Source organism: Monodelphis domestica, chromosome 4 (assembly GCF_027887165.1).
Source record: "Monodelphis domestica isolate mMonDom1 chromosome 4, mMonDom1.pri, whole genome shotgun sequence".
Lineage (NCBI taxonomy): Eukaryota > Metazoa > Chordata > Mammalia > Didelphimorphia > Didelphidae > Monodelphis > Monodelphis domestica.
In genome coordinates, this window is record NC_077230.1 from 232,500,510 (window position 1) to 232,572,598 (window position 72,089).

At 39.5% G+C, this 72,089-nt stretch overlaps 1 protein-coding gene across 1 annotated transcript; it reads left to right on the plus strand.

The window, feature by feature from the left end:
- Positions 1 to 13,882: 13,882 nt before the first annotated feature.
- SMIM35 (small integral membrane protein 35) lies at positions 13,883 to 51,337 on the plus strand. The gene is made up of 4 exons (XM_056826117.1): positions 13,883 to 13,994; positions 48,797 to 48,913; positions 49,872 to 49,905; positions 51,226 to 51,337. Exons 1-4 carry the CDS (start codon positions 13,883 to 13,885, stop codon positions 51,329 to 51,331), a joined length of 369 nt encoding a protein of 122 aa, XP_056682095.1. The 3' UTR covers positions 51,332 to 51,337.
- Positions 51,338 to 72,089: the final 20,752 nt, after the last annotated feature.

Below are 72,089 nucleotides of genomic sequence, written 5' to 3' on the forward strand. Positions count from 1 at the left end.
CTCACCTCTGACACTTATTTGATATTAGGTAAGTCATTTAACTCCCTGGGCCTCCATTTCCTAATCTATAAAATGAGGAGGTTGGACTAAATATCCCTCCCTTCCCTCTCCAAGCAGCCCTAGAAACCTTCCAAAATGATCTTTTTCTATCATACTTAACTGGTCAAATTTCCTTACCACCAAATATGATTTGGAGTTGAGGTGGAGCATTTGGGGTTTTGGGGAGAAACTACTAAGCATGCCCTCAAGGGAGCCAGCAAAGATCAACACATGTCACAGAAATGTCCTGCCTCTGGGATTTACATCTCCCCCCCCCCCCACCCCACTACTTTGCAAAAAGTGCCTAAGAAACAGATGAAAAGGAAATGGGTGGGTTTGCATTACAGAATGTGAGAGATGAAAGTAACCACAGAGCTGATCTAGTCCAAGCTCTCCTTTTTACGGGAGAGGGAGGATAAGACTTACTCAAGGCAGACCCTGTTTAGGAGAAGACCTGGGTTTGAATTGTTACTTAGTACTCCTGTGACTTTGAGAAAATTATCTGATCTCTTTGTATCTCAGTTTCTTCAGCTGTAAAATGATACTAGATTACATAATCTCTAAGGCTCTTCTGTCTAATTCTTAAATCCATTGATAACATTTTGGAGTTTTCAAAATTTTGTTTTTCCAAATCTTGACTTTATTCTGCCCACAAATCCACATGTGAAGGGTTGGGAGAAAGCACCTGGGAGTCAGGTTGGCTCTAGAAGAACCACCCCACTTTACTCAATATCTCAGTTTATTTCTCAGTAAGATGGGAATGGAAGGATTATGATCATGTGCGGAAAAAAACTAATTGGAGAGGATATTGAGAAACTTGACAGAATTTTATCCATTGAGGTTTTTAATCAGTCTTTTTCTCTTTCTTAACTTTTGACCTCATAGTAGAGAACACCAACATACATATTGATAATCCCTCAAATATTCTAACCTCTCATTTCTTCTATTTACTCATTTCCTGTAACCTTTTTCTCCACCTTATGATCAGCCCACATACAAAGATGGTCATATACTTTATCTTGCCATCACCCACAAAAAGAACATTAGAAAAATATAATTCGTTTATTTGTTCAAAATCTATTGTCATTCCACTTCTCCTTCTGCTGTGCATACCAAACCCTGTTCTTCATCCACACTATGACCTTTATTGGATCCCACAGTCACAGGCCATCACCCCTGCACTAGCTATTCCCTTTCCCATCCTGACCCTTTGGAGAATTGGTTCAACTCTACAATGTTCTCTTGTGTCCCTATCCTCTTAATTGCTAAACCAAGCTTCAGCTTTGGATCATTCCTACTATCTACCGCCTTCACTTTTGTACACCTGCTACTAAAAGAAGCTGGAGAAAAGTCATGATACAGTGTTAATTGGACCCATTACAAATTTATGTTACTTATACTCAGCTGAGTCCTCACTTTTGAAAGACAATACTACCATGCCTCTCCTATTAAATCATGGTGCAGAGTTCTGTTCCGGGGGTCAAGAAGACACATCTTCCTGAGTTCAGATATGGCCTTGGACACTTACTAGCTGTGTGACCCTGGGCAAGTCACTTAGTCATGTTTGCCCCAGTTTCTCATTTGGAAAATGAGTTAGAGAAGGAAATGAGAAACCACTCTAGTATCTTTGCCAAGGAAACCCCAAATGGGGTCACATAGAGTTGAACATAACTGAAACAAAAAATTAATTCATAATCTTCCAAACTTTCTCATCTCTTCATAGCCTTTCTGTGGTTCCCCTTTCCCTCACTTTCTCAGTAGAGAATCTTGCCTCATATTTTACCCAAAAAATTAAACTCATGCACTGAAAATACCCTCTTTCCCCCCTCCTCCTCAAGTCATGTCTCCTAGAAACCATTTACTATTATCTCTGCCTTTATCTATTATCTACTTTTTCTCATGAAGAGGGAACTTTTGTTCTTGCCAAGACACTGTGACAACAACAACTACTACTGCTACTGTTATTGCTACTGTTACCACCACATAATATTTATATGGCTCCTAATATGTTCCAGGCACTTTTGATAAGTGTTTTGCAAACATCTCGTTTGATTCTTACAACAATCCTGGGATGCATGTGCTGTTATAATCCACATTTTATAGTTTAGGAAGCTGAGCAGACAGAGGTTAAGTAACTTGTTCAGGGTCATACATGGCTAATAAAGGTTCTGAGAATGGATTTGAACTTAGGTTTTTCTGACTCCAAAGTCTGTATTCTATCCATTGGACTACATAGCTGCCTAACAAACTCTTCTATATGCTCAAGTAATCCCATTCTATCCCTTCTTCTCCAATAAGTTGCCCCCTCTCTATCACCACCACTCTCATTTGCAAATGTGCTCATGCCTCCCCCATCCTCAAAATACTCCCATCTCCCTTATCACCCCATATCTTTTCTCCCTTTTGTGACTAAATTCCTTGAGAAGACCTTCCACAGTAGGTACCTCAACTTGTTTCCTCTCATTCTCTTCCTAACACCCTATAGTTTGTCTTCTGATATCTCATATCAACCTGGCACAAACCCCATCAACTTACACTTGATCTATGGTAATAGTCTGCTGGTTGGTCTCATTGCCACAAGTTTCTCCCTACTTCAGTTCATCCTCTGTTCAGGCACTAAAGTGATTTTCCTAAAGCACAGGTCTAATCATGTCACCCCTCTCTACTCATTTAACTGCAGTGGGTCTCTATTGCCCTCCCAAATCAAATATAAAATTCTCTATTTGGCATTCAAAGTCTTTTCAAATCTTTTTTCTCCCCTTTCCCCAACCTTTCCAGTGTTCTTATGCCTTACAACCTCTTTCCTTTTCTTTTTTAGTTTCCTCTCTTTCTTTCCCCTTTCCTTTACATTTTCCTCCTATCTTTTCTCCTCCTTTCCCATCTTTCTGGTCTCCTTTTGTAATATTATAATATCCTAAGTATTCTACTTTAGGCATGACCTATTATAGCTTTGATTTGGAAACGTTGTAGCCTTTCTTATATAGCTCTAGGAGAAGTTTTTTACTGTCCTGGTAACAGGTAGCAGGTCCTGGTAGCAGATGGGGATGCAAGAGAAATGCCATCCACATAATGCATGATTTTGCTTTCTTTGAATTGAATGTTCTTTAAATCTTGTTGCAAGATTTGGCAAAATGCTGTTGGACTATTGCAGAATCCCATTGGTAATTTTCCCCATGTCATCTGAGTCCCATTCCAAGAGAAAGCAAAGATTGTTTGGCTTTTCTTTGCAATTGGAATGCTCAAATAAGCACTACACAGATCAATGACAATATAATACCTAGAATTACTTGGATTTCTGAAAGTATTTTAGATGGGCTTAGAATGACTGCATGGGACTTTTTTACAAAGTTATTTACTGCTCTTAAATCTTGGACCAGTCTCCATTGAACTTTTCCTTCAGAGTTACATTTTGATTCCTTTATGGGTATTGGTGTATTATATTCTGAAATTGTTGGGATTAAAATTTTCTGATCTAACAAGCTTTGGATAATTGGGTTGATTCCATCTATAGCTTCTTTGTTTAGTTTGTATTGTGGTATCTTTGGTGGTGTCCCTTCTTTAACTTCTACTTTTACTGGTGTTGCTGACTTTAGAACATCTGTAGAATGTTTAGTGTGTCAGTTGGTATTTCAAATATTGTACCTTCATTCTGACCTTGTACATCATCCACTTGCCCCATTAACAGCAGTGGATAATGTTTTAAAGCGTCTTTGGGTAGATGTAGAAAGATTTTTTCTAAATTTATCACATTGAATGGTTGCTCTAATTTTTCACAAAAATTCTCTCCCAAGAAGGTTGATTGGGCATTCTGGGATTAACAAGAATGTATGTTCTATTGTTGGGGTCCTAGAGTTACCATCTTTGATTTTAGTTTTGGTACTCTGTTTTTTCCCTGTTGCCCCCATTATTTGTATGTAACTTGTGATTTGGCTGTCTTTAGGAGAGGTTTTAAAAACAGATTTAGTTGCCTCTGTATTGATAAGAGCTGGGTAGATTTTATTACCCACTTTTATCATGACACTGGCTGTGTTCTCATTTTGTTGGTACACTTGGACCATAGGTGCTTGTATTTCTATTTTGCCCATATCCCAGTTTTGTTCTTTATCTACAGACTTCTCTTGTTGCTTTAAACATTCATTTTGCAATCTATAATCAGTTTGCAATGGAATTGCATTAGCATGGAGACTTATGTTTGTGTTTGCTTTTCCCTGTGCAATTGCTATTGGTTGGGATTCTTTGACATAAGTATTTAAGGTTGACTTTTCTATTATGCCTTTGGAATGTTCTTTCATAATATCATCCCTGCTTTCAGTGTCATTGTCTCCAGGAGATCTGCTGATTTGAATGTTCTCTTTTATTGCATTTTCCTCCCCTTTGGACCATTCTCTTGTTTGCTCATGAGCTTCAATTAATTCATTTGCAGTTTTAGAATCTTTAGAACCCTCTACTAATTGGGTCTCATACGGTTCTGTTTTTGGTTTTGCTATTTTTTCTATACTTTCTGTTTCTAAAGTATATTCTTTCCTTTCTGCTTGAACTGAGACATGTTGCAATTCACTCTTGCTTGGATCTAATCTTTCATGTTCTTTGCTTTTTAAGTTATAATGTCCTAATATGTTTAAGGTTTGTGTATTACAGACTGTTGCCAGATCTGTTCCTTCCTCTTTCTCTGTATCTTGTTCCACTATTCCAAAAATTTTCTCTCTAATCTCTGTTACATCATTATCTAATTGGATTTATTCTTCTATCTGCTCTTTAGTTTTATTTTGTGCTTTTGGACCCCCAAGTTCTATTTGCATGCAGTCTCCTTCCTTTTCATTTTCCCCATTTAATATCCCATTTTTCCTTTTTGATGTTACCCCATGCACCTGGCTTCATAACTGACATTGTTTGGCAGCACCTGAGACTACTTGTGAATAATGAGGCTTTGCTCCCTATTGGATGTATCTCTCCATGGTTTCTAAATTTGTTGATTACAAAGAATTCTTGCAATTACAATGGCAACATTTTATATTTGTTTGTGTATTATTGCTGCTATGCTTTATGTTGCTTTTCCAGGACCTCTTTTTATTGTTAGCTTGGAATAATTAAATAGCAGTCTTGAACCATGTGACCCATTTTCCACATAGGAAACATTTGGTACATTTCTCATTTGATTATCTTGTGTGTAATTTCTTGTGGATTTGTATGACTGCAGAGTGGCTAGATTTTTTATTTCCTCAATTTCTTTTTTGTAATTGTGTTATTTGCCTCCTTGAGCTTGGTTTTAAGCTCTTTTATTATTTCATCCTTTTCATTTAGGATTTCTTTATGACCTGTGAATATGTAATTTGCAGTTTTTCTTAAATCTTCCAGTCTGTGTTTCCCAGTGTGGGCATTGAAGTTTAAAATATGATCTAATAGGTGTGCTTCTGCCTTTCACAAATTGTCTCCTTATATGTTGGAGATTTTGTTCATCTAAATTTTCAAAACCAAGCACATCCTCTGCTACTTCAATCACCCTATCAAGGAATTTTGATGGATATTCCCCACTCTCCTGTATCAATTTCTCAAATTGTCCTAAAGTATCTGGTCTTTTTGAAAAACTTTTCATTGCCCCTAATAGAGCTTCTATGGCTTTTTTTAGATAATGCAGATTTACATTATTAGATAACTCTAAGTCTGTTCCTTTCTCTGGCCATGATGTTAAATTTGGATTGTTTCTAGTTTCATTAATAAATTGTTGCTTTTCTCTTTTTGAAAATATTCTGAGAGAAGAATTTCAGTGTCTTAGAAATTTGGATAATAAAGCCTAATTGCTCTTTTAAATTCTTTCAAACAGTGTACAGGCTCTGAAAACAAGGAAGGCATTCATTTTTTCAGACTTTCAAGGTCTGTTGCTGTAAACGGCTTATGTGTTTTAATATGAATTATGCTGCTGTCTAGTTGTAGGCTTGTTTGATCTCTTAGTGGCAATGTATTCCCTCTTCAGCCACATCTGTTTTTTTCTTGCTCAGCTACATTGTTATTTTTAGGTGTGTCTTGTCGTGTGTTAATATCTTTGCAACTTTGTTTCTCCTCAGTCAGTTGCTTAATCATTTGCTTTAGTTGTGTGATATCCTCCCTCATGGCTAAAATCATCACTGCCACTTCATTGTCTTTTCTTTTTTCCCCATAAATTAGATGCATACCTTTTTTCAGGCCATAGTATAATTGGATTAAGGAGAATAATGCTCCAGTTTATGCGGGAATGAATGAAATCAAGTTATTTATACTAATCTTCAGCCATTGAAAACTTTCAGAGATGTTAAGCAAAAAATAAATATAATCTGGAATCTTGACAAAAAATAAGTTGTAAAACATTTAAAAGAAAGGTCCAATCAAGGCTATATAACCCATGGCAAGTAATAAATTCTTTGCCATCTTGTATCTTGAAAAGCCTTTCGCAAAGAAAAAAAATATTTTTTAAGTCTGGCTCTTTAAGAGTTGCCTCCTCCCTTCAGAAGGAGTGGTCTCTTATTGACTGTGGTTTTGCTAGGCAGATTAGCTGCACTCAAAACTGCTTTCCAAATGGCTACTTTTCCATAGTCACACAGGATTTTGAAATGTAGGTAGGCCCAATTTTTCTGAAACTTCCCTGACATTTCTAACTGCCTTCTTCTTCCCAAATTCTTGGCAAAATAGGTTGGAAAGCCTAGCTGGCTCTGCCAAAACTGTAATATTTAAAAGGATTATAGGGGATTGAAGAACAGGGGATAAGGAAGGTTTTGTAACAGGGAATGAAGGGGTTGAAGGGAGAGAGGGAATATGGATGCTGGTGAGGTAAAAGGAGAGAGATGCCTCCTGCCAAGAGGCTATCTTTGAAAAATGGGGTTCTTGAGAAATGGGCTATGATAGAGCCCATTATGAGGGGATGTCTTCTCTATCGATTGATGTTGAAGATACCCTAGAGCTGGTAAGCATGGACTCCATGGAGGGACAAGTCTTTCCCCCAGACCAAGGTTGCCTGGCAGGGGTCCAATAAGGACCATTTATGGTTGAATGGCTGCCCCTGAAATGATAATCCTCTTATCTGACTGTGGTTATTTAAATAAAGATGAATTTAATCACAAGTTTGGATTGGGGAGGTATCAGGGAAGAGAGAATCAGGAATTCCCTAGATTGGGCTTGAGTTTCTCTCAGTTTTTGAGCTGAGGTCAGGCCTTGCAGGCTGGTAGAGGGTTTCTTTTATTCCTGTCTATGCTAGCTTTCTTAAGTTCGAAGTCTTAGCAGTAGATAGCAAGAGGAAGAAAAGGTTCTGACCAGTTGGGAAAATCAGGAATAGAGAGACTTCTATCCTGAGACAGGGAGAGAGGCTCCTTCCAATCTGAGAGCCAGAAAAAAGAGACACAAGCCCAACTGTCACTCTCCAAGTTCTCCTACCCCCACCAACTGTCCTTCTTGTCAATATCTTCTCTCTAACATTCCAACTGCTGCTTGTTTTACTTGAGTGGCAGAAAGTCCAAAACTTGCTTCACTTTTCCTTTCCACAATATCACCTCCCAAAATGGATTATATATCTTGTTTTATGACATTTCTTGAGTAATATTTATATGACCCAACTCAGGATTCACTCAGAGCTGATCATGATGTTGCCAAAGGCCTCTTCATCACTAACAGCTTCTAGTGAGAGCCCACTACTCCATGATGAGTTTCATTAGAATCAGGATCATGTTAAAGCCTTTCCCCATGTCCACATTTTGGTTAGGAATCACCATAGGCAAAGACATTTAGGCCTACAGTAGTTCTAGCTGTATTATTTCAGCTGCTATTTAGGACAACTGCCAAAAAACTTGACTAAGTTAAGGAAATCACTAATGGACAGAGGATAAAATATACAGTCAGACATAAATGCAACAGCTGATTGGGGAAGGCAGCCCCCCATAGTAGATAGTTTGCCTTGGGAAGAGCTCACTGAGGGAGGAAGTCAAGAAAACGTTAGTGCAAAGCCCTTGATTTTGACACAGATTGCCTTTGTCACCCTGAGCAAGTCACTTAACTCTTAAGTGTTCTTAAGTCTTCCAACTCTAGAAATCTCAAGATAGTTGCTAGTCTGTATTAATAAGAGTTTCCTTCCTGAGAGTTCCTTACACCAATGAAATCACATACAGAGACAACAGCGTTTAAAATGGTTACATTTCAGTGGGGGGAGATACTTTTTAATTTAACTCAGTTTAAGGGCCTCAGCCAAATGTTCCCCTGAACCTTGATGTCCCAGAGAGGAAGGTAGCCTGAACCAGTCCCATCCATCTTATTAGTGAGAACAGTGATTAATTGAGACTTCTCTGCTTATAAAAGGGGTTCCTTTGTGTGTGAGAGAATACATTCATCTCCTCTCCCCCACCCCCTTTGGCCCCCAGCTATAACATGGTTCACTTATTTTGGCTTCACTGAATCACGTTAAAAAAAAAAATCTAATTGTGTTGAGGAGTTACACTATTGGCTGATGGAACGAAAGGCGACCAACCACAGAGCTATGTTCTGTATCCTAAGCACTGATTAGCTCAGTGACTTTAGGCTAATAAGAGTGTGGAAAAGGTTTATAGGAGAGTGGGAGGGGTTTATAAAGCCTTAAAATATGTATAAAAATAAAATAAATATAAAAATGCTCATATTTTGCAGATTTTCACCTATCCTGGGGGTTGTAACTCCCTGTTCTATGGGCACAGTGACAAAAAGGAAAGAGAGAAGCCATTTTTTTTCACAATCAGTGTGAGTGAAATGATGCCAAGATATGGATGATTCCAAACCATGGATAACTGATCCATGTCCAGATAATGATCCAATGATCCAAATAATCAGTATCATTTCCTTTTGTGTGTGTGTGATGTCTCAGTGGTTTTGCTTTGGCTTGTGAGCAAAAAAAGTCAGCCTGGGATACACTATAGACAGAATTGTACCTGAAGACAGGATTTCTGGATTCTAGTCCAGTGAGAAGATCACTCAATCTTAGAGGGCTTTGGTCTCTTCAATATGAAGGGGCTGTATGACTAAAAGCAAAGGTTAAGTGATTTGCCCAGAGTTACACAACCCACATCTATATTGGAGGAAACTGGCAAGATGCTTTTTCATCCTTTAAAGCATTTTATTTTTATTTTAAATGCATCTAAAATAACCTTAGTGTTAAGTGATTTTTTAAGTGAAAAAATGGAGACACTATCTAGGGTTCTTACATATACAAAAGTCAACTAACAAAAGATCAGCAAAAGACAGTAAAATGGAAACCAAAATTTTAAAAGATCATATTTGTTTGCTTCAAGCCAGAAGGGACCTTGGCAAAGTCACTTGTCCAGAGTTGCAGAAAATGTTCTTCAGAATCTAAAAACTCAGGTTGAGGCTCCCTGGAGCCTTTTGCATGCTGAGTTGCTTTGGCTTTGGTTATTTTTGTGAAATCACTGAAAGGTTTTAAGTGCATGTGAGTCATTATTGCTGAATTCAGCTTCTTTCCCCTCTTCTGTCTCCAAATGGCTTTCTCTTCTTAATCCTGTGCATCTGCTCCAACAGAAGGCCAAGAACACCACCCTCTTCCCTGTTGCCCACCCCCACCCCCAAATAATGGCAGTGTTGCCACCTAGTGACTGAAATTTCATTACTTCTATTTTACTCTGATTAGGACTAGTTATGGAATGGAAGGAAGGAAGGAAGGAAGGAAGGAAGGAAGGAAGGAAGGAAGAAAGAAAGAAAGAAAGAAAGAAAGAAAGAAAGAAAGAAAGAAAGAAAGAAAGAAAGAAAGAAAGAAAGAAAGAAAGAAAGAAAGAAAGAAAGAAAGAAAGAAAGAAAGAAAGAAAGAAAGAAAGAAAGAAAGAAAGAAAGAAAGAAAGAAAGAAAGAAAGAAAGAAAGAAAGAAAGAAAGAAAGAAAGAAAGAAAGAAAGAAAGAAAGAAAGAAAGAAAGAAAGAAAGAAAGAAAGAAAGAAAGAAAGAAAGAAAGAAAGAAACATTTCTTAGGCATCTATTATGTGCCAGGAAATATCCTAAGAGCTTAAAAATACTTTCTTATTTGATTTTTCCAGAGGTAAGTACTTATATTAACCCTGTTTTACAGTCTAGGAAACTGAAGCATAAAGAAGTTAAATGATTTATCCAGAGTCACACTGCTAGTAAGTTTCTGAGGTTATATTTGAACTCAGGTCTTCCTCTAGCTATACTTTAGTAAGAACCTTTTCTGATGGCTGAGAATCTTTTCTCCCACTCTTCTCCTTGTCTTTTTAAGTTCTACTAATCCTCCATTGCTCAGCCCAAATGCTTCCTCTTCCTTCCTTCCTTCCTTCCTTCCTTCCTTCCTTCCTTCCTTCCTTCCTTCCTTCCTTCCTTCCTTCCTTCCTTCCTTCCTTCCTTCCTTCCTTCCTTCCTTCCTTCCTTCCTTCCTTCCTTCCTTCCTTCCTTCCTTCCTTCCTTCCTTTCTCTTCCTTCCTTCCTTTTCCTTCCATCCTTCCTTCCTTCCTCTAATACAGGAACTTATTTTCATTTGTATACATACATATACATATACATATACATACAGGTGTATGTATATAATGTGGTTTTTCTTGCCTTCTCAATGGGTGGATCAGGGTCAGGGTGTTGGCTATGACTGATAGCAGCAGAGATGGAACTTGTATTAATGATACTTGAGGAGGCAAGGGGCTACCCAGAGACCTCTTCCAGTAATTCAGGGCAGCTCTTTTTCTTCAGTATCATATCTTTCTTCTATTCCTTCTCTCTCCTACACTCTCCTTTTATCCCCATCACATTTTCCTCTCTTTCCCCCACTGATACAGGATTTCATGGGGGCAGAAAATGGAAGGAAATGATAAGTTCCTACTAGTTCATGATGGTCAAAGAATGACTTTATTGTATAGGTTTCCCAGTTGGTTGTTTCATTAGCATGGCTCAATTTTATGCTTTATTATTTGATTTTGGTCAGTTTGTCAAATTGTTGAGTAGAGTATGAACTGTTTAAGGGGGAAGAGTCTAACCAGGAATAGATTTCTTTTCCATGACACTGATCTTGAGGATAGTATCTGGGAGATTCTCATGATATTTTTATTGAAATTTTATTGCTTGATCCCAGTTGTTTGTTTTTTTCTTTAAACTTAGAAAGATCCTGTGACATCACAAGGTTTCAAATTCCCAGATCTACTCCATTGCACTGCAGTGGAATCAGAGCCAATGCATGGCCATCTCCGACAGTACTTGATGGTGTGCTATTTTGTAAGGATTAAGCAATAGAATCTGAGGATTGAAAATAACCCCAGAGGTCATCTAGTCCAACCTCCTTTAGAAGGTATGAACATCCTCCTCCAGGTCAGATGAATTGAGGGTTTAACCTCTAGTCCAGGATTTCCCATCAGCATTTGGGGCTATCTGAGTGTCTCAGGGCCATTCTATAACCTGTCCGGCCCTAGTTACTGTTTAGGCACATAGCTTTCACACATCTCTAGGGATCAGTTAACAGCCTCAGGCTCATCCCCTGAGAGCTAAGACCCACATACTGGGTTCTGGAACAGAAAGGTAAGGCCATGACAGCCAACAGCTTAATGAGACTACCCAGGTGGGGTCTCTTTTGGGGTCAGTTCCTCAAGCATACCTTATAATTGGACAATCTATCTAAAGAGCTATGTCCATAGGGGTTTGGAGAGGTTAACCAGAGGGTCTCTTGGGTAACTTTGGATATGCCCATGTATTATTTTAAGTCTAGAGTCAATTCTTAATTCTCACTAATGGAGAAGGGCAGTGTAGACTAGTGGAGGATCTAAAATAGGGTTAGAAAATTAAAAAGGGCTCTTAAATGGCATAGGTAAGTGCATATAACCCATCACGATTGGGGGATGTCCTTGCCTGGACTGGGGTAAATTTTGAGGTCTGAATTCTATTTTTTTTTTGCTCAACTCTCCCCACTTCATGGAACCACCCCATCAAATGAGCAGTATTCTCCTGTTTTCTCCTTCCTCCTTATTTCTCATCCTCATCCCCAACCCCATTTATTTATATCCCAGATGAATGAATTCAGGTAATTATTTCTTCCCTCCTTGAAAAACCTGGGTCTTGTTTGCTTCTCTCCAGGCTATGGCCCTTTTTCTACTTCCTTAGATTTGCTCAGCAATCACATCTGCATGTTCTTTCTATACCCTGGAACTTGTTCATTTGGACCGTATTTATTTTGCATTTCAATTTCCTAATAACCACTTTCAGAAATACATCAGAACACTCTCTATTCTTTCTCCTCTGGTATTGCTGCCTGGCCAGCTGGCATTGCTTACCCTTGGGTATTTCCATTTAAAAAAATGTTTTCCTTCAATTCTGGCAAATTATTTTTTTTATTAATTCTCATCCTAAAGTATTTACCTGATTTATAATATTCATAAATAAAAATTTTAGATTTTCAGCTAAATATGTTTTTGTACATATAAAAATTCATATTTAAAATAATTAAAATAAAATAAATAGTTCTTCACAATCTGTAATTGATACTAAATTGTGCTTTTTGAAGTGAATGAGAAACTTGGGTTTAAGATAAAAATAATATACCATGTATTGTGTTCCATTTGACTCACAACTTTTAAAAGGATTAATTTCTGGATCATTATGATAAGTTTAGTGTCTCTGGTAGAGATATAAAGTCCTGTTATTTGACAACTTCATATTCTTTTCACATAGATTGTTGCTTATTTTGCAATGCCCCGAGGTGAGTCTGGTGGAGACCATCAGAGTTGACTTAAGAAATTCCAAGATATAAACAATTTTTTGGATTAATGACTCAGGTCAGCTTTTCCCAGTGATTGTATATTATGAGTTTCTAAAGTATTATGAATGTATTATGAGTGCATAGTAATGCTTGATGAAAGGTCACTTCTGCAATAATGGCCGATAACAATTTTAGCTTTGGGTCAGCATCAATTAAACTTTCCCTATCCTACTATCCTACTATCCCTAGAGACACTGCTAAATCATCAGCTTTTAGATTTACCTACTTTGTGTAGGAAATATTGAGTGTGTCTTTTCTTCTGATACCATTGGCCTGTCCATAGTAAGTAGGATTCAAAACTACTATCTATTAGATAATCAAAATGTACCCAAGATTTTTTTTTTATTTCAGTAAAGAAACAATTGAATTAAAGCCCACTTCAGATTCCTTTTTTTTTTTTAGAAATGAGGAATCTCTTTTGATTTTCTTTCATCTGGGTCATTCATGTGAATTGGGAAAACAGGATGCTTGCTACTGGTATTTTTGGCCTAGAATAATGCTATGCTTACCTTCCCTAATAGATTCAGTGCTATAGATTGGCTCCAAGGCAGAAGAGTGGTAAGGGATAGGCCATGGGGGTTAAGTGACTTGCCCAAGATCACACAGCTAGGAAGTGACTGAAGTCAGATTTGAACCCAGGAGCTCCTATCTCTAGGCCTGGCTCTCAGTCTACTGAACCACCCATCTGTCCCCTATCAGGGAGTTATTTTTCCCCTCATTTAAAACCCTTAACTTCTGTTTTAGAATCAATTCTAAGGCAGAAGAGCAGTAAGGGTTGGGTAACTGGTAAATAACTTGCCCATGGTCGCGCAGCTAGGGAATGTCTGAGGCCAGATTTGAACCTGAGTCCTTTTAATTTCAGACCCGGTTTTCTATCCACTGTGCTACCTAGCTTCTCCTAAGAGGGGGTGTTTTGTGCTCTTCCTTAAAAGAGGGTCAACCTGGCAGGTCTTGGGCTTATGCAACAGAGGGCTAGAACCTTGGGCTGCCCGCCCAGCACCATCAGTATCTTGGTAGGCTGGTCTTGGTTAATGTGCTCCTGGTTTTCATTCAGGACTGTATTCTGGGGAAGCTAGCGCTTCTGGTTGGTGCCTAATATCATGGTGGATGGCCAGAGGCAAGTGACTGTGAAAGGGAAGCTGGACCTGTCACCAGCCTTTGGTGGAGGTCTCTGCCCACAGCTGCATGTACCAGTTCCCCAGCCCTCTTTACGTTCAGCCTTTTTATTTTTGGGAGGCTGCAGCTAGTTGTCTGTGCTCAGCTCTGGAGGCCACAGGCTCTAGGCCCTTGAGGCATTTCAAATGTGCCGGGACTCCCACCTCTAGTTCCGTTTAAACCTCATGTATTTTCTGTCTGTGCGTTTACAAAGGGTTTTATCTCCAGATACAGATGAGCTGATTTTTTTTTTTAAACCCTTACCTTCCATCTTGGAGTCAATACTGTGTATTGGCTCCAAGGCAGAAGAATGGTAAGGGCTAGGCAAAGGGGGTCAAGTGACTTGCCCAGGGTCACCCAGCTAGGAAGTATCTGAGGTCAGATTTGAACCCAGGACCTCCCGTCTCTGGGCCTGGCTCTCAATCCACTGAGCAACCCAGCTTCCCCCAGATGAGCTGATTTTTGTCACCTTCTTAGTGTTTGTTATAAGGGAGTGAATAATACAAGGGAGAAAAGGTCCAAAGAGAATGGGACACCAATTGCTTTAGATTTAATGGGGAGCCTCTTTCACAGCTCTACAAAGAACAGATGCATGTATACCCCCAGGGCTTAGTTAGCACAGTCCCTGTCACCTGGTAAAAGCTTAATGAGTGTTGATTGATTGACTGATGCTTTCCAACAATGCACACATCCCTCCCGGAGAGGTGGCACAGTTATTGGTGATATCTGTTACTTGCTCCACTGGATTCCCCCTCATTAGGATACTAATATCGCTGTAGGGATTAGTTCTAACAGCTATGGCAACAAGGCTTCGTTACTCCTCAAACAGGCCAGTGCTATGTGTTATGTGTCCTAGGGTTGATGCCAACAGATTTACAATTCTTTTCCCATTTGACTTATTCAAATGAGCTTCCATTCCCTCTGACATATACCAGATGGGCACTGTCCTTAAGGCTGTGAGCGGACCACCTCTCCTCTCCAAATGAGAGGTCTTTATGCCCAGCCCAGAATCAGGGCTTTTGCCCATTGACTCTGGATGGGTTTGCCTCTGCCATGTTCTCTGGATGGCAGAGGAAGGGCAGAAGGGTGCTGTAATGATGGCTGGGGTGTAGAGTGATGTGAATAATCCAGGCTCAGATATCTGAAAGTTGATTTGTGCCCACCTTGGGGTAGTTTGTATATGCTATGAAACTGGGATTTGTGGTCTTTGTAAGGAACAGGGGATTTTTTTTTTTGTGGTATAACATTATAGAATCATAGACTCATGGTTGGATCATGCCCTGATATAAGGCTCTCAAATGCTCAAAGACAATTGCCAAGCCCTCTGGCTCATTTCTGTCCCAAACTGAACCAGGCCACTTTCCTGGCTAAGGGCACTAACTTTAGTGAAACCTGACTTTCTAGTTCCCTGGCTTCAAGGGCAAATTGAGTAAATGCCATCTGAGAAGGGGAACAATATGGATGGTATAAATAAGAAGGTACTTAGAAATCAGAAGAGTTTGCTTCTAAATCTGGCTCTGTTGCTAGCTGTGTGATCTTGAGCAAGTGACTTCAATTCTCTGAGCCTATGTTCTTTTTCTTTTTTTAATCTGTCAAAGATTTTTATGAGATGATAGTGATAATAATAGCTAGCATTTATGTAGCACTTTAAATTTTAGAAAGTACTTAACATATGTCTCCTTTTTTGAGCTTCATGACAATTCTGTGGGATAGCTATTAGATTATTCCCATTTTATAAATATGGAAACTGAGGCTGAGGGAGAGGAAGTAATCTAGATTCCCTAACCTAATAATTGGTAACCATATTTTGCTTATTCAAAGAAGACACTCAGAAAAGATGTGATGGGGGAATGCAGCAGAGAAAAAGAAGTCAGAGCAGTTGTACCAGATGTTTCCCTAATATGCTTCTTTCACTTGGACTCTGACTTTGGATTTTGTGATTAGTGGACACACAGATGGGTCAAAAGACTAGATTTGGGACAAATCACTTAATCTTCAGTCTCAGTTTCTTTATCTGTAAAATTTGTGAGCACTTATTGTGCTCCTGGAGTGTTCAGAACTCTACGTTGAGAAGCTAGAACTACATAATTAAGTTCATCCTTGAGGAGTGAAAGCTAACTTTAAGATTCTCTTTAATGTGAACAGTCCTGCTTTAGTGCTTTTCCTATTGAGGGAGGGAGGAGCTAGATGGTTCAGTGGTCTTGGGTTATACAGTTGGGTGAGTATGCTTCATTCTGCTCTATGGATCAACAGATATTTATTAAGCACATAAAGTAGTGAGTGAAATAAATAAGGGAAACAGAAAACAACTTGTATTACACAAGAATTTTTTCCTTATACCAATCTTGTGAGGAAAATAGTATAAGAATTTTTATTTCCATTTTACAGTTGAGGAAATGGAGATTATGTAATTCACCCAGGGTCACAATGGTACTATTTAGACTTGAAAGGGAGCTGTCTGATGTTTAAACCAATGCCATTTTCACTGTAGCTGTCTGTCTCTAGTTTACAATGTGAACAAGAGAATCTTAAAGCTGGAGGGGGCCTGAGAGATTATTCTAGATGAACTCTTTCATTTTCACAGAATCACCAAATTTAGGAGAGATCCCAGTGGCCACATCTAGTAAAGTCTACATCTATCACTTATCATATGAGTATGCGTTTTTTGTACAACAAGGAGGGACAGCCCCAGGACCTCCTACGCTAGCCGATTTCAGTCAATCAGCATGTATTTATTGAGTGGCTACTACTATGTTATTATGTTGGGTGCTGATAATACAATATGGAAAAAAAATCAAACAGTCCTCCTCATGTGGTTTATTTTGTTGTTTGTCCTTCATTTTGAAGAGCACCAATGACATTACGAGTGATGTCTTGATTTGTACGTAAACTGGATTGAAGTGAGGCAGGTTTGCCCAGAGTTGTGAGCCTCACTGTCTCTTCCAGAGTCTCCAAGTCCAGGGGCAAGACAAAAGGCAGGACAGCTGGTGGTGGCCTGGAATCCAGTGGATGGATGAGCTTGGTGTCTTTTATGCCTGACTAGGCTCTAAGCACTCCACAGCACCTGCTTTAGCAGCCTTCATGGCCATTGGAACAAACTCTTCTCATCGGCCCACTCCATTGGGAGCAGTCTTCACATGCTTGGGGTAGACATCTCCTTAAGCCACTGATGGGTTTGAGGCTTGGTGGTTATCCTCAACCTGGTTTATTGGGGTTGGCCATTGCATACGCCATAGTTTCACAAGACTGGTATGAGAGTTGGGTGATGGGTGGACACCAAAACTTGATGAGAAGCCCTGACCTCAGAGGTCCTCTGAACAAACATCCTGTATGTCATAACTTACATTCTCCCCAGGGAAATGACATGGACTCTGTAACCTGTAGCCTTGTATCTGGGATTCTTTTTTTTTTTAAGCCCTTACCTTCCATCTTAGAATCAATACTGTGCATTGATTCCAAAGCAAAAGAGTGGTAAGGGCTAGGCAATGGGGGTTAAGGGACTCGCCCAGGGTCACAAAGCTAGGAAGTGTTTGAGGTCAAATTTGAACCCAGGACCTCCCATCTTTGGGCCTGGCTCTCAATCCACTGAATCACCTAGCTGCCCCTGTATATGGGATTGTTAAGCCCTATGGTAGCCTTGTGAAGCCAATGAACTCTTTCTCAGAATGTTTTTCAAATGACATTATTAAAGTAATGATAATTAATAATTAATATTGTTTGATAATTGACAAGTTAATAATCATAACACTTAAAATTTAAAATAAATTACCTAGATTACAAAGGAATTGTATAGTTATCAAAGTGATAAAAGCAATAAAAAGTTGCTAGAACTCATATTTAGAACCCTATGTTGGAGAGTTAATCTGGTTAAGTGATTTGGCCAGTCATACAGCTTCCATAGCAGAAGCAGGACTTCTATCACTGAAGCTGGCCCTCTATTCATTAGGGCAGCTGCCTCTAAAAAACAGGCACAGTGTTTATGTTACATATTTGCACTGTCTTCTTGCCACTAAATTAACGGAAAGAAATTTCCGTACTCAAACATATTCTAGTTCCCCATAAACAAAATAACCCCCAATTCTCATTTCCTTTCCCTCTCTTGTTTCTTCTTTCAGTTTTGTGGTCTGTATCTCTAGTCTTCAACTTGACAAATATTTACAGAACTCATACTATGCACAGGGCATTGAGTGCAGTGGAAAATTCCAAGACAAGTGAAATGGTTGTTGTGATGTAGTAAGCAGAAAAAAAGCTGACCTGGAGTGTAGAGACTTGAGTCAAATGACTGCTCCAAAGATACATTGATCCCTCTGATACTGTTTCCTCATCTTTAAAATGGGGACTGCTACTTTTCCTGTCTATCCTGTTGAGAAGGAAGCATTGTATCAACCATCAAGTACTAGAGAAATGTGAACTATGCTGACAGAGTTCAGGGAGGCTTGGAGTCATATTTGGGAATGAAGGAAATCAACTTTATTAAGAGCCTACTTATATAAGAGCCTACTGTGTGCCAGGCACTGTTCTAGGCACTGGGGAAATATATACAAGAGTGAGACAAGCCTTTGTCCTCAAGGAGCTTAACCTATAATGAAAGAGCTGTTTAGAAACAGGGATGGTGGCTAAGGAAGGGAGAGTCACAGGAATGGGGAATGGAACCCAGGGTAGCTGACTGTTTCTCACTTTGGATTTATGTGATTGATCACTCTTCCAAGAGCAAGAGGTAGAAAGTGAGGCATATTCCAATTGGCATTGTAGAAATATGGTATCTATGATCTGGGATCACTTAGATGTAGCCAGTTAATTAAGTTGGTACCCTTTGTTTAAAAATTAATTAATTAATTTGTATTTAAAAACCCTTACCTTCATCTCAGAATCAATACTATATATTGGTTCTAAGGCAGAAAAGTGCTAAGGGCTAGGCAATGGGGGTTAAGTGACTTGCCCAAGGTCACACAGCTAGGAAGTGTCTGAGGCCAGATTTGAACCTAAGTCCTCCTGACTCTATCCCTGGCACTTTTCCACTGTGCTATCTAGTTGCCTCTGACAGTTGGATGTTTTCATTATTCAGTCATTTCAGTCATATCAGTCTCTTTGTAAACTCATTTGGGATTTTCTTGGCAAAGTTATTATAGTGGTTTGCCATTTCCTTCTCTAGTTCATTTAGTTTTATTTTATTTATTTTTTAAAACTCTAAAACCCTTACCTTCTGTCTCAGAGTCAATACTGTATATTGGTTCTAAAGCAGAAGAGCTGTAAGGGCTAGGCAAATGAGGGTAAGTGACTTACCCAGAGTCACACAGCTAGGAAGTAAACAAGGCCAGATTTGAACCTAGGATCTCCTGTCTCTAGGCTTGGCTTTCAATCCACTGAACCACCTAGCCATCCCCTTGTACTCACTTTTTTGGCAATCAGGCTCATTCCCAGAAGTCCAGAGCTGAGAGTTAGCTATGGCATGGCCTCTGGTTCATGTCACTGGAGGACTTCAGATGGAGAGGGTGAATGTAGAGATGTCTGTCTGGGTGGACAGATACAGGATCTGTGCTGATTAAATTAGTGCCCATTGCCTTTGAGCTCTCTTTTCCTTTCTCTTTCAATACCTTCTTTCTGCCCTTTCCAAGTGTCTCAAGTTCTCTGCTATCTGCCCTGCCTCCCATTCCCATCCTTGTATCAGTCCTCTTAAAGAAGAGAGTTATTTTTCTTATTGACATAAACTGAGGCCCAAAGAGGTTTCTTTCCACCACTCTACTTTTTGGTTATTGTGTAGCAACTTCCTTCTTTAGCTATTCGGCTGCCACATTTAGCATGAGGAACATTGGGGATCAGGGGCTTGGATGGCAGAGCTTCTGTTATTTAGCTGATGCTGCTTTTTTGAGTTGTCATGGGGCTGGGCTTCAGGAGGACAGAATAAGTTGGTAGCAAGAGCATGTAACAAACAGTCATATCAACAACAAAAATAATTGTGCATTTTAAAAGTGGCTTGCCCTTTTTTCCAAAGAGCTTTCACATCCATAATTTCATTCAATCCCCATAGCAACACTTCGAAGTAGTTAGTGTAACTATAATCCACATTGTATAGATGAAGAAACTGAGATTTGGGGAAATTAAGAGACTTGCCTACAGTTATATAGCTAGTAAGTCATGGATCTAGGGTGGGAACTGGTGACATGGACTCTTTAGACATCCCACTGTAAACCACCTAATTGGTTAAAGACCCCTAAATCTGTCCAATTATTCTAATTCTTACTTAGAAAACTCAGACAGGGGGCAGTTGGGTAACTCAGTGGATTGAGAGGTAGGCCTAGAGATGGGAGGTCCTGGGTTCAAATCTGATCTCAGACACTTCCTAGCTGTGTGACCCTGGGCAAGTCATTGAACCCTCATTGCTTAGCCCTTACTGACCTTCTGCTTTAGAACCAATACACAGTATTGAGTCTAAGGTAGAAGATGAGGGTTTAAAAAAAAGTGCAGATATGTCCCATACATCTAGCATGAACCCAGCATCAGAAACAAGAACCCATTAGAATTATGATCACTTTCCTGAAAGGGTAAATTTCTGGCTCTAGATCAGCCTGGGGATAGGGCTGGCCATAAGGGGAAGATAGGAAGAAGACCTTAAGCTACTCATTCTCTGTTTGTTTTCTGGCTCCTTAATAGCCTGCAGAGGGACAGAGATTTTCTTTCCCCCCTCTTTCTTGGGTTTAGAAGCTCAAGGGGGGAAGTATCTATAGGCTATGATCTTCCAAACCACAGGACAAATGTTCCATTATTCTCTCTTCCCCCTATGGGTCAAGGGTCTCTGGTTGACTTTGTTTTACTTTGATCTCTGCATCCCAAGTCCTGCTATTACAGTTGAGTCATTTAGCCAGGGGTTCACAGGGGCCCAGTTCTGAAGAATAATAGTAACTGCTAGCCATAGAACGCTTTTAAACAAAGCAATTTGCATATATCATCTCCTTAGAGCTTATGGGCAACCCTGTGAGCCAAGTACCATTAGGCACTTGATACCTACAAGTATCCCCATTTTATAGATGAAAATACTGAGGAACAGAGAAGAGAAAGTATTATCTAGGGACATAGACAATAAGGATCAAAAGCAGGCCTTGAATTCAGGTCTTTCTGACTCAAGGCTCAACACACTAGCCAATATGACATATTGCCTACCTAAGTGAGGGACAGGTAGAATTTTAGAGCTAGAAGAGACCTTGCATATCATCTCTGGTATTTCTGAGAGACTAGGTCACTGAGGCCAGATGTGAAGTGACTTGTCCAGGGTTGCAAAGATTGGGAGTAGTAGATCCAGGATTAGAATTTAGGGTTCCTGACTCCTAATCTAGATATTTTCCATGAAGGCCAATTACAAACCATACCCATTTAGAGATGACTAACTTGGTATTTTAGGTGCAGGTAGGTGGCGCAGATGGGCCTGGAATGAGGAAGACACATCTCCTTGAGTTCAAATCCAGCCTCAGACATGTGACCTTGGGAAAGTCACCTAAACCTGTTTGCCTTAATGTCTTTATTCATAAAATGAGCTAGAGAAGGAAATGGCAAAGCACTCCAGTACCTTTGTCAAGAAAATCCCAGTGGGGTCACAGGATCTGACATGTCTGAACAACAACAAAAACTTAGTGTCTTGAGAAGGAAGCTTGCCAGTGTTTGGCTATTTATTGAACAAGCAGCATTGTATATCCAAGAGGTGATGTATAGCAATACAAAGTCTAAATGGGGTCATTTTCAGATGAGGTCAGTACCTTGGTTCCCAATTGGAGGAGAGGATGCTTTTAAATCATCTGTATCCTCGCTTGACCAGGTACAGTGGTTGATGATTTATTGATTCTTTTCCCCTCTCCTTCTTCCCTCCCTGGTGTCTCTGGTAGGGCTAAGTGCTTAGGGCTTTTGAGTGCTGTTTTCAGGGCTGGGCCCTGGACTTCTGGCAGTCACTCAGGAGCCACGACAATGCTAGGAATGCTGACACAGGGCTGAGGGGTGGCAGGATTATACTCAGCTTGGTGTCTCTGCTTTGCCAAATGGATCCTGTTTCTCAGCTAAAAGGCAATCAACAAGCATGTATGATCATTCAGTTCAGTTTTAATACTGGGACACATTCCTGGAAGCCCCGGTGGCCCATTACCTGTCTTCTGCCCAACTCCCATCTCCTGCTTTTGGGGAAGTGAAGAAAAGTGAAATGATTCCCGGGATCACCAAATAGACTCTGATTCTCCCCTATCTGTTTGCTCCAGCTCTTCTGGGTTTCCTGAGTGGTCACCTTGAAGTTGAGGCTATAATTTCTCACTGATCTACCCCAGACTCATAGGATATGAGTGAAAATTCATTCAGGCAATCAACAAACATTTTTCTTCATTTTTCATTTTAAAAATTAATTTATTCATTTAGAATATTTTTCCATGGTTCCATGATTCTTGTTCTTTCCAGACTCTCTTCCCTCCCCCCTCCCATAGCCAATGTGCAATTCCACTGGATTTTACATGTATCATTGTTCAAAATCTATTTCCATATTATTAATACTTGTAATAAAGTGATCGTTTAAAGCTAAAATCCCCAATCATATCCCCATAGAACCATGTGATCAATCATATCAACAAACATTTTTAAAGTGTCTTCTATGTGCTAAGGGTGAGGATAAAAAGAAAACAAACCCCCTGCCCTTAAAGGGCTTGTATCCTATTGGAAGACGTAGCATTTATACTCATGGTTATAGAAGTTTCATCGTAGGGTCCTACACTAGGCTCATTTCTGATGAGACAGATTTGAAAGGGCCCAAAGTTTTTCACAGTAATTCTGCCCTCCAAAGTGTAGTTCTGAAACTTCTAAGTGACTTAAGATGACATCCTCAGTTAGGGAATGAAAACTCTAACAACAGTGGGATGGAGGGCAGGAGGTTCATTGTGATCTCAGCCCCACTCTAGGAAAGGTCACCCTCTCCAGTGTGGCTACCTTGGATCTCAAACAAAGAGACACTTAGAAATGTTAGTCCAGGAACAACCATGGGTGTTTCTGAGAAAGATTTAAAGAGCCACTAAATGCAGTGTTTAACAGAATAAAAGAACAAGTGGAAACCAATGCCCGTCACACCTGCTGAAGAAAGAGAAGGCATTGGATAGTCTTTTTTTTCCCCCTCAGCCCCTAAAGTGAGAGTACAAAACTACATTGTGCTGCAAAACAGTCATTGATCTTTTTTGCTTATTTGTTTAGAAGCCATCTCCCATGGGGGGTTGGGTTTGAAGAAGGAAAATGGAGATGTTGCTACCATCATGCTTCTGCCCCACATGTCTCTCTTTCCCTTTCAAGATCCTCAAAAACTCCCTATATGAGGAACAACCCTACCTTCCTGTCTGGATCTTGTGATAACTTTTTCTCTGAAAAATATTATTCTGAAGGCCTTTAGAGAGAAAGGTCATTACCCAGTTTATGTTGTTGATGATGATAATAACAACTAACATTTAAATAGCCCTTTGACGATTTAAAACAATGCATGCCCTTTGTTCCAGCAATACCAGCACTAAGTTTGTATCCCAAAGATAAATCCCCAAAAAATGGTTGTACAGAAATTTTTATAGCCACACTCTTTATAGTGGCCAAAAATTGGAAAACGAGGGGATGCTCTTCAATTGGGGAATGGCTGAACAAATTGTGGTATATGTTGGTGATGGAATACTATTGTGCTAAAAGGAATAATAAAGTAGAGGAATTCCATGGAGACTGGAACAACCTCCAGGAAGTGATGCAGAGCGAAAGGAGCAGAACCAGGAAAACATTGTACATAGATACTGACACACTGTGGTACAATCAAATGCAATGGACTTCTCTACTAGTAGTAATGCAATGACCCAGGACTATTCTGAGAGACTTATGAGAAAAAAAAATGCTATTCACATCCAGAGAAAGAACTGTGGGAGTAGAAATCCAAAAGAAAACATGATTTATCACTTGTTTATATGGGTATAGGATTTGGGGTTTTGCTTTTTAAAAGATTACTCTGTTACAAAAAAGAATAATATGGAAATAGGTATTGAGTGACAATACATGTAAAATCCAGTGGAATTGCTTGTCACCTCCAGGAATGGGGGAGGGAAGAGGGGAGGGAAAGAACATGAATCATGTAATCTTGGAAAAATACTTTAAAATAAATAAATTTAATTAAAAAAATAAATAGCCATTTAAGGTTTTCAAAGTGCGTAACCTACATGACCTCATTTAATCTTCACAATAATCCTCAGAGGTAGGTGTTATTATTATCCTCATTTTACAGATGAGGAAACTGAGGCAGAAAGCAGTTAAATGACTTACACAAGGTCAGACAGGAAGTAGGTATCATAGGCAGGATATTAACTCAGGTCTTCCCAACTCCATACCCAGAACTCTACTTACTTTGCCACCTAGCAGCCTTATTTATGCAATAAATACTATGCAAGCGGATTTTGAGAGGATCTACTAAGCAGCTGAGGTCATCAGAAAAAAAACTCCATGTAGTTCAGCAGTTCATAACCCTTTTCTTTTCTGGTCATATACCCTTTTGGCAGACTGATGAAGCCTATGGTTCCCTTCTTTTTTTTAGATCAGAATTGACAGAAATGCTATATTACAATTAGAAGTTAGTAAAAATAACAGTGTAACCCCTCCCCTAATTTAATGGGACAGGCAAGGAAAATGAACATTTATTATAGCATTTAATATTTTCTAGTCACTTTGCTTAGGAATTTTATAAATATCATCTTATTTGATCCTCACAACAACCCTACAGGGTATGTGCTGTTATTATCCTTATTTTACAGTTGAGGAAATTGATGCAATTATTAAGTGACTTGTTCAGGGTCACAGAGTTAGTGTCTAACATCATATTTGAACTCAGATCTTCCTGACTCCAGTTCCAATGCTTTTTCAGAATTGCTTTTCTCCCCATAGTCTGTCTGTCTGTCTGTCTGTCTATCTACCTAATCTGTTGATCTACTGATTTATCCATCTATCCATTCTTCCATCCATCCATCCATCCATCCATCCATCCATCCATCCATCCATCCATTCATCCATCCATCCATCCATCCATCCATCCATCCATCCATCCATCCATCCATCCATCCATTTGTCCATTCATCTATGTCCACTTTGCTCTAAGTTCACAGACCTTCTGAAATCAAGTTCATGGACTGCAGATTAAGAACAGCTGATGAAGAAGGTGATGCTTGGACTAGACTTTAAAAGAAAAGGAGAGGTTCTAAGAGGTCAAGGTGAGGAGGAAACATATTTCAGGCTAGGAATTATAGCCCTCAGTTCTCGGAAGAAATTGACTGATTAGAGCCTTCAGGTTTCCTGACTCCAGCAGAGTATATGGGATGCTGATGATTGGGGTAGAGAGGGAAGACATCACTCTCAAAGCATGCTGGGCACATCCCCAAGAAGCCAGGCCATTAAGCAGAGCACCTGGGGCTTCAGGCCAATGTTGTTCTCGCTTTCCCTGGAAAAGTACTCATATTTCAGACTTCCCTTAAGCCTTAAGACTCATGACCAACCATCCTTCCTTCTGGGGATGGGCCAAATTTCTGAGGTTGAATCTGTCCCAAGAAACATCCTCATCATGCTGTAAATGCATAGTAATAGTCTGCATTTATATAGAGCATTACAGTTACACAGCAGTTTCTATACATTATTCCTTTTAATTATTGTTCTTATCTGATAACTAAAATATACACTTAGAATCAATGCACTATTGATTCTAAGATGGAAGGTAAGGGTTTTAAATTAAAAAAATAAAGTTGGGACAATCAACATCATTAAGCTCACTGTTCTATGCTAGGCACTATGCTAGCTTCAGTATATCAGTGGAATTCAGAAAAACAAGGAGTTAGATATACTGTTTGAACCAGGTCTTCTGACCCAGAGGCAATATCCCTTCTACTATCCATGCTGATTCCTTTTTATTGCAGTGTGATAAAGTGGACTGATTACTGAGACGGCTTTTGCCCATAAGGAAGAAGTCAGAAGACCTGTGTTCTAGGGTCACCTTGGTTCCTTGTCCTTTGGGTAACCATGGTCAGGTTACTTCCTTTCTCTGAATCTGAGTTTCTTTACCTGAAAAATGGCATTTGGACCAGCTGTCCTTTTTGATCCCTTCCAGTTCTAAGTTGACAATTCTGTGATTTTTTCCATTCAAGCAAATTCTTCTCCAATGCTTAGATATGTATATGGATCTTCCTTATCATTACAAAAACAAAAACAAAACAAAAAACAATAAACCAACCAACCAAGCCAAAAAATCCTCCTTAGACACCTATGATACTAACTCCCTCCTCTTAAGCAGGGGATAGAGCACTAGGTTTAATGTTAGGAAGACCTGAATTTAGCTTCTACTTCAGACATTGTGACTCACTTCTAACTTCTCTTTGCCTCAGTTCCCTTATCTGTAAAATGGAAATATAACAGCACTTGCCTTGCAGGGTTATGTTGAGGATCCAATGAGATGCTATTTGTAAAGTACTTAGCAACATAGGGAGGTGCTATACAAATGTTTGCTTCTTTCCTTCTTTCACTGCCAAGTCTACAAAGATGGATTGAGCCCATTGCCTCCATTTCCTTTCACAATTCCTTATCTGAGAACAACTCAATTTGATGTTATTTTCTGGTTCTTTGAAGAAGTTTGCATAATAGGGGCTTCCCCCAACAGCCCAAGTCACAGAGCTTCCCATCTCTTGCCTTTTGATTTTGCTCCAAAGCTTCCTCAATTCCTGATGCAGGTTATTTTGAGAGGCTTTGTCTTGCTTAAATTTAGGTATACTGTGACTATGGCCTTCCCTGGATCTACTCATCTAATCATCACATTAGGAAAAGGAAAATGCTTTTAGGCTAAGGTGACCTTACAGGGCAAAAGGGGAGGGAACTGTTCCTAAAGAGTTGACCCATCACACAGGGATGACAATCATGGGAGGGAGTCAGGTGCTAATGTAGAGCAGGAAAGGAGAGATGTCACTACTCCCCATTCTATGGGCAAGCTCCAACATGTAATAAACTGCACACTGAAATCCAAGGTGCTATCCCAAGATTCTCAGGGTTCAAACAGTTTTAAACTAGCATTGCATTAATAATAGTAAACATTTGTGTAGTAGTACCTACTATGTGCCAGACTCTGTATTAAGTTCTGTTTTTTTAAAAAAACAAATATTATTTCATTCAGTCCTAACTATAATTCTGGAAGTTATATTAATATCCCTATTTTATAGTTGAGAAGCTGAGGCAAACAGAGGTTAATTGAGTTGCCCAGGGTCACACAGCTATAAAGTGTTTGAGGGAGACTTCCAGATAAGCATGGCTGTAGAGTAGACGTGGCTCGCTTCCTCTCCTCGGACCCAATGACACAGATGACCTCAAAAGACTCCCCCAAAACAAACAAAAAAACAACCATCCTCACGAGAAAGGAGAGACCCCACACTAAAGCACAGGACTGAAGGTAGGTGGGATTCTGGCATTTCCACAATATAAGGAAACAAAAAGCTGACCCCCTCCCCTCCCCCCACCACACCGATGGGAGCCAGAGTTTAAGTCAGCACTGGCCAGAATCAACAAGTGAGGGAGGGGCACCCTAGGACTGAACAATGGGCAGCCCCAGGTCTGGGGACCTGAATAAGACCACCAAGGATCTACTCCTGAAAGTAGTAACACCCCAAACCCCGGCAGGCAGGCGAGAGGAACTCAGGTCTTGGGCGCCCAGAACTAGCGCGCTATAATCAAGAGTGCACAAAGGAATCTCCTGAAGTGAGCAAGGGGCACCTGCAGGTCTTGGGAGTTAACTAAGACCACCAAAGACTTACACCTGAGAGCAATAACACCTGAAACACTGGCAGACAGGGGAGGGCAGACCTGGGCTCCCAGGGAAGACAGCCCAGCTGCAGAGAACAGAGAATTAGCCCGAGGCTAAAGCCTTGATCATTTGATCCTTACACTGAGAGCAAGCCCTCCTCACTCAGATTTCAGACTGGAAATGGGAGAAAAAAAAACATAGAGATGGCAAACAGTGCACAGGAACAACAGCCTCCCAACACCAAGAAAAGCAAGAAGAAGGGAGTGACTTTGGATATATTTTATGGAGGAAAAAACAGAATACAGAGGAAATAGAAGAGGAAACAAACAAATGCTCCAAAACCTTCCAAAAGAAATGGAAATTGTCCACAAGCTCTTGAAGAATTTAAATTGGAAGTTATTAAAAAGATGGAAGCTTTCTGGCAGGAAAAATGGGAAATCATGAAAAAGGAACTCAGCAATCTGAAGGACGAAAACAAGCAACTACAGAAATAGCTTGAAGCCTCAAAAAGCAGAACAGACCAAACTGAAAAGGAAAAAGCCATCTTTAAAGGTCAGAATCAGGCAACTGGAATACAATGAACTTGCAAAAGAGCAAGAATTAATAAAGCAAAGTCAAAAGACTGAGGAATTAGAAAATAACATAAAATATCTCATTGACAAGGTGACCGACCTGGAAAACAGAGGAAGGAGAGACAATCTGAGAATCATTGGTCTACCAGAAAAGCCAGAAAGTGTTTGAGGCCATCTTTTTTACTCCAGGCCCAGCACTCTATCCACTGCTCACCAGTTGACTCTAGTAGGAAGCCACTATCATACATGGGGAAAAAGCAATAATGTTGAAATCGGATTATTTTCTGAATTGACTTACTAAGGCTCAAGGAATAAGGGGCAGCGAACAAGAAAACAACTTTATCTATGCCCCAGAAAACAAATGGCAGAGGAAAGGGGTAATACCTGACCTCTAGGTCAGTTGAACTTTAGCAAACATACATCAAGGGGGTCAGATCATACTAGTGGAGTTAATTTTCATAGTTGTTTCATAGAGTGCTCTCATGAATTTGATTGTCATCTCTAGACATATGAATTCAAAATCTATATATTCTGGACACTACTCTGATCTCTAATCTTGCATTGTTAGTTGCTTCTTGGATATTTCTGTGTGGGATAAAAATTGATTACAAGTGCCTCACTCAAAAAATGAGCACCAGTGCCCCATTCACTCAAATAAACAAAATCAGAGTCAGAGGGTACAAATAAAAAGAGGCAGTTGTTTATTCCCCTTCATAAAAGAGAGCACTTCAATGATGGGCTAAAAAGTGACAACTGACTGGGCAGCAAGCAGGCAATATATACACAAGTCTCCTCCCCCTTCCCCTTTCAGGCTTCCCCCACTAGGCTTTGACCTACAAATCAAAACACCTGTGCTTCCAACCCAACTCAGGTTAGGCAAGGGAAGCAATGGACCCACTCATTACCCCTTCTGTTTTTCATCAAAACTCCCCTCCCAAGCCTGTCCCAAAGTCCTCACCCAACAAAAATGTAACTAGTTTTTATAGCTAAATACTGATTCTGAGAATGGCACACTCAATTTCGTCCCATGCATTTCAAACTGGATATCCAAAAAACCACTATATAAAATATGAACAAGAATAAAAATTAAGGTATGATGAAAAAAAGTAATTTTAAAATATTAAGAAAACCTTAAATTTATGATTGATTTTTATTTTGTTCAGTCACATTTGATACTTTATGACCCTGTTTGAAGTTTTCTTGTCAGATACTAGAATGTTTTGCTATTTTCTTCCCCAGGTCATTTTACAGATGAGAAAACTGAGACAAATAGAGTTAAATGACTTGCCCAAGGTGGCACAGCTTAGAGGTGTCTGAGGTCAGATTTGAACACAGAAAGATAGTCTTTCTCACTCCAAGCCCAGCACTCATCCACTATCCCATTTTATTGTCACTTAAAATATTATTAGTGGGAATACATTATATATGGTGAGAACAATATGATTATTTAATCTTTTCATGACATTTACAAAATTTATTAATATGTATTTTTGTCACTTTGATTTTATGCCATATTTTTCTTCTGCCTTCTTTCTGTACTTGAGGGCTTCCCTTATAATAAAGAATTTTTTAAAAGAGGAAGAAGAAATAGTTCAGCAAGACTAGCTAACACATGAAAAAAGTATGATGATGTATGCAGTATTCCATACCTATAGTCCTCCATCTCTGCAAAGAAGAGAATGAAGATGTCTTTTCATATCTTTTCTTAGAGATCAAATAAGGCAATTACAATTTCACAGCATACTGTTCTAGTTGTTTTGTTGGTCTTTCTATTTATGTTTTTGTAATTTTTTGTATGTAATATTTTCCTGGTTCTACTTTCTTTACTTTGCATCAGTTCACATAAGTTTTTTCATGCTTCTTCATATTTATAGTTTTTTATAGAACACTAATATTCAATTGCTTTCATATAGCACAATTTATTTCATCATTCTCCAGTTGATGAGTATCTTCTTTATTTCTGATTCTCTACTACTACAACAGATGATACTGTACATATTTTGATATATATGGAAATCTATTCATTCATTTGCCATCGATCTCTTAACTTAATGATAATGAGATCTCTGAGTCCCTTTCTTCAAATAATATCAAATTGCTTTTCAGATTGAGTAAACCCATTCACAATTCCACCAATAATGAATTGGTGAGCCTGCCTTTTCACAACCCCTTCACCTTTGACATTTATCATCTTTTGTCATCTTTGCCAATTTATTCCATGTAAGTTGAAACTTCTAGGTTGTTTTGAGGCATATTTGTATTGTTATTAGTGATTTGGGGCATTCTTTTATTTATTTATGTACTTATTTGCTTGCTTATTTATTTATTTGTTTATTTATTTTAAACCTTTACCAATACTGTGTATTGGCTCCAAGGCAGAAGAGTGATAAGGGCTAGGCAATGGGGGTCAAGTGACTTACCCAGGATCACATAGCTGGGAAGTGTCTGAGGTCAAATTTGAACCCAGGACCTCCTGTTTCTAGGCCTGACTCTCAATCCACTGAGCCACCCAGCTGCCCCCAGGGCATTTTTTTATATTGCTGTTAATAGTTTACAATCCTTTTTGGATCTGTTTATTCCTGTCCTTTAACCACTTATCTATTGGGGAATGGCTTTTAATTTTACATATTTCTGCTAGTTGTCTATATATCTTGAATATCAGACCCTCATTAGAGATATCTGATATAAAGATTTTCCCGAATTGGTTGCTTCTTTTCTTATCCTGGTTGCATTTGTTTTGTTTGTGCAAAAGTTTTTCAATTTCTTGTATTCAGAATTGTTTTTGTCTCTTTTAATCTTTTCTACCTTTACTTAGTTGAGAATTTATCTCATACAGAAAGACATTATCTGCTTCTTTTCTAAATTTTTAATGATATGATCTTTACTATTAAAGTCACATCCATTTTTAACTCATTGAGAATTGTGGTATAAGATATTAATATGTCAAATTTCTGTTGGATTCATTTTTTTTTTTTAGTTTTCCTTTTGATTCTTGTCAAATAGGGTTCTTCCCTAGGTAATTTATATATATTTATAAATATATATTTGCATTTATCAAACATTAGATCAGGTTCAACTATTTAAAAAAACTAAACTTAACCTAATAAAAAGCATTTCCATATACTCTGCGGAATACATGAAGAAGATTGTGTATGAAAACTTGGTTATCTATTTTATGTCACTTCCCCCCCCTACTTTAATATATTTTTCCCAATTGACTGCATAAACAATTTTTAACACTCACTTTCTGACATTTTGCAATTCAAATTCTTTACCTCCTCCCCCCAAGATGGCAAGCAATATGATATAGGTTATGGATATTATAAGAATTTAAATTCAGGTTTTATGCTAAATATGAGAATTCTAAAGGAATATTGTAGTCACCAATTTAAAAATATTACAGCTTAAGTCAAAATGACTTTTAGCAGCTTTATTTACAAAGAGGTGGAAAGAATGAAAGTGGAAAAATGTAGAGAAAGAGACAGAAATTACTGCTAGATACCAATACCCTGAGTTTAATTCTAATGTTTCCAGACCACAAATATGAATTTGAAAGTGAATATCACCAGAATCCAAAGCTCTAAATAGGAAGCCAAAATCCAAAGAACCAGGAAGAGTCCACTGAGAACCTTCAGTGCACACAAGGCTAAGACCACCAAGAATATCACCAGAACTCATGCTGAAGGGAGTGTTCCACTGAAGTGCCAACAAGCAGAGAGGGTCTCCTCACCAAAGAACCAAGGAAGGAATCACTCCATTCATTACCACAGGATCCAAGGAAAGAGTCTCCTCCTCAGATCTGGCTCACCGATACAGAGTCAGAGCCTGAATCCTTGAGCTGGCCTTTTTAAAGCAATTTTCTTAATGTCACTTCCTGTCCCTCCCCCACTTTATGGGAACCAATCACAGTCTTTCAATTTGCCTAACACTGCCCAAGGAGGGGTAGCAGTAGCCTTTGGAGTTGTCACCCACTCTAGCAAGTGACTTGTGAACTTTCATACTTAGTGACTGGTAAGGTACTAAGTAGGGGTACTTCAGTTTTTGGTTGATGAACTTAAAAATTGCTGATCGATAGACAAAGAGAGTTTGATTCAATCTTGACAATGTGCTATCATGCAACACATTGCTGCATTCATCATGGTGTGAGAGAAGACACATCACACATACATGAAGAAAATAAGGCAAAAAAAATGGTCTGTTTCAATCTGTCATTCAGTTTCCTTCAGTACTTTTTATGGCAGTGCATAGCCCTTTTCATCATGAGTCCTTTGAAGTTGTTTTAGATCCTTTCATTGCTGATAGTAGTCAAGTCATTTGCAGCTGATCATCATACAGTGTTGATGTTAATGTATACACTGTTCTGGTTCTGTTCATTTCACGCTGCACCATTCATACAATTCTTTCCAAGGTGTTTTGGAAATAATTTTGTTTGTTATTTCTTCTGGTACAATAGTATTTCATCACAATTATAAGCCATAACTTGTTCACTCATTTCCCAACTGATGGACTTTCTCTTAGTTTCCAAATTCTTTGCCACCACAAAAAGAGTTGCAATAAATATTTTTGTATAAGTAGGTCCTTTCTCCTTTCTTTGATATCTTTGAAATACAGGCTGTGGAGTGATAGGGTATGCACAGTTTTATGGTCAGTTGGGTATGGTTTCAAATTGCTCTCTAGAATGGTTGTATCAGTTTCCAAATCCACCAGCAGTGTATTAGTGTTCTCCTTTTCTCACATTACCCCTGGTAAGATTAAATTTAACTCTCACCTGATTGTGAAAATTTAAAATTGTAACCCAGGCCTATTTTTAGATTTCTTTAAAAGTGTAAACACCCTACTTAAAAGTTGAGTATGAAGATCTGCCAATTTTAGATTTAATCACCAAAGGTGCAAACACTCCATTCAAACTTGAGTGGGAGAGGTCTGTGACCCACATATGTGATAGTGGATGATGAATCAGAATCAACTGACTGCCTTCTGGGCAGTCCTAGAGCAGAGCTTCAATTGTGATTTTGTAGACATAGAATTAGGGGAAGGCACAGGAAGTGATACAAGAGAAAATGTCTTTAAAAGGGAGTGACAGCTTCCTGAAAGGAGTTCAATTCTTCATGCTTTCAAGTTGAGACTGGTGAAGAGGGGCAGAAGGGTCTACTGACTGGACCTGAGACCGTTTTCCTTTTAGACTGATATGTGGTGAGTGAAAAGCTAACTCTTAACTGATGGATATTCAGAAAAGACTAACCTCAGGAGAGGCCTATTCTCCTGAAAGAGATTCCCTGTATCCCCAGGGCCTCGGGTTACAAGGGCTGAGGCCCCTCAGGTTAAGAACTAACTTCCTGCCCAGGGGCTGGAGATAAATTATTAGTGTTTAGGCTAGATATCTTACCTTAGCCTCTCTCTGATTTCTTACTTCACTCTTTCTAAAATTTATAAATAAATTGTTAATAAATCTCTTTTGAATTAATTAAATTCCTGATGACCACACTCTTAAATAATCTAGTCCAACCCTTTTATAAAATTAACCCCATTCTTCCCTTTCACCCCCAACCGATGTGACATAGTACCTCAGAGTCGTTTTACATTTCTCAAATCAATAGTGATTAGAAGCATTTTACATATTCTTTTCTTTTTTAAAAAGTATATAATAAATTCCACATATCACTTTTAAAACTGCCCTGTTTGCCTATGCTTCTTTCTGAACTTCTCTCTTCTGTGTATTCAAAAAAATATTGGGTTGCCCCATTTTTGGGCATTACCATTGTTTACTCTCTCCACCCCTCTCCTCTACTGAAAAACAAGAAAGAAAATAAACACTTTATTTAAACAAATAATCATTATCAAGTAGAAATAGTCCACATAACAACTGTCTAAAAAAATATATATATTTTTTCTCTACCTGATTCCATTACTTCATTCCCACCAAGATATGGGTAACATTGCTTTGTCTTAGTTCTCTTAAATGGGATGGATCAATGGACCAACTACAGTTCATAATTCTCACAAAGTTAAAAAATTTTTTAATCTTAGACAATGTTGTCCCTGAAAAAAAAAGTGTTCTTCTAGCTCCATGTTGGTGAACCTAAGGCATACATGCTAGAGCATTCCAGAGAGGGCTGTTCTCCTCCCCTTCTCCATCCATACCTGAGGACATTTCTCACATCACCTGTCCCTCTGCCCAGCATCCCAGTGGCAGAGCTTTTGCCCTCCCCAGTAGAGGTAAGATGGAGGGGCTCACATGCCACTGAGGGTTGTAGTTTGGGCACTCAGGCTCTAAAAGATTGCCATCACTTCTAGCTCTACTCATTTCACTTTATATCAGTTTAAACTACTTAGGGATTTAAAAAAAATTATCTTTTATTATTTTGGATGGTGCAATAATATTCCATTACATTCATCAGCCACAGTTTGTCCAGTCATTCCCCAAGTGATGGACACTCCCCTAGATTATAATTATTTTCTCTTTTTTTTCTTTTTAATCTTTTCTTTAGGACAAAGAAATTCGTTTTACATGAAACTATTCCCTCCCTAGTATTACTTTACTTCTGCTCTCATTCATACTTTTTCCTTATTGGGTTCGATGTATTTCTTCATCTATTGGTGTTCAGGTCTTCCTTGTCTCTTCTGAATAAAAGTGAGGTTCATTTGATGCCCTAAAACTCTTCACTTCTTCTGTGCTTACACATTCTTCTTCTCACATATCTCAATTATAAGAAATAGCTAATTCTCTTTTCTCTTTTCTACACTAATGTATTTTTAATCTTTCTTCTCCCCCCCCCCCCCCATTAAAACCCTCAGAGTAGAAATGATTTATCTCCAGGTTCTCAGTTTTTATTTTCTTATTTAACTCCCTCAGAATCTTTGAAGACATCAAAGTTCAGAAGAAAAAGTTGTTTCTTTGCCTCATCCCATCATGACACCAGCAAATAGGAATGCTTTTGTTCCTTCTTTGACTATCCGTATGCCATTAATTTATTTCTTAATTTTACTACTATGGCTAGCATTTCTAGACTAAGTCAAATTATACTGTGTGTGTGTTTGTGAAAGGGAGATTTTAAAAAATCAGTTTTACAGTTATGTTTCAGAGATTCAGAGGTCTGGTTTCAAATTCACTTTTAAAACTCTTTCTTTGTGGCATTAGTTTCTTTGCAAAGCTGGTACTTTTCTACTCATTGTCTTACTTTGGAGAGACAGATTTAATAAGTTTTGTTGTTTAGCCATTTCAGTTGGGCCTGATTTTTCATGACACCATTTTGGAGTTTTCTTGGCAAAGATACTGGAGTGATTTGCCATTTCCCTCACCAGCTCATTTGACAGATGAGGAAATTGGAGCAAATCAGGGTAAGTGGTTTGCCCAAGGTCACATAGCCAGCAAGTGTCTGAGGTCAGATTTGAACTCAGGCAGATAGATCTTCTTGATTCTACTATGCCACCTAGCTGCCCCATGAATTGATTAGGGAAGCAAAGGATTGCCTTGCTAAAGTCTGTGCCCAGACATTTTGAGATCTATCTTTGATGATCTTGAGTGCTCTATTTCCTCTGTGTACTCTAGGTTGAGCTACCTGTTCTGTTTTCTTTAGCACCATTAAAAAAAGGCAAAACTCCCTTACCTTCTGTCTGTATTGGTTCCAAGACAAAAGAGCAGTAAAGGCTAAGCAATGGAATTAAGTGACTTGCCCAGGGTCACAAAGCTAGGAAGTGTCTGAGATTAGATTTGAACTCAGAACCTCCAATCTCTAGGCCTGGCTCTCAATCCACCTAGCTGTCCCCTAATACCATATTTTTAAAACCCTTATTTTCTATCTTAGAATCACTACTAAGTACTGGCTCAAAGGCAGAGGAGTAATAAGGACTAGGCAATGGGGGTTAGTGACTTGCCCAAGGTCACAGAGTTAGGAAATACCTGAGGCTAGATTTGAACCCAGGAGCTACCATCTCCAGGCCTGGCTCTCTATCCACTGATCTGCCTAGCTGCCCCCATTTAGTGTCTTTTCTATATTCTCACATAGCACCTGGGGAACTATAATGTGAGAATCTGATTATGGTAGCCCTGTTATCACTAGGGATTTCATTGCTAAAGGAAGCTTCTGAGGGAGGAAATTCCCTCTCTCAGCACTTCTAGAGTTGACACCTTCTCTTCAACTTAAAAGTGCTTTGCTCAGGGTCACTCAGCTTGTGTCACTCAAACTCAGGTCTTCCCAGCTCCAAGACTATCTCTCTTCACTGTACCATGCTACTCTGGCTTTATTTTTGAGATGTTAGTTCCTCTGCTATCAATTTTACCCTTAAATGCCCTTGGGATTATCTCTTTTAACTGGGTCTTTCACCAAATGAAATGCGTTTTTGGCTCTCTTGCCCCTCACTGTTTTAATGGGTGTTGCCTTACTTGGCTGCCTCCTATCTCTCTACTTGGCAGGGAGATCAAATGTTTGCTGGCTGAGGTGGTTGGTTTCTTTTCCTTTTGGTTTGCTTGTGGCAAATGATTGGCATCAGTTAAGCTTCCTTAGGAAGTGATGATAGTTGGCTTAAAAAAACCCTCATTTCCCATTTTGGGGTGGTCAGTGGCTTTTGTTTAAGTAGATTAGGTTGCAGTTATTTTAGCAATAGGATATCTTTTCATTTTTATTCTTTCTTCTAACTTGGAATAGATTTTGATTTTTGATATTAGTAAATGGTCTGACTATATAGAGAGCTAGTTAAAAAATGGGACTCATGGGTAATCAGTCATTCCCTATCTTTAAAGATATCATCAATTTGATTTTTTGGTGCTCATTATTCATTAGACTGTGAGTTCCTTGAAGGCAGGGACTATCTTCTGCTTCTTTTTGTAACCCCAGCTCTTAGCATAGTGCCTGGCACATAGTAGGCACTTAAAAATGTTTGATGGTTGACTATGCCCATTGCCTTCTGATTCTTCTTGAAGAAAACATTCAAAATAACCAGGTATGCTGCTGCTGTGTAGTCTCTAAGTTCTTTCTTACTCCTGAACCCTATATTTTAACATAGTTTTCATCCTTCTCCTCCATATTCACCTTTGCTTGACACCACTGGATTTTAAAATATATTTTGATTTTAAAATAGAATATGCAGTGTAAATGGAGAAAAAAGCAAGAAAACACCAACTGAACCCTGTGGGATTATGTGTAATGACCAACTTTGGCCCTAATGGGGAGAGGGGAAGACAGACTTTCCTCCCTGTTTCTGCAGAGGTAGAGTTCTATGAACACAGAATATTGCATATACTATCAGACTTGGGTGATGTGTTAGTATGGTTTGCTGAAGTGATTTTTCCTTCCTCTTTCTTCATTATTTTTTGGGAATGGCTCCCTGGAGAGGAATATGTTCAGAACTGTAGATTATGTAAAAATAAAAGATACCAATAAAATACTCTGAATATCCATTGATTGAATGTGGCGTATTTTATCAAATTTTTAATCTAGAATTTCACTATGCCCTCCTCATCCTTTGCAGCAATTATTTTATGGTGGTATTTTTATAAATATTCTTCATAAATATTTTCATTTGAGGTGACTAGATGTCTTGTGAAATCTTGCTTCCTTTTGCCTTTGAATGCCTAGCAAAACCAACATGGCCAACTCTATTACCTTGGACAAAGCACTCAACCTCTGGGCCTCAGACTCCTCACCTATAAAATGAATGGCCTCTGAGTCCCTGTAAATCATCTTCCCATTTAGCTACAACTTCCTTTTTGCGTTCTGCTTTCATCTATAGCAAGGCTATAAATATTGACATGATTTCAGTTCATCTGGTAGTTGTATATCTACTTGGCCCCTGGACAAGCATTTTATTAGGTTAATGTTTATAGGTGACATAAAAAATGTATGAGGTCTCACACTCACTGCCTCTTTCTCCACAATACTACTGCAGAAAAGGAAGAGGGTTACCCAGGACCAAGAGCCTCTTCATATTTAAGTTTGTTCTCTGACTCGTCAAGGTGGAAGAACATTATCACCTAGTGGCCAGCCTGTTCATGAGGATGTGCTCTGTACTTAGCCAGGCTGGACGTCAGGACACAGCATTTATCTATTTGCCAGGACTATATTCGAAGGCTTGCCAGGGGTTTGGACTCTAATGGCATAGCACAGCCTTTGAGAATCTCAGGTAACCACCTCACTACTACGAGACACTTAAAGAAGACTTCTGTGCACACAAATGTTGAGGAAATTGCAGACCTCAAAGCACTACAGAAATGAGAGTTGGGATTATTATTTATCTGTATACACATGGTTTCTCATAGTGGAATATAAGTGCTTTGAGAACAGCAATGGCTTCATTTTTGTCTATGTTCCCAGCACACATTGGTGTTTAATAAATGCTTGCTAAAGTCACTTAACTCCCATTTCCCAGCCCTTACTGCTCTTCTGCCTTGGAACCAATATACAGTACTGATTCTAAGATGGAAGGTAAGGTTTAAAAAAAATAAATGCTTGGTGAATTGACTAAACAAAATGAAAATAATAATAATTATACTTGTCAGGACTATCTCAGGGTTGCTGAGGGACATTATGTGTTGCAAAGCATAAAGGTTATAATGTACTTTGTATCCTTAAAAAGTTACACAGCTAACATCTATTTTTATTGTGTCCTCTTTCCCATACAGCTAAGTGACAGAGTGGATAGACCAATAGGCTTGGAATCAGGAAGACTCACCTTCATGAGTTCAAATCTAGCCTCAGACACTTAATAGCAGTTGGACCCTGGACAAATCACTTAGCCCTTTTTGCCACAGTTCCTCATCTGTAAAATGAGCTGGAAAAAGAAATGGCAAACCATTCCAGCCTTTTTGCCAAGAAAACCCTAAATGGGGGTCACATAGAGTCAGACATGACTGCAGTGACACCATCAAAGCAACATATAATATATAATGACATTTATGCACATGTATAAACACATTTGTATATTTAAACATTAGAGTAAATACAAGGAAGATACAGAGGTAGGGAATGTGGGGAGGCTCTAGCAACTGGGTAGGGACCAGGAAAAGGCCTAACATGGGAAGTGGCAGCTTGAGCTGAGATTTGAAGGAAACTAGGGATTCCAAGAGGTAGGTTTGAAGAGACTGAACCAAGCATGCGGGAGAGCCTCCCGCAAAGGTATGGGTGCTGAAGATGGACTGTCATGTGTGAGGGACCAAGTTGGCCAATGTGATTGGACTATAGGATGCATATGTGTGTATTTCTTTTATTCTTTTTTTAATTCTTTAAAAAAAAAATCTTACCTGAGTAATCAGTTCAGTTTTAGCTTCTGCAAAACTCCCAAACAATTCCTGTTTAATTTCTTATGCTTCCCTGTCATATCTCTAAACTGCAGATGACACAAAAACAGTTTAGAATCTCAGAAATGCATATTCAAACCCAAATTTACAATAACCTATTGTAAATACCCCACAAAAGAAAAAAGAAAAAAAGGGAGGGCCAAAAAATTTCATGTGGATTTTTCCAGACTGTAGGGGCCAAACACATGATAAGGGATACTTATAAACTTTTGGCATGGAGTAATAGAAAGGGCCCTGGATTGGGGGTCAGGAGACCCCGGCTCTCGTCTGGTCTCTGATACTCCGCAGCTGTGGGAAGCTCTCCTTGAGCTTCAGCTTCTTCATTGCGAATTATGGGCTACTAGTTGATCTTTTCTAAGCCTAGTGCAAGTGGTTGGATCGGCCACAAGGGGGTATGTGCTTTCCAGAAATGGTCGTGCCTTAGCCTTTCCCTAGCTCTAAAGAAGATGAAGGACTCATTACAGTCAGGCTTGTCCTTCCCAGGCTTTCAGTTTGTAAGAGTGCCTTCTGCACTGGACTTTATAGTCTAAGGATTTCATCATTGCCAAAAAACATGAAGGGGGAGGCAGCTGAGACGGCAGGGTTGGGGCTGATCCCTTATTTGCCCATCAAACAATGTGTAATTCGGTGAATATTTAATCCTGGGTTTGAATTAGCTGTGTGATCTTGGGGAAAATCACTTGACCTTTCTGGTCCCAGTTTTCCTATCAATAAAATGAAGGGTTGGATCGGATGGGTGGTTTCTGTCATTTTCAGCTGATTGAAACAATTCAAGAACCCAGTTTAAGAAATGTGACTCAAAGATAACTTCAGGCTGGATAGCTTTTAACAGCTGATTTAACGATTGACTAATTAGGGATAATGAAGATGGGACCCTCCCCTTTGAAGACAGTGCAATGTTGCACAATAATACTCAGGGTAGGGCTAGAAACCTGGGGCTGAATGGAGACTGAGGCCGATTACAGGTGGCTGCTCTTGTGGTAGGGACTGGTGATGTGCCTAGGGAACGGAATGGAACGGAACGGAACAGAAGGGGAGGGCAGGCAAATACTGGAGGTGGGATTTGAGGAAAGAGGAAGGTAGTGGGGTTTTCTGCCTGCTGAAATGCCTGTGACAGGATGCTACTCTCCAAGGAGATTTCTTTTACCCCCTGACCCTTTCTATATCCTAATAACTAGGAGCGATCTCATCCTTTTTATCGCTCTTTTAATACTTTGTCCAACACACTTCTCCTCTGCACTTATTACTCCTGGCCTTGTATTTTGGCTGTTTGTGTATATGTCTCATTTCCTCTACCAGACTGAAAACTACTTAAGAGCAGCGGCTGTATCATTTTGATCTTTGTATTTCTGCTGTGGGCCTACCACAGGTTTTTGCGAGCACCTCTTACCCCATTACCTTGTACTTACTTTAATATGTATGAGAGGCAGTGGTGAATAGAGAGATGACCAGAAACCAGAAAGCCTTGGGTTCAAGTCCCACTAATGACCTATCTTGTCATTTTGTCATCTGGGTGAGTCATTGAATTTCTTAATGCTCCAGTTGCTGAAAAAAAAAATGCCAAAGTGCATTGGTTGAGGGAATTCTCTCATTCAGGATTTCCCTCTAGGAATAAAATCACAGGTCCCTACCCTCTCCTATTATTTAATATTATTATATGTGAATAATTATTACAATAAAAGATTACAATAATTTTTAAAAATCCTCACTTTCTGTCTTAGAATCAAGGGGATTAAATGACTTGCCCAGAGTGAACACAGCTAGGAAGTGTCTAAGGCCAGATTTGAACCTAGGACCTCCTGTCTTGAGGCCTGACTCTCATTGATTGAGCCACCTTCTGTCCCATCCTAGGATCATTGTAACCTTTCTCTACTGTATTTCCTAAAATATATATGCGATCTTGAAGAAATGTCCATAGATTCCATGGCAGGTTGGAAAGAAAAATTATTCTCCCAAGGAGTGGAGCTGAGGGCATAACAATAGAGGAAATCAGGCCTGAAAGGAGAAGCTAGGAAAAATCTAGACCTGTCCTCACCAGCAGAATAGCACCTACCTTACATGACTTCTAGACACTGATCATTGTTCTAAAGTCTTTCCAAGTTATTTCCTCTATAATACTTGTAGTCGTTGTGTAAACTGTCCTGGTTCAAGTCCCTTAAATCTTCATTAGTGCATACAAGCGCTTCTGGATTTCTCTGCACCCTTCTATTCTGTCATTTTGACATTAATATACCATAATATATTTAGCCATTTCTCAACTGATGAGAATCCATGTTATTTCTTTTTTTTTTAAACCCTTACCTTCCATCTTGGAGTCAATACTGTGTATTGGCTCCAAGGCAGAAGAGCGGTAAGGGCTAGGCAATGGGGGTCTAGGACTGGTTCTCAATCCACTGAGCTACCCAGCTGCCCCCTCCATGTTATTTCTAATGCTTTTTTCTCTTCAGAACGATAAGAGTTGCATATGTGGGAAGGAGATGGCTCCAAGGGAACTTTTCCTTTCCAACGTCAAGTGGGAATTATGAAATTGAGTGTAGAAAAGAGTGTGTTTCTTCTGCTGTGCACTAGAAGACAAAAGTGGAGTAAGAGGGCAAAAGTGAAATGGAGGAAGATTTTGGCTCGATTTAAGAATGGGCTTTCACATAGTTATATAACTGCCCAGGATGGACTGGGCTGACTTTTTAGGAAGTACACACTCTCTTTTCAGAAGAGTCCCGAGTGTGGTAGCACGGGATTTGGAGTTATCAATGAACATATCTGCCATATATCTATCATATAGCTGCTATATTGATACCTATTATATAGATGCCTATACCTATCATTTATCTACTCTATCTAACCCAGAATCAGTAGGCACATTAGAGGCTAGCTAATTCAACACCCTTATTTTTCAGATAAGGAAACTGAGGCTCAATGAGATAAAGGACACAATCGTCCTGATAGAGCTGAGATTTGAACTCAGGTTCTCCATCTCTTAATTCACTGCATCACCTGGGTTTGACTCCTGGGTCTGCTATTAGCTAGCTGTGTACCCTTGGAAAGTAACTTAACCTATGTAGGTCTCAGTTTCTCCCAGAGGGGGGTGGGCTAGAGAGAACTTTGAGATCATTTTTCAGCTCTAGAACATACAACAGGAGGCCATTCCATATAGTATGCTCTTGGTGGAATATGAGATGGATTATCCAATAATCTGAGTTTTTCCAAATTTTTGTTTAAAGAACTCTATCTGGTTGGGGGGGGGGGAGGGTGGTTTCAGCTAGAAAGAATGAGAGAGGACTCTGTTCACATAATGTAAAGCAGAAAACTATGCATGTGTGGTTGTGTGGCAACAATGGGGTGACTACTGTGCTGGGTTATTTGAATAATTTATTTATTTGGGTAATTGCATTTTGTGAATAATTGTATTTGTGATGTACGAGTGTGTGTGATATCCAGTAAAAACTAAGTTGGGGTGGGAGGCTCTGGAACTCACAACTTCCTTCCCTCCAGGGCTCTGAAGAGAGCCAGTCAAGTTGGGGCCCAGCTCCAGCATCAGCTACCTTTTGTTCTCCTTCCTCCCCAGGCCTGACGGGCATGAGCACATATCTCACAGAACTGACTTGGCAGCTGTGGGGTGGGGGTGTTCTAAAATCACTGGCAGACCTGGATTAGACTTGCCTTTAGAGCCACCTCCTTTCCCCTTCATCTAGGCTAATATGAATTAACCTCTCTGAGTCAGTCCCACCCCTTGGAACTCTGAGTAAGAGCCATAGACCAAGGGAGAAGAATATTCCTGGGAGAAAGGGCTGAGGATAAGTGAGGGTCAAGGACCACTGGCCCAGTTGATACCTCTATCCATATGGGTTCTGTCTATTCTCTTGGAAACCTGTAGTATATAAGGTAGGGCAGGCCCTACAAAGGAAAGAATACATGAGTTTTTAAGCTCTTACGTGCCCTGTAAGGATGGCCATCCAAATGGTAGAAGGCGTTCCTTGGCTCCATATTAAAATGACATTTTAACTAAGCTGAATCACTGTGGTTTATTGTTTGGAAAGGTGTGATGTTTTTGTGTTAAACTATTGTTATTGAGTCATTTTTCAGTTGTATCAAACTCTTCAGGATCTCCTTTTGAGATTTTCTTGGCAAATATACTGGAGTGGCCTGTCATGTCATTCTCCAGCTCATTTGACAGATGACGAAATTGAGGCAAACAGGATAAAGTCACATAGCCAGTAAGTGTCAGAGGGCAGATTTGAACTCAAGAAGATGAATACTATGCTTCATATTAATTTAATTCAATAAGCATTGAGAAAACCTTAAGGATAAAAAGACATCATGGTCCTTGTGCTCTAGGAGTTTAAATTCTTATTGAAGGAAATAATACACCCATTGGAAATAACAAAAAAAAATCTGGAGGAAGGCTCTAGTATTTGAGGAGGATCTAGACAGATTTGGAGTAAAGGGTTATTCTCCTTATTGAACAAATAATTAAAGTAAGGTCCAGAGAGGAAAGGGGCCAAGTTCAGAATCAAGGCCTCTCACCCAGGGCTTTTCTTTATAGCCTTAATATTTGCTGTAAGCTTCTTGAAGGAAGGAGACTTTGTCTTTTTTTTTTTTAATTTTATTTAATTGATTAATTAGGAACATTTTTCCCATGGTTACATGATTCATGTTCTTTCCCTCCACTCCTGCCCCCCCCCATATCAATTCCACTGGGTTTGACATGTGTCATTGATCCAAACCCATTTCCATATTAATGATATTTGCACTAAGGTGATCATTTAGAGTCTACATCCCCAGTCATATCCCCATCAATCCATGTGATCAAGCAGTTGTTTTCCTTCTGTGTTTCTACTCCCACAGTTCTTTCTCTGGATGTGGATAGTGTTTCCTTCTCATAAATCCCTCAGAATTGTCCTGGGTCATTGCATTACTGCTAATAGAGAAGTCCATTACATTTGATCATACCACAGCGTATCAGTCTCTGTGTATAATATTCTCCCGCTTCTGCTCCTTTTACTCTGCATCAATTCCTGGAGGTTGTTCCAGTTCTCATGGAATTCCTCCGGTTCACTAAGAAAGGGGACATCTGATAGCTGATTGATTCATTGTTACATCTTCGCATAGTTTCTTTTTTTTTTTTTAAACTTTACCTTCTGTTTCAGAATCAATACTAGGTATCAGTTCAGAAGAGCTGGTAAGGGCTAAGCATTTGGGGTTAAGTGATTTGCCCAGTCAGATGGGAAGTGTCTGAGGCCACATCTGAACCTAGGACCTCCCATCTCCAGGCCACTGAGCCACCTAACTGCCCTTTCCTAGTTTCTTGAATAGTGTCAAGAATTATAAAAATGAGAATGTTAGATCAGAGCCTCCAAGGTCTCTTTCAACTCAAATAATTGGTAACTTCTATCTAAGTCAAAGCCAAAAGTCATACAACTACAAGTGTCTGAGATTAGATTTAAATTCAGGTCTTCCTGACACCTAGCTCTCTATCTAGCAACTCTGGCCCATATTTCTCTCATCCCAATTATTGCCACAACATTCAGGTTGACTAGGTTTTTGTGTTTTGTTTTCTTTTTCACTCAGACATTCAGATTCAGGAGCAGGAAGACACACCTACATTGTCTATACTCTGATTCTAGAGCTATTGTTATTATAACATTATTAATTATTATTATAATACTATAAATTTTTATTATAGTTCTAGATCTAGAGTTTGAAGGAGACATCGGTATCTATTACAATCCTCTCATTTTGCAGATGGGGAAAGTCAGGGTCAGGAAGTTAAATGACTCCTCCAAGGTCAAAATCAGGATTAGACCTCAGGTTTTATGACCTTCTGTCCAGATTTAGTCCAGAACTTAGGCTCCCTTTCCCCACCATTCTGGATTCTACTCCTCCCATCTCTTTTCCCTTCATTCTCCCCTAGGTCTCAGAACTTCCTTGATTTCAAGCCACTGAGCGCAATTAAACTGAGCCTTCATGGCAGAGCTGTTCCAGAGGGGAAAAAAAAACTGGTGTTTTGCTGGTTAGCAGTGAAATTTGAGTTGGGAAATACTTCAGTCAGTCTCCTCAGAAGGACCATGATTCTGTGAATTGTACTTCTTTTGTCACTTGCATGAACTTAGTCTCTGTACTCTGTATTCTTTCAGTTACTTTATTGATCTTGTTAAACTTTGGGGTTTTTTGTTTGTTTTGTTTTGTTTAATCCCTCTTTGATGCTCTTAGGGAGAAAAGGGGTTGCACTCATTTCTTGAGAGGCTAAAAGAACTAGGGAAATTCTGAGTTTCCTACTAGAGCTCAGAGAATGCTCTAACTGAATCCAAGTCTACTCAGGAGTCGGTGGGATGGTGGGGAGGCTTTTGAGAAAATTTTAAAAGTTCTTGGAAAGTGGATCTGGCTTACATGTACAAAAATGCTTATAACAGTTCTCTTTGTGGCAGCAATGAATCACAAACTATCTATTGGGCAATGGCAACCATCTATTGGACACCCATCTATTGGGCAATGGCTGAACAAGTTAGATAGGAGTAGAATGGAATACTATTGTGCTATCAGATGTTGATGGGAACACTATCAGAGAAGGTTGGGAAGATTTAAATGATCTGATATAGGCTGAGGTGAGCAGAACCAGAAGAACAATTTATACAATTCAAAAATATTGTAAAGACAAGCACCTTTGAAGACTTGGGAACTGTGATCAGTTTAATGATGGATAACAATTCCAGAAGACAGATGATGGAACAGGCTGCCTACATCCTAAGAGAGGGGTGATGGACTTAGCAAAGACTGTCTTTATTTTTGGATGTGTCTAATTTTTTTCTTGTCTATACATGCGTGTGCATTTTCTTCCTTTCCAACGGGAAGAGGAATGGGATGTGAAAGGCAGAGAAGGTAGATCTTTGAAAATAAAATAAAATTTAATGAAAAAAAAGGAAATAGGTTTGGGATCCAGTTGGTCCTTACTATTTTATAATTACACCAGCATTTTCTTTACAGTGGATCTTTTGAGGAGACATAACTCATCCTAAATAGGGAGAATTTGAGTGTGTACAATATATATGTCTCCTTGCTCCTAAATCTGAATGTCTATGATGGTCCTAGTCAACCTGAATGTTGAGGCAATTACTGGAGAGTAGGAGAGATTTGGGTTGGAGATAAATATGGTAACCCAGATGATAGAGAGCTGGGTCTAGAGCAAATCACTTAATCTTTTTGTGCCTTGGTTTCCTCAGCTGTAAAATGGAGATAATAATAGCACCTAGCTCTCAAGGTTGTTGTGAGTATCAAAAAAGTTAAAAATTATAAAGCACTTAGTACAGTGCATGGCACATAGTAAGTGCTATTATAATGTTATTATTTTTGGAAGCTTGGGTTCTAGACTCATGGATCATGAGGGAATTATAATGATCATTAGAACTGGAAGGAGGTATAAAGACCATCTAATCTAACTCTCTCATTATACAAGAAAATGAAGCCAAAGAGGGGGCAGGGATTTGCTCAAGGTCTACTATTACTTTTGTTGCTATTCAGTCTTTTCAGTTATGTCTGACTCTGTCACCCTATTTGGATTTTTTGGGGGGCAAATATCCTGGAGTAGTTTGCCATTTCCTCCTCTAGCTCATCCTACAGGTGAGGAAATGGAGGTAGGGTCAAGTGACTTGCCCAGGGTCACACAGTTAGGACATATCTGAGGCCAGCATTTTTTTAAAAACCCTTACCTTCCATCTTAGACTTAATACAGTGTATTGGTTCCAAGGCAGAAAAGCAGTAAGGGCGAGTGAGTATCTGAGGTCAGATTTGAACTCATGAAGATGAATCTTCCTGGTTCCAAGCCCAGTGCTCTATCCACTGTATCACCTAGATAATCCAACTATTGCTACTCTGCTGCTATTAAGTGGAAGAGCTACTATGCATTAGAACCCAAGAACTATTGACTACCAAATCCAGTGCTCCTTTCAGCAACATGGTGTAGCATAAAAAGTGCTTGACTCAGAATCAGGAGTTCTTTGACTGTTACCAGGGGACAGTCACTAACTAATTTTCTCAGTTTCCTCATCTATAAAATTTTAGTCTTTTCTCCTCAGGATTGTTGTGAAGATCAAATGTGATTATTTAAAGTGCTTCTGTAAACCCTAAAGTGCTATGTAAGAGTCAAATATTAGTTTCACTATACCTTGCCTCTGACACAATGGGGGAAACCCTCTCTATCCCACTTTGTCACAATGGATATCTCAGAGGCATTTCCACTACAATTCCATGTACCTGGAGATGCCTTTCCCCTCCTCTCTCCTCTCATCTGCCATGTTATACCCAGGCACAAGAATCCAAATATGCCACATTGAGGAAAGGTGATCTGGAGTTATAATTCATGGAGGAGAAGGACCTTGGCATGAAGGAGATAGAGTGCTCTGCATTCTGGTTTCTTTCTAATTTGGATTTCTCAATTCCCCAAAGCCAGAATTTGGGCCTTACACTGTCTCTCCAAAGCCTACTTCCATCTCCTAGCCCAGGCTAGGCTAGCCTAGGAGTTTGCCAAGGCCTTCCAAAAGAGGCTAACAATAAAGAAAAAGACGTATAAGAATAATCATAGCTGCACTCTTTGTGGTGGCAAAAAATTGGAAAATGAGGGTGTTTCCCTTGATTGGGGAATGGCTGAACAAATTGTGGTATATGTTGGTGATGGAATACTATTGTGCTACAAAGAATAATAAAGTGGAGGAATTCCAGGGAGACTGGAACAACCTCCAGGAAGTGATGCAGAGCGAGAGGAGCAGAACCAGGAGAACATTGTACACAGAGACTGATACACTGTGGTACAATCGAATGTAATGGACTTCTCCATTAGTGGCAATGCAGTGATCCAGGACTATTCTGAGGGACTTATGAGAAAGCACGCTATCCATGTTCAGAGAAAGAATTGTGGAAGTAGAAACAAAGACGAAAAACAACTGCTTGATCACAGGGTTTGATGGGGATACGATTGGAGATGTAGACTCTAAGTGATCACCCTAATGCAATTATCAATAACATGGAAATTGGAAATAGGTTCTGATCAAGGACACATATAAAACCCAGTTGGCTACGGGAAGGGATGGGGGGAGGGGAGGGAAAGAATATGATTCTTGTAACCAAGGAAAAATGTTCTAAATTGACTAATTAAAAAAAAAAAACCTAACAGTACTCTTCACTCTTGCTCTCTCTGCAGCTGAGGAGTCCATCAGCAATTTGGGCCTGATCCTAGGAGTAGGACTATCATTGCTAGTAGTGTCCATCCTTGGCTACAGTTTGGCCAAGTGGTACCAACACGGATACTGTTGGGAGGGTGAGTATGTGCCAGTGCCCTCCCTGGGAGCTCTGCCCAGGCCCTGGGGGCTCCCAGACAACACAGCTGGGGTGGAGTAAGGGCATGGTTAGTTAAAGCAGCATGAGCTGTATTCTTACCTGAGCGGAACACAAAAATATTTCCTGTGGTTGAAGTGGTTGGAGACTTTTTCGGGCAGCTGACTATTTGAAACATGTGTGTGTGTTTGTGTGCACATGTGTACAGAGAGCCAAGAGTGAGAGGAGACCAAGGTTCTTGCCTTATTTTGAAAATATGCAACCTTCTCTTCCTCCTGCCAAACAGCTGTGCAACAAAGTAGGGGTGAAAGCAGACAGCCCATGGAACTTCCGGTAGGCTCTAAGGCAAAGGGCAATATAGGGTAAATTCTATCTCCTCCATCCTCCCAATCAGCTAGGTGGGTATTTCCTTCCCCAGAAATTTGTCTCTGGATCCCTTAATAGGCTGGCTAGCACTGGGAGTCTACAGAGGTTCTTTGACAGAGCTCTCAACTCCCAAATGTATTCATCTCTAGATACTTTGAGGACTGAATCAGTTGAGCATTTCTGGAACACAGTGGGGAACAGAAGTATTGTAAACCCTTCCCTTCCTCCCCCAGAAAATGTCCCAGGATTGTAATGAATTTTAGCTGATATGTCTGAGTCCTACCCATTTTAAGATGAGTGTTTTATGACAGTCACAACCCAAATAGAAAAGTTTCAGTAGCCTAATAAGCCTTTACTCTCTGGTTGGGCCCTGTCCATGGGACAATGAGAACGATCTCACAGGATACAGATGAGGTTCAAAGAGCCTGGAACATATCTAAAACACAGCCTGAAATAAGTTTCCCACCCTCAAGATCCAAACTGGGAGAAGTCTGTGAACTAAGACTATCCCAATGGGTACATGCTTCCCTATGGGTGGTGCTAACTTTCTCCTTTCTTTCTCTTTGTCTTTCTAGGACCCAACTTTGTTTTTAACTTATACCAGATCCGGTGAGTAGTCCAGGAGTTAACTGAAGACTTAATCTCTGAACAAGCCCAAATGGCAGGGTTGTTGCCCGCCAGGCCAGTGAGATCATAGGCTCCTAGGATCACAGATTTGCTGCTAGAAAGAATCTCAGAGTCCTTCCTGCTCATCTTAGAATGAGGAAATTTAGACTCAAAAAATCTGAGTCCCTTGTCCTAGGATTTGATTCCAAGTTTTCTTACTCTAAATCTACTCTGTGGACCATACTGACTGCCATCACTCTGTCTTGCCAAAGGGAAATACTTTCCTCTTTTTTCTCTCCTTTACAATTTTAATGGGTCCTTTTTTTATTCTAAAGGAGAGCTAGATAGCAATAGATAAAATCATAGGATGTTAGAAACTGAAGGGATCTTATTTTAGCAAACATTGTAGTGTAAGATTTAAAAATATCCCATTAATAAAAACTAGAATACAAACATACCTAAGATAGGTTCTCATACCACCCACCCCTTTATCATGCTTAGATCTCAAATAATCAGAAATATTCTTCTGTTAGAGATTCTCTAGGCCATATTTACTCTATCATTAAAATGGTGGGTTAGGGTTAGGGTTAGGGTTAAATGGTCTAATTATGGTTTCTTCTAGCATAGATCTATGATCCAAAGATCTATTCTCCTGTCTTCTTTCTTTTACCCTGACAGATTGATTAAAAGTGATGTCTTGAAAGATCTATCAGTCAATTAGTATTATTAATCAAGCAAATCCTCCAGGGAAATATAGCCCCTGGCCTGAAATCTTCAGGGGGAAAACACCTCTTTTCTCTTCCTCTGACTCAACACAATGAGAGAAGATTCTTACTGCCCTGACGTTCTCTCAGTTGTATTACCTAGCTGTCAAGGGAGCCAAGGCAAGGCTGGGTTCCCACCCAAGTTCTACTTCTATCCTTGTTAATAGAGTCTTTGGTGGAAAGTAGTTTTAGTGGAAAGACCACTGGATTTGGGATCAGAAAGACCCCATAGTGCTTTGATACTTGTGGGACTTAAAATAAAACACCCTCTCTAGGATTTATCTTTAAACATGACATGTTTAGGAGTCAGATAGATGGCTCAGTGGATAGAGAACCAGATCTAGAGACTGGAAGTTTGGGGTTCAAATTTGGCCCCAGATACTTCCTAGCTGTGTGACCCAGAGCAAGTCACTTAACCCTCACTGCTTACCTCTTATTGCTTGTATGCCTTAGAAACCCCCAAAATGAGATATTTGTGTTGGGTGACCTCTAATTTATTTAATTCTATTTTATTTTTGAACCTATGAATTTATTATAAGTTGTGTCTTTTGTTCCTCAGCAACCTGAAATCTGGAGAGTTAGAAGTGGGTCCTCCTTTCACCATCAGTGGCCACCTCAGCAGCTCAGAGGGTGGTTATAAGCAGTTTTATGACAGACCAGTCTGAGGCAGGGGGAATCCCCCACTTCAGGTGAGTGGGAACCACCTTCTGGTAGCAGTGCACTTACCCTGCAAGCTAAGTGTGTGTGTGTGTGGGTGTGTGTGTGGGTGCCTCAGGACAAGAAGCCCTTTTGTTTTTCATTACTTGTTTTATTTTCCCAACATTTGGTCTGTTGGGTCTCCAGTGGCTCATACTTCCTCCTCTTTTCTTTGGGGAAATAAATCCCTAATTCTGCTCAGAAAGATTACAGAGCAGACTTTCTGCTTTTTATCCATGGAAGAACCATTCCCTCCAAGAGGCATCATTTCAGGGTATCAGTTCCCAGACTTGATAAGCCAAGTGACTTTTCTTTGGATCACTAAATTCAAACTTTCTGCTTTAACTTATCCAATAATGAAAACACCCTAACCATAGTTTTCACTATTCTCAAGTGTCCTTTTTTCCCCCCTCCCTTTGTCCCACCTTGGCTCAGTTCTCCCAACCTCCTTTTCCATCGATTCCTCTCCAATTCTCTCACTTTCTCTCCATCTTTTCTTTGCCAAGTCCCTCAACTTCTCTTCATCTTCTCCTCCCCAGCCTCTCTCCATCTTCTTTTCCCCATATGTCCAGCCTCGTTTCTATTTATACCTCTCCAATCTGCCTAGCTTCTCTCTATTCCTCCTTTCAATCCCTCTCACGTTTTACTCCTTTTCTCTTAGAGCCCTCTTCCTGCCTCCCTTTTTCTCTCTTGTTGGGAGAATCAACTAGAGAAGAATACTGAGAACAGAGTTGCACCCCTTCAAAGTGTGACTTCATACCTAACTTCTTTCAACTTGATCCTCTAGGAAGAAGATCATGCCTCAGCTACTGTCCTTGCCTGGAGTACCCTGACAAAAATCTCCTCTATCCTTAGTCTTCCAACTCTCTCTGGCCATTGGGGGTGGGCTCTGGAGTCCCTCACTAAGGAACATGAGGAATCTCTTCTCTGGATCAGCCTGAAGTAAGAGCTAGGTTGTATGGCAATGTGCTGTTACTAGAGATAAAGAGAAGATAGCAATCCCTAGGGAGAAGAATGGGTACTCCACAGAGGAACTGAGGACTGACAGTGCATCTTTTAGTGAATTCATCTCATCTCTGAGCCAATAAACTCGAGCCTGAAATGGGACGTTAGCCATAAGCTCTCTGTCCTTTGTTTTCTCCATGGAATCTCCTTCTTGACTTTATGGCTTCTCACAAGAAAGGTGGGAAGGAGACAACCAATCAGAGAAGAATCAAGAGATTGGAACTTGACCCAGGGCATCATTCAACTCACTCCCTCCTAACTGAGAAATCAACAATGCCTATAATAAGAGGGAATCCAACTGTGGTCATTGCCCTTCTTGGTAGAATACAATGTGGTCCTGAATTTGAAGTCAGGGGACCTTAGTTTGAATCCTGCTATTTATGACTTCTCTGACCCTGGACAAGTCATTTAATACCTTTGGGCCTCAATTTCCTCATTTATAAATGAAAGATGGACTAGATGACCTTTGCAGTGCCTTCTATCTCTATATTTATGAACCTTTCCTGATGAGAAGACTCCATTGCATCTTTTGTCTACTCTACCTAATCTCTAAGGGCCACATTCAGAGGCAGCTAGGTAGTGTGGTAGTTCGAATGATGATCCTAGACTCAGGAAGACCTAAATTCAAACCTGACTTCAGGCTCCTAGATATGTGACCTTGGGACAAACCATTTAACCTCAGTCAGCCTCAGTCTCCACTGTAACATGAGGATAATAGTAGCATCTCCTTCCCAGGGTTGTTGTGAGGATCAAATAAGATAATATTCGTAAAGTTCTTAAACTTGTGCCTGGCAAATAATAGACACTTAACAAATGTTTAATCTATTCCATTCCATTCGACAGCTGGGAGTGTCCTTTACTTGTTCCCTCAGGGAAACCATGCCATGGTTTATGAATTGCTGTGACTTAAAAAAATCATCTTATGCTAACCAAGCTTCTTGATGATAAGCCTCCTCAAACTTAACCAAGCTGCTCTTCCACCATCAGGCCAACTCCTAGCCTCTCTACCTGATAGGACTTGACAGTTGTGACCTGCCAGTATCCTAGGACCCAGGATCATTGTTGCACTACAATGAGATATCAGATGTCAGTACAGTTACTGATGCCCCCCCCCCCATCCAAATCCAGTCAATTCCTTATGATCTGTGGTAACACAGATAGCTCATAACAAAGGCTAGTTTAAAACAATCTTTTCTAATTGGGTTCCCTTGCATCCTTTGATTTTAGGCATTATAGATGAACTTTTCTAAGGATCTTTAATATTCCCTAAGCACTCACTACACTAATAGTGACACAGTGAATAGAAGACTGAGTTTGGAGTCAGGAAGATTTGGGTTCCAATCCTACCCCAGACACATAGGAGCTGTGTGATTCTGGGCAAATAATTTAGCCCTTCTGGCCTTTAGAATTCTCATCTGTAAAATGAGGGTGTTGAAATAAATGACCTCTAGGGTCTCTTTTAGTTCTAAATATAAGATCGTACAATCTTATGATCCTACAATGAGGCTGAATGATGGAAGGTGAACTGATATTCCACAACAAGTATAATTTACATATGAATAGTCCACAACTGAATGTAGGTCAATTATTTGTACAAAAATATTTATAGCAGCTCTTTTTGTAATGATAAAAAATTGGAAATGAGATGTCCATCAACTAGGAAATGACTGAATAAATTGTGGCATATTATTGTGTTGGTTTCAGAAAAACCTTGGATGATTTGTATAAACTGATGATGCAAAGTGAAGTGAACAGAACCAGGAGAACATTGTACACAACATCAGCAATATTGTAGAATGATCAACTGGGAATGATTCAGTTATGCACAGCAATGCAATGATATAAGATAATTCTATAGGACTTATTAGGGAAAATGCTCTTTACTTCCAGAGAAAGAACTGATGGAATCTGAATATAGATGGTAGCAGACTTCTAAAAACTTTCTCTTTTTTTTGCTCTGTGTTTTACTTCACAACATGGCTAATCATGAAAATATGTTTTGCATGATTGTACGTGTATAATCTATATCAAATTGTTTGCCTTCTCAAGAATGGAGAGAAGGAAGGAGAGAATTTGGAACTCAAAGGTAAAAGAAATGAATGTTAAAATTGTTTTTACAGGTAATTGGAAAAAATACAAAACATTTTTAAAAAATGAATTAAGGTCAATAGAGAGAAGGCAAAAAGTTTATCTTTTGGGTAATCATCTTCTCTGTCCTTTTAGCCCTCACCCCTTCTTTTCTTCTTATGGGGGCAGAAGAGGGGCCATAGGAATGAAGGATACAGATTCTTGCCACTTTTCCAGTTGGTTGAAGCAGTGCTGAAAAAGTGATTGTCCTGAAGTGCAGATCTGACCTTTGTCCCTCAGTAAATTATAGTGGTTCCCTATTATCATTATCATTATCATTATCATTATTATTATTATTATTAAGCCCTCACCTTCTGTCTTAAAACTGATACTACATATCAGTTCCAAGGTAGAAGCATGGTAAAAGCTAGACAATTGGGGTTAAGTAATTTGTCCAGGTTCATACAGCTAGGAAGCATCTGAAGTCAGATTTGAACCCAGGACTTCCTATCTCCAGGTGTGACTGTCTGCCTTGCTGCCCCCTCCATATTACCTCTTAAATCAAATATAAAATCCTCTATTTGGCTTTTGGCCCTATTCTTCCTTTCCAGTCTTAGGTTTATTCCCCTCCATGCACTTTACAATCCAGAGATACATTGCCCTTTTTACTGTTCCTTGCAAATAATACTCCATCTTCAATCTCCATGTCTTTGTATGGGCTATTCCTCATGCCTGGAATGCTCCCCCTACTTGCCTTTGCCTCTTGGTTTCCCTGACTTCTTTTGCAGAAGACTTTTCCAAGCTTCCCCCACTATTAGTATCTTCCACACTAAGATTGTTTTCCATTTGTACTGTATATATCTTGTTTCTCCAATTGTTTTCATGTTGCTTCCCACCCCACCATTAGAATGTGAGCTCCTTGAGACCAGGAACCATATCTTTCTTGGTTGCCCCAGAGCTTAACATATTAGGCATAATAAATGCTTGTTGACTGAGTAATGAAGCCTTGCAACTAGAATGTGTTCCCTACTAGCCATGATTATCCCCACTACAGCATCTGGGAATAGTGACTAAGCCCAGAAACTGAAGAAGCTATGGAGCAGGAAGGACTATATTCAAGGATGAAGGATGGAAATGGGAATATATCATTATTATTATCAGAACTCCTACTTTCCCCAATTTCTTTAATATTTTGTGTCTTAATAATACTTTTCCACCCAATAGATCCATCAATCCTTATGTCATGAATTGGATCAAAATGATTATGGCCTCAAAGTCTTGGTGATGGTGGTGGGGCACAGAATTTTCTTCAGGACAATCAAGTTATTCTGTCTAGACACACAATGAGTATTGAATACTGAACTGAAACTATGGATTCTGAAGTGTTCTCCATTACTGACCTATCTCCCTTGGCACTCAATAAGGAGTTGGGGTTGGGCTGGGGAGGAACTGGGGCTTCTTGTCTCAACCCTTCCCTAAACCTCCACTGAGGAAGTTGAACTACTGAAGGGGGTGGGGTAGATGACATTTGTGCCTTCTTTTTCACTTCATTAAGATTGGCTTCTTCTCTGTCTTTCAGATTTTTTTACCCTAGTGACACTCTTGAAGTAGCCCAGGCTTTTCCCGAGTTTGGTTTGGATGTTATGGTTCACCACCATGATAGAATACATCCTACATCAGAAGGCCTCAAGCTACTTGAAAAGGGTAGTATGGGGCACAATTACCCAGGCTCATTTGGGCTTCTTCCTGGGTTTCAAAGCCTAAAGAAAGAGACTCAAAGGAACCGAGTTGGCATTGGGAGAAAGGAAAATGCTTCCCATTAATCAGGGGGAGGAACTGAAACCAGGACCGCTTCCTCTTCTTAGACCTTGTTGACAGCGTTCTCATCTCTCTTCCTCTCTCCTTCCCCCAGGGGTATCTACTCCTCTTTTTCACCTTTGACCTTCATCAGAGAAGCATTTTCTCTATCCTTATGGAACCTGTGACTAAAAGACCTCCACCCCTAAGGCCTTGGCGATGGATGCCAAAGCACTCAGGGATGGGTAGTTAGCATTTGGCATTAAATTAGCAAATCATTCTTCCAGGACCAACATAGAATTTTTCTATTCCTCCTTCTGTTTTCTATCTAGACCACCAATCCTTACTCTTTTTCTTTTCTACAGGAAGGAAGTGTCCAGTTTATTTGTGGAGATAGAGCACATAGTAAAACTACCAGCTAGTCATAGATCTCTTCCATCTCTGAAATTTCATAATTCTATAATTACAAAGTACTTTTTACAAATGTCTCATTTGATCCTCACAATAATCCTGGGGGTTAAATGCTGTTATTATCCCTATTTTACAGCTGAAGTGTCAGATGGGTGCAAGTCAAGTATTGAGTAAGGTCTTCCTGACTTTAGGTCCAATGCTCTATCCTAAGTGCTACTACTGGCCCTATAGTAAGGACTCTTAATATTTGCTTTGAATGATTCTTGGTTCTTTTGAGATACCTGTACCCCATTTTGTTTAGCTTGGTACTTGGGGTCCTTTAATTCAATCTGTACTTTCCTTTTAACAATTCACTCGACATAAGTTTTAGTCACACTCTTGTTTTTTTAAACCCTTGCCTTCTGTCTAAGACAGAAGAGCAGCAAGGGCTAGGCAACTGAGGTTAAGCAAGTTGCCTTTTATTAAAATTAATTATATAAATACAACTATGTACATGGAATGAAATTCAATTTGGTATATTGTAAATGTCTGTTACATACAATATTCCCTTTGCAAAACATACCACTATCCATGCCTGAGAGGAGCTAATAATCTAATAAGTAGGGATAGGGATGAAGGGGATATGCTCAGAAAGAAAAAAGGATAATAGAGCGTAGACTCTCTAAAGGGCTGAGAGGATGGTCTAGGCAAAATGCTACCAGAAATATGGCTAGAGGAAGAACTCCTTCAGCTGATAGAATCAGGAAAAGATTCATGAAAGACATAGCAAGCAAGTTGAGGCTGACAGGAAAAGGTAAATGTTTGGAAGAGGGGCCTGCCTCTATAGATGTGCAGTTGGGAGAGGACAAGATGAGATTAGAGCATCCAGTTGGACTGGAACAGAGTGTATGAAGGGTGGTAGAATGAAATAAGACTATTAAAAAAGTTTGGAGACAGATCTGACAGGATCTTGAATGCCAGATTATGAAATTTTTATTTTGTTCTCAAGGTAATAGGGATCCATTGAAAATTTTTTCAAAAAGAAATGACATGATGAAACATTTCCCGTGTTAGGATTATTATTTTGGTAGCTGTGTGAAGGATGAATTGGTAAGGAGGAGAAAATAGGCAGAGTCTATTTGAAAGAAGCTATAAAAATGTCAAAGCCAGAGATAATAAGCTAAACTAATGGTGGTAGGGAGAGTGGAGATTCATGAGAAATATGATTGAAGAAGAATTGATAGCATTTAGATAGCTAATTGAATGTGGGAGCTGAAAGAGCGAAATCAAAGATGGCTCTGAGGTTTCAAGCCTGAATGACTGGGATGATGATGGTACTATCAACAAAAATAGGAAAGGGGAAGTTTGAGGAAATGCAGGTTTTGAGGAAGCTGATGAATTCAGTTTTGGACGAATTGAGTTTGAAATATCAGGCAGTTGGAAATGTGAGACTAGAGCACTGGGTTGGGATTTCAGGGTAGATATATACATCTGGGAATCATTTCCATAGAAATAAATAATTGAAATCATGAAAATGCATATTATGGAAAGAAAGAATAGAGAAAAGGTTAGTAATCCTGGCATTCCCCTGGATTCCTTACTCTTGCTTAACCCAGGTATTTGATCATTTGCCAAATCTTGCTGTTTCCACCTTTACAATATCTCTCACCTCCAACTAACTCCTTTTCTTGGCACAAAGTTGCCACCTTAGTTCAGACTCTTATTATCTCTTGCCTAGATTGGTACAATGGCCACCTAATTGGTTTCATTGCCTTAAGTCTCTACTCCAATTCCTTCTATGCACTGCTGCCAAAGTAATTTTCCTCAAATGCAACTCTATGTGACTTTCTTTCAACTAAATCTTATGGTTCCCTCTTGACTCTAGAAAAAATAAATTCCTCTATTTAGTTTTTAAATTTCTTCCTGATTTTATCCTCCCCCTTATTTTCCTCTCTCCTCTCTTCCCATTTCCTCCAGTTTCCCTGTTGAATTAAAAGTATTTTTACACCAATCTCTGTGTCAGTATGTATATATTCTGCCTTCCTTTGATCATATCAGATGAAAGGGTGGTTCAAGTGTTACCCACTTCTCACTCCTTTGTATAGCTTCTACTTGTGTAGCCCAAGTATATGAGGTTATTCTCCATTCTCTATCCCTGTATTTCTTAATATATTCCTTTTCCTCTCCTGTTGCTTTCTTCTTCTAAGATAATCAGAACATAACAAAACCATTCCCAGACTCTCCATCTTATTTAAGCCCCTCTATGATCCCTGCTGACATTCTGGTAATGAAGAAACACTGAGGTCACCTCCTCCTATTAGAATATAAATACTTCATCTGTGTTTAGTCCTTTTCAATTCCTTTCTGTATTTATCATTTCAGGTTACTTTTAACTCCTGTGCTTGTATTTAAGATTTTCTACTCATCTTTAGAATTTTAATCATGAATCCTTGGAAGTCCTCTATTTCATCAATAATCCTTTTTTTAATCCAATATACTAAGTTTTGCTGGGAGATGCTTGATTTTAAGAAGCATATAACTTTTTTGCCTTTTGGAATACCATATTTTGAGCTCTTTACTCTTTGAGAAATGTTTGACTCCTCTCTCTTTCAGCCTCCACATCTGATCAGCTACCCAAGTTCTATCAATTTGTCCTCTGTCACATTTCTCATAGATCCTCACTCTACCTACCACTACTATATTACTTACTACCTCTGGCTTTGACATTTCTAATCGTCTCTTTTGCATCTTTAGTATGATTGTATGTATCTTTAGTATGATAGTATGATCATCTGAACTTTGAAAGCTTCTGAGCCCAATTTGGATATTCTGGTGGCACGACTGAAGGCTTGCCTCTGGTTGGAACCCTAGTAGGCTGCCATAGAGTCTAACCCTTGTTAGTTAGCTGGAAGGCTCTGTAGGTTCAGAGTTAGGGAAACTACAGGTTTCCCCTTAGTCTGAGCTCCCTGCCCTGGTCACTCAGTGGCATGCTCATGCTTTAGACTAGTCTGGGGGCTGAATCTGAGACCCAGTTCCATCAAATGAACCACATGGTTATTGCTTACATACCCAGTACACAGCTTTAGGCCTTCAACTACTCCTAGGCATGATAAACTCCTGTGGGCTCAGATCCCCTTCTCAGTCTATATGGTGTCTCTCTGTCAAAGCAATGAAACTGCCAATTGACTACCTATGCTACACAGTGCCAGGCCTATTCCTGCATCCATGACTACTTTTTATCCCAATATAGAGCTGAATGCCCTAATTCAGTTCCTACCCTTGGAGTTTCCACTTGTTGCCTTATTATGCCTAGTTTCTGATGTTTATAAAATTATTTAAACACATTTGCTTCCTTTCTTCCAGGAATTCTATTTGACTTTGCCCTCAGGTTGTGTTCTTATTCAAAACTTGACTTCAAGATGTATCTTCTGTTTGTGTTGGCCTATAGATTGTTTCTTTGGGCTATTCTGGATTGGGGGAATGACTTCTGTTTTCTCCTTGAAGTTCTCAATCACCACATCATCTGGCACTCCTTCTAGTCTTTGTGGAGTAGCTGTGGGAAAGAGCTGGGCTGTACTTATTCCAACTCCACTATCCTTGCTGCTTTAGCTCTGCTTATCTTTTAAAGCTCTATTATACCCTGGCCTTAATTTATTTTTTTTCAGCCTCAATGGACACAATTCTCTTTTCCATATTCTGCAGTCCAGTCAAACTGCCCTTCTCTCTGTTCCTCCTATAGGACACTCCATTTCCTAACTTCCTGCCTTTGAATTGGTTATTCCCATTCCTGAAATGCACTCCCTCAGAGTCCCTATCTTGCTTTAAGATGCAATTCAAGCCCCATCTTCCACATTGCATAAAGTCTTTCCTAAACCTCCCAAGTAGCTAGAGGCCACCCTCCTAAACTACTTTGCATTCCAGTACTTTGTATACATTTATATTCATTAACTTTATATTTATGAAATATGTATTTTAAGCTCCTTACAAATAAGGATTATTGTAATAGACTTCTCTACTAGCAGCAGTGCAATGATCCAGGACAATTCCGAGGGACTTATAAGAAGGGATGCGATTCACATCCAGAGAAAGAACTGTGGGAGCAGAAACACAGAAGAAAGACAACTGCTTGATCACATGGTTTGATGGGGATATGATTGGGGATGGAGACTCTAAATGATCACCCTAGTGCAAATATCAACAATATGGAAATAAATCTTGATATAAAACCCAGTGGAATTGGCTGTTGGCTACTGGAGGGGGGGTGGGTGGGAGGAGGGGAGGGAAAGAACATGAATCAGGTAACCATGAGAAAATATTCTAAATTAATTAATTAAATAAAAAATTTCATTAAAGAAACAAATAAAGATTGTTTCACTCTGAACGTGTGTCTCCAGTACCTTGCACAGGGCTGGGCATATGGAAGATGATTAAGATATATATGTTGACTGATTAATTTGAAAGAGAACAGGCTGAGAATAGAGCTTTGGGGATCAGGAGGAAAAAAGACAACCAGCAAAGGTGACTAAGAAGGAACTGTCAGATAGATAAAAGAAAAGCAAAGAAAACTGAGAGCATCAAAAAAGAAACTAGTGACTATCAGTGGCCAAAGCTACAAAGAATTCAAAGAATCCATTGTGTTTGACAATCAAGAGGGCACTGGTAACTCTGGAAAGAGTCATTTCAATAGCATGGAGAGGTCAGAAGCCAGACTGAAGGAGTGAGTAGGTGATTCATTCTAGAAGTTTAACAGGGAAGGGAAAGAGAGAGAAGAGAAATAGATTGAAATGGTTTATATACCCTCTCCAGGTTTTTGTTTCTATTTAGGATAGGAGAAAAATGATCATATTTTTGTATTTGTAGGCTGATGGAGAACTAGCCAACAGAGAAGGGGAGACAATGAAGATGGGAGCAAGAGAAAAGGAGGGAGAGAGGAAGAGAGAAAAGGAAAAAGAGGAGGAGGAGGAGAGGGAAGGAGAGAGAGAAGAAGGGAGGGAGGGAAAAAAAAAGAAAGCCAGAGACAGACAGACAGACAGAGATCTGGTTAGACCTTTACTTTGTGTGTGCGAGTGGCAGTGGCAGCATGGGTCTAGAAGTAGCAGTGGGTGGCAATTAGGATACAGATGTCTGTTCTGGTAAGTAAAAGGGCAACAAATCTTAGAGATAATGTAATGTAATGTGGTATCTTTGGGGGAAAGACAGCTTCCTCTTAATTCCAAGAAGGGAATGAGATGGAAGTCAAATGAGAGGAAGAGATGGAAGATTAACAATAAAACAGGGTCTTCAAAGGGCATGATGGTAGACATGGGAAGAAGATAAGGGTTAGGGAGGAAAAGTGCTGATACCAATAGGAATGAGAGGATGAAGAGAACGGAGAACGGGAGCCTCATTAATTCAGGCCAGTGACTTTGAATGAAAAGGATTAGAGAAGCAAGTGATGAGGGTATACTAGCCACAGTGAAATGAGGAATGCCAAACAAACAGACGTTTATAGCATAAATCAGCTCCAAGGTTCTAGAATGCTGCTAATGAGGGATCTTCCCAGGGTAGCAGTTAAAAATTAGTTCTCTGCTAGAAGTATTATATTTTATGAGGTTTATTAAAGATTAAGAATTTAAGAAAATACAAGTAAGAAAGCACGCGCCTAGGAGGGCCAAAAGGCCCATTCAATTTCACTTACACCATGAGAGAGTGTCTGCTTGGAAGCAGAAGTAGGAAGAGAGAGCTCAGTAGGCTTTTACAGGCAGTTAAATAGAAATTTTGATCTCGCTCAGGTGAGGATCTCAATGAGATTAGAGGGCATCCTGGGAACTAGAGCAAGGACTTCTGGGGATTGAAGTCCGGGGTTCAAATCTCCATTTCTACATTTCTCCATTTGATCCTTGTTGGGAAAAAAATTTCCCCCCAAAAGGATCCTGAAAACATAATCAACTTAAAGATTATAATAATTTGAGGATAAGAGGAAAAAAGAACAAAACCAATAATTGCTAGACACATTGACAAAAAGCCAGTTGGGGGCAGCCCCCTTTGGCATGAAAGTATATATACAAATAAATGTTCAATCAACCACACCCAAAGTTCATTTTTGATCTTCTTGTGCAGCTTATGGTCTGGAGGCATCTTCGTGGTGTCTTCTCCAAGCAGTTCAGTTTCTGGATTCAGAAAGGCATCATCTTTCTTGACCTAAAATTCTTCTTAAAAGGAATTTAAACTTTGCAATTTAAAATAATAATATTTTTACATTTCCCCATTAAAAGGGTGATTGAAAAAATACAGGATCACTGCATGGCTGAGTTATGAGGTATATGAATCAATTGGTAAGAGAAATTAAAAAAGACATCAGAAAAATCCAAATAAAAAAGAAAATTACTAGATGAAAATATAGACTTATGTGTAAAAATTCTAAGTAAAGGAAAAATAAATCTATAACAGGTCCTTGAATCAGGGCCCAATTAAAATGATCTAAGCAATGATGCATTTACCCAGTCAGTAGCCAGGACTACAGAAAGTTTTGCCACACTGTGAAAGACAGAACAGGGACCAGATTATAGGAGCTAAGTAGGAGCCAAGTTTGAGGATACTTGTCTGTATTTTCAGAGTGAGTGTGGACACAAGGAAGGTCTATGTCGTAATAAATGTTAAACATAGCAACCTTGAGTCTTCACACTAGGTTCAAGATCTTTGTATTGGGCTTAGAAGTGCATCAATCCATCCTGGATTGGCTTATCTTTGGCCCTATGCAATGGCTCTTGTGTATATCTTGTCCTGGAATCAGACAGAAATATTAAGCAAAGTCCCATAATTTTTTTTTATACTCACAAGCTTTTGGGGCATGCATTGGCAAATGTATCTTAAACTTATAGTACTGCAATCAAAAAGTTAAAGAAAATCTTAATACTGTTGACGTGCTTCAAATATAAAAAGGAGAGAAAAAATTAAAAAAAAACCTGAAATAGTATATTGCACATATAAGAAAAATATAATAAAAGAGTTTTAAAAATAAAAATGTAGCTTATCATCATTAACACACTGTGTTAGCTAAGAAAATATAGAATACAAGGCTTTCTCACCAAAAATTAGATCCATTTCCTCTTCATATCTGGCCATGATCCACTATGAGTGCAACAAATGAATTGAACAAGGTAACAGTTTTTTTTAAAGAACAGTAGTACAAATATGTAGGATAATCAGTATCCCCAAAATTCTCAATAGCCCAATTAATTACAATAGCAAACAAACACACTATCATATTTCACATAAGTTGCTGTATGACATTTTAAAAGCCTATGAATCTGGTAGATATTTATCACAATTTCTACAATCATAGCAATCTTTCAACCTTGGTAAACATAGTTTTAAACAAAGTAAAACTTATTTTGGGTTTAGAACATCATCAAGAAATCTAGAGATCATTCTGGTGGAAGTAAAATGAGCTGAAGAGTATAAATGAGAGATGCTCCTTTTTTTTTCTTTTCAGAGACTTCTAGGGGTACAAATGCTCTGGGATTAACTGCCCAACTTCCATTTACATTTTTAAAACTGCGGGAAGGTTGGGGTTTATAATTGTACTTCACTTCAGCTACTAGAATGGACCTTACACCTCATATTAGGGCAGGCAAAAATGACCAGAGATTGTTAAGAAAATTTCTAAAAATCATGTCTAAAGAACCCTTAAAATCAGTAGAGATATTTAGCACATTTAATTTTCCAAAGGTTGTTATAGCAATTTTTTTCTGATGGAGTCCATCTATCCTCTATAAGACAATTTACAAAGTCAAAATAGAAAAGCTGTTTTTTTTTTTAATATGGGCTTACTCAATGTTTGTTCGTTCAGTATGGTTATAGAGGAAAAGCAACAGAATATAACAGTAGTTAAAAGTCAGTAAATTAAAATGAACAGTATAACAGAATAATATTGAATGCAGTAATATATGAACTTAAAATCACAAAGTTAAATCTTAAACAAAACAATCAGTAAATTCAATAGAATACAGAGATTTTTATAAAACATTGGAGTCCGAAATGCCTTAAAAATATAACCTCCAGTCTCTTTAAAGTTCCTTGCCTTTTTTTTATCCATTTAGATGCCTATTGTCAGAAGGCAGATTGGTATGGGCTAGGCAATGGCGTTTAAGCGACCCGCTCAGGGCCACACCACCAGCAAGTGTCTGAGGCCAGATTCCAACCCAGGACCTCCCGTCTCTATGCCTGGCTCTCAATTCATTGAGTCACCCAGCTGCCTCCCCAAATTTTGCTAAAGAATTGCTAGGAGCTGATTTTTTTTCCTGGCATGCAGGTGAAATAAATAAAATTACCAGAACAGTCAAAAGATATCCTTTTAAATACCCTATGATTGTAAGTTCCTGTTTGGAAAAGCTTCTTCCTTCTTTCCCTTTCTTTCTCCCCTCCTGTGATCCCCTGCCCCCAGTCCATGTGGAGGCTAATCGTAGCCTAAGGGAAAATTACCCCCTTTTTTTTACCAGCTGATAGAAATGAGTCCTGGGCCTGGGGTGATGAACCAGAATTGATGGGGTGGGCAGTTCATCTGGGTCAGGATTGCAGGCAGCAGGGCAGGCAGAACAGGCCTGGGCCTGGGGCGGCAAACAGCAAGCAGGTCTAGAGCAGATGCAGGAACGCAGGTAGGCCGGGCCTAGAGCCCAGAGCCTGTGAACTATTTAATGGCTGGAACGAGCTGAATCAGCAACAGCTTTGTGAGGGTAAAAAAACCTTGGTCAGGGAAACGTGGCATAAAAAAAAGAATTCTAGGCAGTAGCTATGAAAAGCTGAACTTAGTAACAGTAGATCAGAAAAGAATCAGAAGATTGAGGGTATTTCATCTTTCCCGAAGTGGTTACGCCAAACTAGCAGTTCAAAATTAGTTTTCTGCTAGAAGTATTGTATTTTATGAGGCTTATTAAAGATTAAGAATTTAAGAAAATACAAGTAAGAAAGCATGCTCCTAGGAGGGCCAAAAGGCCCATTCAATTTCACTTACACCATGAGAGATGCATCTGCTTGGAAGCAGAAGTAGGAAGAGAGAGCTCAGTAGGCTTATACAGCCAGTTAAATAGAATTTTTGATCTCACCCAGGTGAGAATCTCAGTGAGATTAGAGGGAATCCTGGGAACTAGAGCAAGGACTTCTGGGGATTGAAGTCCGGGGTTCAAATCTCCATTTCTATACCAGGTCCCACTAGCCAGACAAATATGTGTATATATTTGCACACACACACACACACACGCACACACATATATACATATATATACACATATATGTAAATGTTATTCTTGATATCAGAGAGGGAATTGTGGGAGAGGGGATGTCTACACCTTGGCAAATGAGAAATGGATCAGAACTGCAGCATTTCACCCATCCCAGTCCTGTGGGACAAAGGAACAAAGAACAATATTTTCATTATATAATATATATACCCATACACACATTATATATATATGTTTGTATATTTATTCATACCCATATGTGCATATATGTATGTTTGCAGAATAAAATTATTCCTATTTGTTGTCAAAGGGTGAGCATGTGGGCATTGGGAAGGAAAAGGAACTTTCCATAGCAAGTTTACTTCTCAGTTGAGGAACCTCATTCAGGGACAAACAATAGAGAACCCACATGGGAAGGTGCTTGGTCCTAGCGGCTATGAATCCAGGTCCCACCCTACATATTCTTCTGCTTGAGGAGTTGGAAGACTTAAGAGCAATATTGGAGTGAGCAAAGAGTGCATACCATGGGATTTTATAATAAATTGTAAATGTACACCAAGAACAAAAACAGCACTAAAGGTCTGTGCTAGGAACCAATTTCTTACAAAACAGGAAGCTGATGGTCTGTTGGGTTTTCACACCTAAGGGCCAGAAATAAAAAATCGTTCTTTTTGTCCCACAGAATGACAGGTGAAACATTTGATTAATTCCTCATTTGCTAAGGTACAGGCATCAAACTACATGCTATCCTCTCATACCCTCTTCCACAACTCTCTTGGTGATACCAGGTATAGGATTTATTCTGTGCTATGAAAAGAGCTATTCAGGAAATTTCAAAAAGGCTTAGGTTTTGTCCTGATCTCTCTTCCATCAGTTTTCTGTAATTGTTTCCCCTCTGTAAAATGGAGTGGAGGAATGTTGGATTATATGGTCTCGAAGGTCCCAGCTATCTTCATAATTTGTAAGTTATAAGGTCTCTTGAGACTTTGTATAATTCTCAATTCTGAGGCAAAAAGGGGATGGGCATACCTCATATGGATGAAGAATTGCGGGTGATGACAAAGTCAGATGGCCCATGGAGAAGGGCTAAAATGAAGTATTGAATATTGTGATTTTTCTTTTTTGCCTGGTCATGAGTGCTATTTGGTTTAGAAAAAGACTGTCCCGACTGAACTATGGAGCTGAAGATAGTAGGAAAGGGTCAGTTTATTTAAAACTCTTACCTTCCATCTTAGAATCAATACTCTGTATTGGTTCTAAGGCAGAAGAGCAGTAAGGGCTAGGCAATGGTGGTTAAGTGACTTGCCCAGGGTCACACAGCTAGGAAGTGTCTGAATCCAGATTTGAACCCAGGACCTTCTGTCTTTAGGCCTGGTTTTCAATTCACTGAGCCACCCAAAAGCTCCTGGAAAGGTTAGTTTAGAGAGTGATGCCCTCTAATATAACTGATTCAGACTGGTTCCATCAGCCTCTTTAGCAAGAAGAGGAATAGACAGTGTACTAGCAGGGGGTCAGGAACTAAAGTTTGAAAAGTCTAACAGAAAGAGGGGACAGATAAAAAGAAGCACTATTTCTTCCCTTAGGTAGAGCTTCAGAAGGGAAGATGAAAGATTTGATCAAGGTTCAAAGCTGAAAGGTAAAGAGGAAATCCCTTTCAGTCTCTAGTTTCTGGTTTCTTCCCTTGATAGAGATTATCCTGATCCCCTTAGCACATTAGATGAATAAGATATTCAGTTTCTTCTGGATTAATAAGATCCATTTATTCTTTTTGGTATTTAGGAATGGTAGGTTTAGGATAGAGGGAAAATTAGGAAATTCCTAATTTCTATTTTAACCTGAATTCCCCTCAGAGGTTGAGGAGTCCCTGGTGAGATTGTGGAGTCAGGCTATTGTATTTTTCTGATATAGAGAGATGTACAGTTATTGAAGAGATCAATTGAAAATCTTCTTGGATGGATAGTCTCTTATCTTCCCCAAAGGGAAAAAAGTCTCTACTACTGAGGAAGGATAGCTAATCTGATTTTCTGAAGATATATGAGGGATCACAACAGGTTCAGCTCAGCAAGATGCTCCTTTCTCTTCCAGTTCAAAAGAGAGAAGAGCCCTCTCCCCAACTGCTGATCTCCTTTTCTTGGCTAGAGGTTCTAGTCCCATTCCCCATTGACAGCAAAATTCCATTCTCTTCCTGCATGATGTTTTCCTGCAAACCAAGTCATTGCAATGCAGTCTGTAACTCTCTCATCCACAACAGATTGATGAATATCTATGAGTGTAGCCCTTAAATCCAAACCAAGTATTTAATTTTATCTGAAATACTGAAGATTGGCACATTTGTAAGAACTATCATTTTTCTTTACCTAAGAATGTAAAACTGTACAGCCACTAAAGTATGTGGGCCACTTAGGGATTGGGTTATTATTGCTTTCTGGAAAACCACCCTTCTTGAAGCAGTTACATGTACAATCAATCAATACTAATTTATTAAGTACCTCTCAAGAACAGAGACTGGATGAGAGACTCAGTGGATGACAGTGAAGAGAATATAAGCTTCTTCTTCTACTTTCCTTGTACAAGTACATCCTCATTGTGTAATATTCAACACATCTCATTAATAGCTTTAGGGTTTTTTAGTTTTTATTATCATCTTTTGTTTTACTTCACTTAATTTCCCCCCAATATTCCTCCTTCTCTTTCCTTCCAGAAAGTCATCTAGTCTAACAAAGCAAAACGGATATAATGAAATTCGAAAGCATATGTAGTGCTTCTTACTAGCAGCCCCTCCACCTATAAAGAAGTTGTGTTAGGGGACAGCTAGGTGGCTCTGTGGATAGAAAGCCAAGTCTACATATGGGAGATCCTGGGTTCAATTCTGATCTCAGACACTTCCTAGCTGGGTGACCCTGGGCAAGTCACTTAATCCCAATTGCCAAGCCCTTCCTGCCCTCCTGTCTTGAAACTAATATACAGTATTAATTCTAAGACAGAAGGTAAAGGTTTAAAAAAAAAGAATATGGGGCCCTACTTGGGGGACATTTGCGTACTCCATTGCTTCCCTTAAAGTCCATCAGGCAAATCACCACACTGCCCTCTTTCCCTGTCCTCACAAACACTTGAAAGGGGCCTGGAGGGCTCTGGGTTATATAGTAGGATAGGAACTCCTTTTCTTGAAGAAAAAACCACAGACTTGGGCAGCACCTTTGTGCAGGGTGGTCAGAAGGCTCAGAGAGATTTGTCCAGTCAGACTGAGGTCTAGATGACATCCTCCCACCCACAGACATGGCTTTTGCAAACATCAATAGAGATCCTTTTGATTTCCCTTTGAAGCTAGTCACAGAAGGGAAACTCCAAGGCTAGGCATTCTAACTCTGGCTGTGTGATCTCCAGCAGGTGGCTTGAGGCTTCTGAATCCATTTCCTTTTCCTATACTCAGCGTTGCAGTAATTTGGGAAATATATTGTAAGCCGTGCTAATGACTTCTGAATCTCTCTCCCCTTCACTCTTGTCCCAAAGCGACAGCAATGGAGCAGGATGGATAGAGTGTTGGGTTAGAGTCAGGAAAACCAGAGTTCAAATCTACCCTTAGATACTTTTTAGCTGTCACTTAACCTCTGTTTGTCTCAGTTTCCTGAACTGTAAAGCAAAGATAATAATAGCCCCCTTCTTCTAGGGTTGTTTTAAGGATAAGATCAGATCATATTTGTAAAGCATTTAGTATAAAGCTTGGCACATAGTAGGAGGTGCTGTGTTGTTATTGTTCAGCTGTTTAAAGTTGTGTCTGACTGTTCATGATTCCATTTGGGATTTTCTTGGCAGAGATACTGGAGTTGGTTTGCCATTTTCTTCTCCATCTCTTTTTTACTGAGGCAAACAGGATTAAATGACTTGCCCAGGGTCACTCAGATAGTAAGCGCTTGAGACTAGATTTGAACTCAAGAAGACGAGTTTTGGACTCCAGGCTGGGCACTCTATCCACTAGACCTCCTAGCTCCCTTAGGTGCTATATAAATACTTGCTATTATTATTATTCATATTTCCTTGGGGCATTTCCACTTGGATGTAATGGCATTATCTTAATCTTAGAATATCTAAAATGAAATTAATACATTGTACCTCAAACTGACTCCATTTCCCAATTTCTGGTTTGATGGTACAGTGGCAGTGTCATTGCTCCCATCCTATAGGCATGAAATATAAAGATTAACCTACTTGCCCAAGGTCACTCAGCTAGGAAGTATCTGAATCTGAATTTGAACTCAGGTCTTCATGACTCCCAATCCAGTGCTCCTAACTACTAAGCCACAGCTGCCTTTGCACAACATTAAAAAGGGATTAGCAAAGGCTTCTTGTAGACAGTGGGATTTTAGCTGATGCTTGAAGGCAGCCAGGAGGTAGAAACAAGGAAGGTGAGCATTGAAGGCATGAAGGACACCCAGTGGAAATATACAGTCAGGAGATGGAATGTCCTGTGAAAGGAATAGCCAGGAGGTCAGCATTGCTAGATCTCAGATTAATTCAGAGCTAGCAAGGTATAAGAAGGCTAGAAAGGTGGGGAGGGGCTTTAAAAACCAAGCAGAGAATTTTCTTTTCTTTTTAAACCTTTATCTTCTGTCTTAGAATCTAAGGCAGAAGAGCAATGGTGGTTAAGTGACTTGCTCAGGGTCATACAGTTAGGAAGTATCTGAGGCCAAATTGACCCCAGGAGCTCCCATCTCTTGATGGCTCTCAATTCACTGAGCCACCCAGCTGCCCCCATAAGCAGATAATTTTATATTTGATCCTGGAGGTAATAAGGAGTCACTGGAGTTGACTGAATGAAGGGAGGGTGACATGCTCAGATAAAATTAGTTAATGGCACAGCTAGGAATCGAATGCAGGATCCCCTGCTGCCCTCCTAGCCCAGTGTTTCTACTGTACTTTTCTGTTTCCCTTTTCTCTGATTTATTGGCTTTATGTCTTCTCTTTGCCCCTTAAGTTTTATTAGTCCTAAAAAGACTTCCTCCAAAATATCTTCTAAACCCATCCCTTCGTCTTCATTCCCCTAACCACTACCCTAGTTCCGTTCACCCCCAAGAGGATCTTGGGAATCCTCTAAACTGGTTTCTCCACCTCCAGCATTCTCCTTTCCCTAATCCATCCTGAGTACTACTGCCCTACTGCCTCACTACCACCAGTCTTTCTAAGCATATCCCTGTTCATATCATTCCCTCACTGAAAGATCTTCAGTGGCTCCTCTTTACCTTCTTGGGGGAGCAAGAAGGTTTTAATAAGGAGCTGCCTGTTAAATATATGTGTGTGTGAGAGAGCAGGGCAAATAATACAAATGTGTGCCCATTTCAAAATGTGAATTTGATTAAAAAGAAACCCTGAAACCCATCAGCACTCCAGGAAGTACATGAGTCAGGCCTCCCATTGTGGCAGATTGAAGGTTGAGGCTTGATATTATCAATACTAACTATTTGATAATGTCTCACACAGCTACCATGATGTTCAAAACAACAATCCCCAGGAGTCTCGGTCTAGCACATAGCCCCTCTGCTTAGAGGCTTAGTAAAGGGGAAAAAAGGATATTTGCACACCTGGAAATTCATCTCTGTTCCTAGAAAAAAGGCTCAACTCTTCTTGGGAAGAGGGTGGTAGGTCTTGGTACTGATAGGCATGAGTGAGGTCATGTGCTCCTCTCTGAGCAGTCTTCACCTCCACAAACAAAATGTATGTGGAGGTGAAGACCGTCTTGGTCGAATCCAGCTGTTGCTCAATTGGGAAACTGTAGAGTTCTGCAGAATTTCCTCTTTGGCTGGGGTTGGTTCAGTTCCCCTCTCTCCTTACGCAAAGGAAGTTCCCTTCACTAACAGAATCATCACAGAATCATCAATTTTTCAGTGTGAAAAAGCCCAACTAACTCAAGACAAAGCTGACCTGGGTAGACATAGGACCTTCCGAGTGAGGCTTCACAAGCATTCGGAGACTGCTGCCTTCCCTAGACCCTGGCTTTCTGGAAATGTTCCCTTTAACTCCTTCTTCCCATATGTCCTCTGAGAGGAAAATAGGGAAAACTGGAGGCTGTCTTTTGATTGAAACTTGTTTTCCACTAGGATATATGTAGGAGCCCATTTCTATGGATGCAAATCAACTCAGAACACAGACTACAGAATAAAAAATATGAGACTTCTCTTTGTTATTGCTCAGTCATATTAGTCACATCTGACTCTTCATGCTCCTTTTGGGGTTTTCTTGGCAAAGATTCTGACTT

Bases quoted from the DNA above. Each gene is read 5' to 3' on its own strand.
- SMIM35 (XM_056826117.1), top strand. From the start codon at position 13,883: ATGGTGGATGGCCAGAGGCAAGTGACTGTGAAAGGGAAGCTGGACCTG. The intron at 48,914-49,871 runs GTGAGTATGTGC...TTGTCTTTCTAG, and splicing joins ACACGGATACTGTTGGGAGG to GACCCAACTTTGTTTTTAAC. The intron at 49,906-51,225 runs GTGAGTAGTCCA...TTTGTTCCTCAG, and splicing joins TTTAACTTATACCAGATCCG to CAACCTGAAATCTGGAGAGT.